Consider the following 72,089-nt stretch of genomic DNA (forward strand, 5'->3'; position numbering starts at 1 on the left):
TGAATAGAAGATGGCAAAAATTAAAGTTTAGTAATTCTAGAGGACAAATCACATAATGTAAAACAATCTATTTTTATGAAACAACATGTGACAACATTCCTTACAATAAATGCATTAAATAATATTAATTATTATTTACTTATTAATTTGTTTTGATAAGTTATAGTCCATATAAGATGTGAAATGACCTGACTTTTATGCATGCGTACTTCTTGCTAGCACGATGCCAGCTGCCATCAGCCTCTATATAAGTAAGAGCAGTTTGTTTGTTGACAGGGCTGAAGAGAAGAAAATACACCTCCCTCATACCAGGTCTTGCCTATCAAATGAGCAAGATATAGTACCATTAAAAAAATTTGCTACAAGTTCTATGTTCTATGTTTGCTTGGAAAAAGAAAAAAAAGAAAAACTTATTTTAGTATCAAAGTCATAGTATTTATTGACCCCTTTATATATGAAATCTAGGGTATGCCCTTTCTAGAAGCTCTATCTATGCATACATGTACTCTTTTTTTTGTCATTAGTTTCATCATTTATTCAATTAACATAAATAAATCACATATGTTTATGACAGAGTCAAGTTTGCCAATGTTATCAAGATCCACTTAGCAATGTGGCTACAAACCCAAAGTTTTAATGTGTTTGGATGAACTATTGAATCTCAATAAATAAATTGTGAAGATGAGAAAATCGCAACCACCATCCTCATTATTTATATTGGAGTCGATTCCAAGCTGCAATAATGTTGCTTTCGCATTCAACTACGGAAATGTAAATACCTTAATGCTTTCGCACCTAACTCCATCATTGAATGCACCTAACGGACAAGTAAGACCTTGAACACATGTTTTGGATTGCACATGACATAGCATGTTGAGCTTCCTTCTACAAATGGCAGGGGTTGAACAAAGCTCATCAATGTACTTTGCCTAGAGTCCCCAAGAATCCAAAACACTTCACGGTATGTACTTTCTTAAACTCCCACAAGATCTAAATTGTTCATTCAATAGACCCCAATGATGGAAAGGAAAATGAAAGAAGGCAATTGCCCTGGTGCCTTTCCCTTCTTTGAACCTGCGCTCTTGTCAAATGTTTTAACCATCCATTTACAGCCATCCCGCCTCATAAGTAGGAGGAAAATGATAAAAGTAGCACTTAGTTAAGCCATAATAAGGCAGCACATGTAGGCCCATCACCTTTCAAGATGCGCTTCCTCAGGAAAAGGGGTTTGAAGCTTGCTCTTTCAGTCTCGTCAGCAAAAACCAAAGAGATTAGTTTTTGTTGAGTCGACATTTTAGCTCCCATTTTGTTAAGCAGGAGATGAGAATGGGTTTTGCAAAGTGCATTCAGACACAACATCAACCATTGTTTGGATCAAAATAGTTTTTTCAGCCTCAAACAACCCTTTAGAGGGTGCATCCCAAAATAACCTAAACCATGTGGCATTTAAAAATATTTATCAAGTAAAAAACTTCCAATAAGTGCTTTCAAAATGCCACATGACATCAATTCCTAAGCTGAGTAACATGCTAACAGATGTAGTGTCAAAGCTTAATACTCTCAATTCTTGCACACTATGTTGGGTAGGCTTTGTTTTCTAGACAAACGAAAAGAAGAAAGAAGATTTGATCTAGTAAGTAAAAGGCATGCCTAAAGAACATGACATCCAATGTTGACTATCATTGTAGAGTAAATCCAAAATAACAGACAAATAAACAATGATTCCTTGAACCCTCCAATAGAACCAATACACATTTAAAGTAAAAATTAAGGCAAGAAAAATTACTTATTCACTGACTACACCCAGTACTGGTATTAGGCTCACATCGATGAGGCAGAAGTTGTCTTGTTCTGGGAAAATACATTAAGTAAAAAAGGATGGTTATGGCAATATAAAACAATATAATTGCCAATCTAGAAACAAGATGCATGAAACACAAATGATACTTTATAATCTTTAGGCTCAACCAATGTTAAAACCCTCAAACTTCAAAAACTAGCTTTTTGTAAGTTATTAATAATTTGAGAAGAGACGGCAAGAAATGGAAACATACCCAAATACCATATTTGATTATCTTTTCATGTGCATCCATAAGCAATAAGACCCATTTGCAAAACTCAGCAGTATAGTCCAAGAAACGTTTCTATAGTTTTCAAAAAAAAACCTCGAACACCAATTTTAAAAGCTTTTTTTCATGTATAACAAATAAAACTCATTTCCATAAATCATCAACAGATTATAGGAAATGATTCTAAAACTCTCCTGAGAAACCTCAACTATCACCTTCCATCACTTGTAAAAGAAAAGAAGCCAATGGTTGCAGGTTTTTTCCATGCATCCATAAACATAACCACAATTTACATGAATAAGCATTATAGTTAAAGAACAACTTATGCCGCCCTCTAAAAACACCATTAAATGCCACTTTCCATTGTTAAAGGAAACAAAAGAAACTATTGATTTCAGGTTTTTTCATACATTTCTAAACCAAACATAGTTCCAGAAATCTATTATGCATTTGATACGTATAAAGTTCTCTACGAAAAATTTAAGTAGAATGAGATATTTAAGAACAAAATTACTAAATTGATTGTCATTACATGAGAAGGCTCTATATAATGCTTGATCGATAATGGTAGAAATGGCGCCCACCTTTCGATAATACAAGCTATTGATCCGATGCGACTTTCATCATTGGGACATGCACAATGTCTCTATAGTCCAGTCCTCTGATGGAAATGAGCAATCACAACCATTGGATGAAATTTAATAGGGTTCCACTTAAACGATTAGGAGGGTTTGAGCAAGAGATTCGAGATACCTCCCATCCATCATAGGACACATCATATGAGTGGTTTGGATCACCAAAAAATCAACCACACTTACAACACGTCTAAAACCTAAAATGCTCAATTAAATCTTACCCTGTCAGGGCCTCACTATACTTGGTGCTTTTACAACCTCATCGAATCTAGTTTTATTGGAACAGAGGAGCTGACCTCCAGGGTAAATAGCAAGAGCACTATGGATTAGGGGATCAACAAGAGAAAAAAAGAGGAGTGAATGGAATTAGTCACTCAATTAAGAACACACACACACACAGAACCTGGATTAGGGTGAGGGTTCGATTCTAATCGAATGAGAACGAGCTCTAATCGTGTCATTCTCACCAAAATTGACAGTCTTTCTGATGGCAATTTGTATCGTGTGCACTGTTGAGGTGTCTAATGAAGAATTAGTTAATTATTTGTTAGAGTAAGAGTTAGTCAAATAAATTTGTTAGGATCAGATATTCTAGGAGAGTTTGTTTAGTCCCTTTAGACTAGGTCTGACAGTTGTTAGGAGATTTTTATAAATTTGTAAATTTGGTGATCTGGGAATACACAGAGAAAAATCTTATCTCCCTACACTATCTTAGGAGGCTGACCCCCTTGAAGTGGTCATCTTACAACATTCTCTTTAAAGCAAATTTCCTGCATGTTACGAATTTGGTATCAGAGCCCTTCGATCCTACGATGGCTGCTCCTACCAGTTTATCCCAGTTATCCTAGATCACTGATGTTGTGAATCAACTCAGGGATACTTAAGAATCTCACCAATGGATCCTTGATGAATTGGTTCAACAATTGAGTGTCCTGGCTACAAGCTACGAGAGTTTCACCCATATTCAACAATGTGAAAGAGGAGACGAATCTGAGGGCCATTCAGTCAATTGACAACCCGATAACCATCACAGCGATACTACGTGAATTCAAACTAGAGCAATTCGGCTGGACTTCCCCAGGTTTGATGGGAATGATCCTTCCGGTTGGCTTTACAGCGCACAACAATTCTTCACTACCATCAGACGCCTCCGCACCACTGACTATTAATTGCATCCTTCCACATGGAGGGAAAGGCTCTTCCGTGGTACAATTGGATGGAGAATTCCTAGACCTTGACTAGATGGGATACCTTTGTAAAGGCCCTTGAAACTTGATTCGGTTTGACCGAGTATGATTATCTTGTGAAAGCTCTCACTAAACTCCGCCAATTAGCCACCATGGAAGAATATCAGACACGATTTGAGAATCTTGCTAATCGAATCGAAGGATTTACAGAAGTATTTATGGTAAGTTGTTTCTTAAGCGGCCTCAAGGATGACATTAGGCTAGGTGTAAAAATGTTCAAACTAGCTTGCTTGTCCACTGCCTTCGGGTTGGCTCGAATTCATGAAGAAAAGATCAATTATTGACGATGGCCACATCGGAATGATGAAAGCCGCATCATCCCTTCCACCAATCTTGGATCAACGGTTGCAAGGAAGTCGACCATGCCAGTGCAGAAGCTCACTCCAATAAGGATGAAGGAACGCAATGACCGAGGGTTGTGCTGCAACTGTGATGATAAATGGTCACCTGAACATTGATGTAAGGTGCAAAAACTCTATCTCTTAAGGGGATCGAATGCGATAACTAGGTAGCTGAGGAGGCTAAGAAGGATATTGTTGAAGAACCCTATATTGAGGTTGAGCCTAATGTGATACCTGAGATATCCCTACATGCAATTGCCGGTGCGTTGACCCCCAAACTATGCGGCTGAAAGGTAAATTAAAAAAAATAAATATTTTGGTGTTGATAGACTCTAGAAGCATCCACAATTTCCTAGACCCTATAATAGCCAAGAATGATGGATTGCCCATCATTTCTAGTGGGCGATTTGAGGTGATGGTTGCAAATGAAGAAAAGTTAACCAGTTAAGGAAGGTGCAATGGGGTCACACTGTCATTTCAAATTTAACCCCTTACTACCGACTTTTACTTGTTAACATTGGGTGGGTGTAATGCGGTCCTTGGAGCTCACTGGTTAAGAACTTTAGGACCCATTTTGTGGGATTTCTCTAACCTCTCCATGTAGTTCAATGTTGATGGAAAACTTTACAAAATACATGGTGAATCAACCTTAGACCTAGCTATCCTTAATGAGGACAAGCTCAAAAAGACCATCAAATCAGACGAAAGAGGTGTTCTTCTACAAATTTCTAGCATAATGGAGGTCCTATCGCAACCCAAGGTCGATCCATAGATGCAGACAATACTAAACTAGTTCAGAGACGTGTTCAGTGAACCACAAGGGCTACTACCATCACAGTCACATGACCATCTCATTCCTCTCATAAAAGGAGCTCGACTCGTTGGCACGAGACCATATTGTTACCCTCATTATTAGAAGGCAAAAATAGAAAGAATCGTGCGGGAAATGCTTCAAACTAGAATTATCTGCACTAGCCAGAGCCATTCTCGTCGCCAATGTTGTTTTTTATGGGAGTTGGCATATGTGTGTGGACTATCGAGCACTTAACAACGAATAGAGGAATCAACCTCCAAGGTAAATAGCAAGAGCACTGTGGATTAGGAGATTAATAAGAAAGAAAAAGAGGAGTAAATGAGAATTAGTCACTCGATTGAGAACACACACACACACTTAGGGGCCGTTTGGATGCCTGCAACTTCTGTAAAATGTAACAAAGTTACAGGTAAGTAAGTTACAGATGGTGTTTGGGGGAGAAAAGTTATAAGGAACTTTCTCTCAATCTGTAACTTTCTTATAGGAAAAGGATCCAAAAATCTCATATGGAGAAATGTTATTTTTCAAGTGTAACGTCTCAAAAAAATCCGTACAAAGACCCGAGTACCACCTCAGGCAGAAATACCTAAGGACCGTATCCTGTCGTAATTTAGGCAAAAATTAGTTAAGTACTGAACTAAATAATCGGTGGACTTAGCTTGAACCACCATTTCCACAAATGAGAAGACCTAAAACCATTAATACCACTGATCCAACGCTACATAAAGACCTAAGGAAAATCCTAAGAGCCAGTTGCTCTCGGGAGTACATTGAAACCCCGTATCGGACCTGGATCGCACGTCGAAAGTCCGATGACCGCGAAACTGTAGGGTTATGTCCGTCTTGCTGGGCTTGACAACCACCACGGGAATCGAGCCCAAATAGTGTCCAAAAACTTACAACTTGAGTCCTGAGTAAAGTGTGTGAGAAATACAAATATCTTTAGAAAATGTATTGAAACTTAAGTGAATTGGGCCATTTGCTCATGCACGAAATTAAGAATTTCGGACTGTTAGTTTCTGACCAAACTTCACCCATGGGAAAAGAAAATTTCACTACTCATATCCGTATACTTGTGACCCCGATCGAGTAAGTATGACCGTTGATCTAACGTGGGTCCTCCACGGTCGATCGGCCTATCCAATCGCACTGAAATCACATCTGGCATAGATCCGTGGCCAGAGAGCTTACCCTACGATGTAAGTGAGTAGTGGACCTCCAGATGAGCCCCGTTTGCCCGAAACAGGCACCCTTGGGATACAAACTAAGTATACCATGGCCCTGGGGCCATTTGCATCACTTCTGGGCCTATATAAAAGCTCTTATTTCACCCCATTTCTATTCCATACGAATTTCTCCAAACCCTAGGAGAGAGAAGAGAGAAAAGAAGAGAAAAGAGTAAAGAGAGAAGAGAAACTTTGGGAGATTGCTGCAGTGGTTCTCTCTCACTACTTCACGTATTGATTCACATCCCCACTTCGCTACACAATCGTTTTCGGCTACGATTTAGGTAAGAAAATCTAACCCTAATCTTAATTTAGAGATCCAGATTGAGTAATTGATAAACTAGCTAACATATTTCATAATTAAGGTACCCGTCGTTCCATTTTTGGGAATGTGGAGTTTAAACCGAGTCCAAATCGAGTATTCCAACGAAAGGTGCGGACTATAAACGTTTAAGTTATGGTTTTCAATGCTTTCAATGTCAGCTAATGATTTATGTCTGACTTGATTGCTACCATATTGTCTTAGATACGACGTTTACGATATAATATACATGTATGAACTATGTTGAATAAAAGATGCATCCCATGTGTTTGTTGAAATGTTTGAATGAACATGTATACATGATTTGTATTTTCTATGCCTACTAATCTAGGATTCATTGTTGCCATATGCATGCTGACCTCTTTATATAAGGATTTGCTAAAATACATGTTGTCTCTAACCTAGTCTATATATTTGGTGGAGCATAGCCTAAGTATTTGATAAATTGTTTGAATGAGAAAATGTTGATGATTTGTATTTATTAAGAGTATTAAGATAGGATTCTCAATTACCCTAATCATATGTATAGTTTCTTTCATGTAATCATATTTGTCGCTACGAAATTTATGGATAAAATGTAAGTGTTATGTAATATGATCAATGTGTTTGATGAAATGCTCAAATGAGGAATTGATTTGGATTGTTTGTTAAATGTTGATATGATTATCACATGTATCTACCTATTGCATCTGAGTAAGTTTGGGGTTACAACGTAGCCCATGCAATCGGTAACCATCCATGTACAGGTGGCCGAATTAATCTCGCCACATTGGGTAATTCGACGAATCCGAGTCGCATGACGATTGTCGATAGTGGTTAGGCCACAAGGGGTGATTATGGGCTCCATGTCGATTAAGTCAATGTGTGCTCGTACCAATCGAACTTGTCAAACAAACAGATTGACCTATTGTGTGTTTACCATGTATGGACATCACTGCTTGAATCTAAGGTACCACTTACCAATATAAAAGCCCGTTTCAACCATCGTATTACGATCCGCTAAGACTCATGAGCTGGACATGGTGGTATGGGACACCGTGGTCGAGCTGTCGGCCTACGCTGGGGTGACGAGCCTCCCGTAGTGACCAGTGAGCAACCAAGACTCATGAGCCAAGCATGGTAGTATGGGACACCGTGTTCGAGCTGTCGGCCTACGCTGAGGTGACGAGCCTTCCCATAGTAATCGCGAGTATAAACTTTTGAATTTACCTATCGACTGCTTTTCATTAAGGGTGATGCCCTACAACTTACCTATCGTGTGTGATTAACTAGGATTGACGACCTTAGATGGATCCTTCGTTTGGGTTAATGATATAAAGGGAGGTACCTTAGCTTCCCAAACATGCTGTATGAATAAGCTTAACTAAGTACTTGGCTAACACGACTATACATCGCATTGCATATGCTTTGGCGAGGAAAGTGCACTTTAAGGAGGTTGTCATGCGCGAACCTGGTTGTCAGAGTCGCTTGTGAGGGAGCTTTGTGCGAGGGCATGTATCATTATTGCATTCCATTCCTTCATTAACAAGAGTAGTTAGGAAGTGATTGTTGTATTGTTTTATCATTACTGCTTGATTGACTTAATAACATGTTAACCTTTGCCTTATAGTACCACTGAGTTGATCACTCACTCCCACCCTGAGACGGTATTTTAAAATACTAACCAGACTATGGTTTAGATGTAGGTGATGATGTAGTCTACGCAACAGAGCCAGACTTCATGAACAAGGAGGAAGAATTCTCCTACGTGCAGCTCTCAGGCGGGTCTAGGTAGACCTCGTGCTGATTCGACGGGATTACAGGGACATGTGGATTAGTTGGACACTTTATATTTTGACATTTTGTATATTTTGAGATAATACATATAAATATTCAACCTAGTAACATAATCATACTCTAAAGGTTGTGAAACACGTACATATTTAAATATATATGCTTCAAACTTTCACTTGCTTAATTTAATTGTATCTAGAGTATGATATGCTGTTTTGGTATAATTCCACTCATGTTTAACTCATTAACATGGATGAAATCAGAACATCATTATCCATATTGCATAAGTGATGTGCTGGATCTCGGGAGTAGAGCTTTTCTCGACCCTCGAAATCCGGGGCGTTACATCAAGTTACCTATAACTTTCTTATAAACAACGGTTTGAAATTTCGAATTTAAAATTTCTTAGGAAAAACGTAGGTGCACTGTGGCCATTTAAGGCTCTTGAAGGTTGACGTAGTTGTAGTTTTACTTATATTGAAGTCAGTAGGTGGCCATCCCCCTCGTTCTCTCTCTCTCATCCTGCTCCAAAAGAGATATTCCCTAAAACCCTCTTGATTTTTTTCATCTTCATTGATTCTTTTCTTAATCTTGTGTCGGGGCTTGAGACGGATGTTGTTTGGCTATGACAGTGCTATAGCCAAGTGGCTATTGGTTAGTGCTCTGTGGGGCCCACCATCTTGTATGTGTTTTATTCATGCTGGTCATCCATTTTTCCATATCATTTTAGGGCTTAATCCTAAAATATGAGGCAAATCTAAACTCCAGGTGTACCACACCATACAAAAACTATAGTAATTGAATGTTCACCATTAAAAACCCCCTAATGTTTGTTTCACATCCAACCTGTTGATTAGGTCATAAGGACTAGGATGAATGGGAAAACAAATCAATTTGATCTAAAACTTTCATGGCCCCCAAGAAGTTTTTAATGGTGGGTGTTTAATTAACACTATTTCATGTGATGTGGTCCACTTGAGATTTGAATTTAACTTATTTTTGGGCCCATGCCATAAAATGATCTTAAAAAATGGATGGACGACGTGGATGAAACACATACATTATGGTGGGGCCCATGGAGCATTGACACTAGGCACTTAGCTACCGGCAACATCAGAAGCCAAACCATGACTGTCACTTGATGGTTCTCTGCCGGCCCCATCATAATTTGTGTTTTATCTACGCTGTCCATCTACTTCAAATTATTATTTTAGGGTATCATCCCAAAATGAGGAAGATCCAACTCTCAAGTTGTAACGTCTCGGAAAAATCCGTACAAAGACCCGAGTACCACCTTAGGCAGAAATTACCCAGGACCAAAACCTTTAGAAATTAGGTTAATGTTAACAAGTGCTAAACTAGAGTGCTTGTGAAATTAGCACTAATCACTTTAAATATAATCTGCAAGACCCGAAATATGCAGAATCATTGACGCTACATTACCCTGAAATCCAGAATCCGTCCTTAAACCCGGTTGCTCTCGGGAGCACACCGAAACTCCGTATCGGACCAGGACCGCATGTCGAAAGTCTGATTACCCCGAAACTATACAGATATGACCGCATTACTGGACTTGACAACCCCCTTGGAAATAAAGTCCTAACTGTGTCTAGAAATGCACAATTTGAGCCCGGAGCAAAGTGTGTGAGAAACGTGAAAATATTTAGAAATAAAATCCGAATTTAAGTAATCTGAGTCATGTTGCTTGCAGGCCAAATATAAGGATTCAGACCGTCAGAATCTGACCCAAATACACCCTCAGATAAAGAGAAATGTCCCACATATGTCGGTGTACTTGTGGCCCTGATCGAGTGCCGGTGACCGTTAAACTGAAACCGGTCCGCCACGGCTGATCTGTAAATCCGATCGGAACGAAAACTCAGCCTGACCTAGATCCATGGTCAGGGAGCTTAAGTCCGACCGCATGTGGAAAAGGGGCCACCAGAAGTGCTCCGTTGGACCGAAACAGTCCATATTTGGATATAATCTAAGTATACCTTAGCCCTGGGGCCATTTCCATCAGTCCTGGGCCTATATAAGGACCTTAAACCCTCTCTCTCTCACCCCATACGAATTTGAGAAACCCTAAGAGAGAGAGAAGAGAAAAGAGAAAGGAAAAGAGAGAAAGTGAGAGTGAGAGTTGGAAATTCTTCCTGGGATTCGATCTCGCTACTTCACGCACTCAACCGCCGTTCCTGTATCGCTATACAGGCGATTCCAACTCCGTACTTAGGTAAGAAAACCTAACCCTAACTTGTCTTAGGGTTTCCAACTATTGTAATAGATGAAATAGCTGACCTATTCCCTAGTATAGGTTATTGTGGTGTCCTAGACAAAGACTTAGCTTTAAAACTGAGTTCGTTACGAGTCTACCGGTGAAAGGTGCTGACTATAAATGTTTAGGTTATGGTTTTCAAGGCTTTCAATGTCAGTTAATGATTTATGCCTGACTTGAATTGCTATCACATGCTTAGACACGTTGTTTCCCGCACTTTACACATATATATGAACTATGGTGAGTTTAGTGTATTTCATGTGTTTATTGAAATGTTTGAATGAGTTTGGAATTAGGATTTGTGCTTGACATGGTTATCCGTCGAAGATATAGGATTGATGTAATTATGATAACTCCTTGGCGAAAGGATTTACCTTACTACATGTTACGCCAACATACGTCATGTATGTTGTAATGTGTAGCCTAAGTGTTTGTAGAAATGGCTGAATGAATATGTGACTATGATTTGTGCCCGCTATGTCTAGGGAATGCTATTACATGATGGTTGTGTATGTGACAACTCTTCGCTAGAAGGATCTGTCCAAATATATGTTATAATCAACTCATGTTATGTATGTGATATGTGTAGTATAAGTGTTTGATAAAATGTCTGTATGAGTTAGTATTTGGTGAAATGTAATTTATATGGGTGTTGAGATAAGATTCTCAACTACCTTAGTTATGTGTATATATCCCTCCATGCACCTACACTACGTTGTCTGTTTTACTTACGAAATGCATATGTGTGAATTCATGTTATGTGTATTTCATAAATTGCTCAAATGGTTGTAGGATTTGAATTACTTGTTCGTTACTGCTTTGATTACCTCATATGAATACTTGTTGGAATTGGATATGTTTGAGACTATGAAATAGTCCAGGCAATCGGTAACAGGTTCTGATTTGATGACTAAGGTTGTCTCGCCACATAGGATGTGATCAATGAATCCGAGCTGTACTTGGGATGTTGGCAGTGGTTAGGCCACACGGAGTGCTTACGCCCTTCATGTCAATCAACTCAACGTACGCTTGTACTAGTCGAGCTCGTCAAGTAACCCGATTGACCCGATGTATGTTCACCAAGTATGGACGCTATTGCTTGAATCTAAGATACCAAACTCACCAGTGAAAACCCTTTTAACATTGGTACCTCGATCCGTTAAGACTCATGAGCCGGGCATGGTGGTATGGGACACCGTGGTCGAGCTGTCGGCCTACACTGGGGTGACGAGCCTCCCCGTAGTGTCTAGTGAGCAATACAGTCTCATGAGCCAAATACGGTGGTATGAGACACTGTATTCGAGCTGTCGGCCTACATTGATAAGGTGACGAGCCCTTTGTAGTGACCTCGAGCTTACACTAAGACTGCGTAGAGGCAATAAGCCCTTACGTAGCAACAAGAGTACACTAGGCCTACATTGATAAGGTGACGAGCCCTTTGCAGCGACCTAGAACCGCAATATCGTATGAGAATTGATAGGACTGACGACCCTAGAATGGATCATTGTTTGAAAATTGATATAAGGGAGGTACCTTAGCTTCCCAATCCTGCTGTATGAAAAGGACCAATAAGAACTTGGTAATCATATTCATGTACCACATTGCATGTGCCGTTTGACGATGTGTAGAGAGCACGAGGAAGTGACTGACATGCGCGACCATTGTATGAAGATCGCTGAGGAAGTGCAGGCAAGGGCATACATTATTTATTCATACCATTCCTGCATTAATCAGAGTACCTAGGGATATTCGATTGTATTGCTTTATCATTACTGCTTGACTAATTGATAACATGTTAACCTTTACTTTATTGTTCCACTAAGTTGATCATTCACTCCCACGTTATGGGAGGGTGTCTTGAACACCAACCAGACCCTGTTGTAGGTTCAGATGATGGCGTAGTCTGCGAGGTGGAGCCGGACTTTGAGGATGATGAGGAAGCATTTTCATATATGCAGTATTCAGGCGGGTTCTCGTAGACCGTTCTGAATCGACGGGGCTTTAGGGTTATACTTGTAGTGGACTGTTACATTTTTGATATTTTATATTCTGAAACAATACATGTAATTATTGACCTGGCAATGCATACATACTTTGGGGACCTAAACTAGTCTATCAAGTTATACATATTTGTTTTAGTCTTCCACTTGCGTATTACAACTGTCCCTGGATTTTGTATTGCTGATTTTGCTTAATCTTACTCATGTTTTATGCACTAATACAGACAACATTTAATCATCATTAAATATGTTGCATAAGTGATGCGTTGGAATTCGGGAGTTGGACTTTTATTCGACCCCCGATTTTCAGAGCGTCACACAAGTAGACTACACCACAAGAAACAGTGGTGATATAATTCTTACCAATAAAAAAACTTTTTGGGGGCCACTATCATGTTTATTTCCCATCCAACCTGTTAATTTGGTCACATAGACCTAGATGAAGGGAAAACATAATTTCCAGTTGATGAATATATTGCCCACTTTTATGTAGGTATTTTGCATACGTGGGCTCATTTTTATGGGCCAACTGATGATTAGTTTAGCATAAAAATTGCCCAAGCTATTCGTTTAGATGGGCTCAATAAGAAGCATATTTTTATTTAAATTTTTTATGTGTTAATTTGATTTTTAAACGATTCCTTACTTGAAGTTCTGGTTAATGTGAATATGCAGTTTCGTACTTATAACTATGATTATCTTTAACTTACACCTTAAAAAACTTACATGCATCCAAACACAACCTTAAGGAGGAGAAGACGAAAGAGAGAGATAAGATCAATCGATTTTTCTAGGGAAGAGAGAAGAGTTTTGGGAAAGAAGGGTTTGGGAAGTGTAGGGTGGTGGGAGAGGATGGATTTGGTTGAAGGGTTTGGGTGAGGAGGGATTTAGAAGAAGGGGTTTGGAGAAGATGGTTTGGGAGAAGAGGTGGGAGAAGGGGATTGATAGCGTCGAAAATGATTTCGGGAGAATAGGATTGGAATTAGGGATTTTTTTTTTTTCTTTTTCTTTTTAATGTTATAATCATTGGCAAGATTTCCGGTATCCACGCAAAAACGCCACATATTCATGTATACAAATGTAGTTTAAGTTAGCTACTGGTAAAAATATGTGCCGGTCATTCTCATGTTTCTTGTAGTAATATTAGAAATCCATGGGTGGGTTAGAACACTTTAGCCAAACTTTTCAAAGCCTTACATCTGTACTGCAAATTGTGGCCCACATAAGCAGTGGATCAACCTAATTCTTGACTAAAAGGCATGAATATAATAGTTTCAAGTAACATTCCGATGGATGGATGGAATCTTTGACCTATTGCCATGCTGGCACATTTGGCCCCAGTACATGGAGTGGATTAGGTGCGGCGCTTACTGTATGTCTACCTTGATGTATGTATGGTATATCCATGCCGTACGCCGGTTTTTCCAATGGGCATGAGACAAAAAAAAAAACGAAGCAATTACAAATCTCAGGTGGACCACACTAAAGGAAAAAGCGGTGAATCACCGTTAGAAACCTTTTTTGTGGACCAATCAACTAGTTAAATGGAAAATAAATATTATCGTGAGCTTAGGAAGCTTTTAATAGTGGGCCTTCAGCTACCATTAATTCATGTAGCATGGTTTACTGAGATTTATATTTGTTTCATTTTGGCATGGGTGCATGCATCAATGTGGGCCACGCACACCGCGGTAAGGGCCGTACCTAATTTTCTTCCCTTTGGAAAGCCCACACCCCCACGCGGGAACGGACACGCGTGTAGAATAAAGCTGACGTACTCGGAAGCCGATTAGGTGCGGTTCGGCCTCACCGAAGACTGTGCGGTACTTGCCATGAGGTCCATCTATGTATTTTATATCCATACCGTTTATATATTTTTATAGATCGTTTTAGTACATGATTCAAAAAATTAAGAAGAACCAAATCTTAGGTGGACTATACCAAGGTAAACAGTGCTGATTGACCATTAAAAGCTTATTGTGGGCTTTTGGGATCAAGCTGATATTTAATTTTTCCGTTAATCTAGGTTTTTTATTTTCAATCTTATCAACACGTTTGATGGTAAATAAAAACTAAGGAACTAGTACGGTGGGCTGTGGGAAGTATTTTAATGGTGGAGCGCTCATTCACCACTGTTTTCCTGTAGTGTGGTCCACCTGAGATTTTTATCTGCTTCAATTTTCTGTTCGTCCCCTAAATGTAAAATAATCTTGCAAAATGGATGGACGGCGTGGATATAGAATAAATACAACAAGGTGGGTCCCACGGTAAGGGCCGCACCATCCTACGCAAGGCCGAGGGCGCACCTAATCCGCTCCCTCTATAAAAAGAGGCGGTCAGACCGAAAGGGCGAGGAAGAAAAGGGGAAAAAATCTCGTAATATTTTCTCCTCGCTTACAATTCGATTGGAATCTTATTCAGGTAAATTCTCTTCACATCCGTCTTCTTAGCGTTTAGGGTTTTCACGATCTGTTTTTAGTTTCTGTTTATTATTATTATTATTATTTAATTCAAGCACCTTTCGGTTTCTTTTCGAAGATTAGATGGATTTTCTTTTATTTTTCACGGATTTGGAAACAGGGGGCGATGTGGTCTTGGGGACCATCTCAATTCGTAGGTTCTCTAGATCTCCAACCTACGTGGGGCCAGCCACTGGTAATCGCAACCATCGGTTGGTTGCCTCACCGTGGATGGCCTGCTTCCCCTTGAGGACTGTTAAAAGATGGATCAAATAGGAAGCCAGGCGATCCATCATCCGTACGGTCTATGGATTTGTTGTCCCCGTTGTTCTAGCCATTGTGATTGGAACTGTCGGTTGGTTGGGCCGTGTTGCGGATTAGTCCTTGCCGAAAAATCCCATTGATTAGATAATTCGGTGGCTGACTCTGACCATCAAACAGACAATTATAGGGGGTCCAGTCAATGCAATCTTTGTGTTGTGGGCCGATGCCAGAATTTCCACCGCATTCACTGTATCTGATTGCTGATATATATATATATATATAGTTTGCAACGGTCCCATTGAATAGAATAGATCTAAAATCAGTCTAATCATTGCTGAGTTGTATCAAATTTATCTCCTACAAAGTGGATTTTCTTTGTTTACATATGAGTCTCTTTGTTTTCTGCTTTAAGAGGTTTTCCATTTATTATCTGATTTGAAATATATCATATACTCTTACAGTTTATGGTGGATCATGCCAACAAACACATCTATCATATGCATTGCATATTTGGTGCCACTATGGATGTGGCACTGCCCAGATGGTGGCTGTCAAATGGACCGTTAGTGTTAATTTGGGTGGCATATATTTACCTAATCTAGACGTCCAAATTGTTGGCCCTAGAATGGATGTGGCACGGGGCATAAATTAAATTGGATGACCCTAGCCGTCAAATTGGTGGCCATTAGATGGGCATTTGAGAAGGAAAAGTGGCCATTGGCCATTTTCAAAGAAAAATGATTGTTTGCTGTGTGTTTTTGGGCCATGCTCCATATGGGGTCCATTATTTAGACCATTTGGATGGACGTATGTGTGTGGCATGCGTACAATATGATCCATGCTACGTAGGCAGGGTATGGTGTTATTTATTTATTATTCAGTATTTGGTTTTCACTATAGATTTGTTGTCACCTATGTGTATGAGACCAAAATGCCTTGGGGGCATGGGAGGTACCATGCCTCCATGTAATTGCAGCACTTGATACATACATGGACCGGCTTGGAACTGCCATAATCTAAAAATTTGCACTATTTGGTCTTCTATCTTCAAGAGATTCCATGTCCCTTGGGTCATGCTTGGCTTGGTTCAAGGTCTCCTGTTTGCTTGGAATGACTCTGTCCTCAAAAAGAACTCCTAAGTAGTGTGGAAGATGGCTCTGATGGCCACTCTATGGGCCTTATGGGAAGAGAGAAACAATCGCAGTTTTCGGGATCTCTCGAGCTTTCATTCTTCAATTTCTATTAAGATAATCTAGCATCTCAAGGAATGGTTGTTTAGTTTGAATCTCTTAGGCAACTCCATCGTTTCTTCGATCTTGGATTAGTCAGCTTCCTCGAAGCTTCATGTCGAGTTGTATAGTTGTCTTTTAGGTTTCTTGGTTGTTTCTGTGGTTCCTTTTTCTTTGTTTTGTTGGCTTAGGCGTTTTACCTTTTATATATTTCTTTTCAATCTTCCAAAAAAAAAAAAAACCCCTCGGTAAACAATAGCTGTTAAGATGACAACTATTATATTGATAATAGTCAATAAATTTCATCTAATGTAATGGATAGTAGTCGTGTAAATAACGACCACTAAAATAATAATGGTTGTCATGTCAGGCTTGTAAATATGTTAGATAAGGATGATTTTGACTTTGATCAATCAAAGAAAACTCCCACTTGATCAGAATTGGATTTACTGGATTCTAAACCAGAAAGGGGTGCCTGATGTTTTTCCCCAGATTCAACCTAGAAAATGGATCCTACCTCGGTTCGTCAATAATTAGCACCCACTAGGAAAAGGGAAATTTCCCCTTCTCTTTGGGATAGAGAGAAGAGGGTAGGTTATCTTCTTAGTTAAGTTAGGGAAGGAGGTACTGTTACAACAATTGGGATGTATAGAAAATATAAGCTATCGAGTCTTATGTTTCATGATGTGAATTGTGTCCTGATGTGCTAGGGGGCAAGTGCTGCCCATGCTTTGTGAATCGTGATCCAGATGGTTGATATGATTAGCGGTGTTTGCCAATCAAGCTCCTAGGTTTAAAGATTATAACCCTTCAATGTCTCAATGGCCTATGAATTGACGATTATAAAGGACAAAAACTGGGTGGCCAATATCTTTCAACTATAGTGCACCTTGCATTCAAAGTGTGGCTAAACAGGTTAATGGTTTGTATCAACAAAATGGTCACTATTAAAAAAAATCAATGTCTTAGCAAATATGGTTGTTATTTTTATGGAGTCTGCTCTTGCATGCAACCACGTGGGATATATGGCAAGATAACAATAGCACGCACACGCACACACACACACAGGTTAAGAGTTCAATTTGGCTAGATCCTAAAGATTTTACAGGCATCTCTTTCATGAATCTCTCGAGAAACAGGGTGGAAATGATCTGTGATGGGTGGAAACCGCCACAAAAAGGCTGTTGTCTAGCAGCAGCAAACTGCCAATTGGTGGAAAGTAAATATCAACAGTTGCTGTTTAGTTATTCTACAAAGCTTAGGAAATCTATTGTGGGTTTAGGTTGGGTAGGGTGCCATCAAGGTGGTCTTCTTTGGTTCTATGTGGTTAACTTAAGTAGGGTGGGATTTCTAAGAAAGTAGTGGGGCTAAACTCAAGGCTTATGATGATCTTTACAATAGATTGGGGATAAGAGAAGGTGAAAAATATGTCTTCAAACTTTCAACAATGAGAGAGAGCGAAAGGTTAGGGACCTAGATCATGTTAGATGCATTAAGAGCAATAACCATAGGGTACTTACGAAGGACAATGAAATCAATAAAAGGTGGAGAAGCTATTTTTAGAGCTTGTTAATGACAATCACTATGAGAGCATAGGGATAGAAGGAACTATAAATTCAAATGATGTTGGAGACCATAGATACTTCTGTAGGATTAGGAGAAAGCTAAAAATTGAAGAGAACCTCAGATCGGATGGTATACCAATAGAGGTTTAGAAGTGTATGTGAGATGCTGGATTATTTTGGTTGACAAACTTATTCAACAAGATTATAAGATCGAAGAAATGCCAGATGAATGAAGAAAAAGTAACATGATACCTATTTGTACGGATAAATGAGACATATATAGCTGCACTAACTATCATGGGATTAAACTTATGACCCATACTATGAAACTTTGGGAGAGAGTGATTGAGCAAAGACTAAGGCATGAGGAGAATATATAAAAAAACCAATTTGGTTTCATGCTTGGGAGCCTTTGGTGCTATTTTCCTACTTTGACTATCGATGGAGAAATATAGGGAGATGATAATCTCTATATTATTAGGGCTGTCAATGGGCCGGGCTTGGGCCTGCAAAATCAGAATTTTGAATAGGCCCGACCCGAAACAGTTCAAATTCCAGGCCGAGACCAGCCCTAGGCCCAGCTGGAAATAGTTCAAATTCCAAGCCGAGACCAACCCTAGGCCCGACCCATTGACAACCATATATATAATCTTTGTTGACTTAGAGAAAGCATAAGATGATCCCTAGAGAGTTAATTTGGTTGGTGTTGGGAAAGAAAGGAGTTTTAAGAGGACATATTAACATGATTAATGATATATATGATGGAGCAGTAAAAAATGTTAGGACCACTAGTGGAGAACAAGAGGTTGAATCATTGCTGTCATGCCCAACACGACTAATATATTGTAGATGTCTTTGCCAAAGAAATGGAGCAAATACCGACTGGAATTATACGACTACTCATTAGTAATGTTTTAAATAGTGATAGCGATAGTGTGTTGCGTAGCATTCAACCTTTTGTAGTGTGTGGCGTAAGCTACACGACACTTCTATTTTTTAATTTAAAAATAGAAAAATATGATAAATAGTAAGAAAAAAAATAAAAAAACAATAATATAAAAATGCCTAAAAGATGATTCATTTTTTTGTTCAAACAAGTTATTAATCATCACTGATCAAAAGCCAATTCACATACATAAACCAAATCAAATTATTATCACATCAACAACTTTTTAAGCAAACTATAATTAATAATGTCTAATCATAAGTACGAAAAGAAATTTAAATCCCACAGGTTGAGAGTATTAAGTATAAAACACAAAATATAATTGCCTTAAAAAAATACAAAATATAATGACCATTAAAAAAAGGTGTAGCGTACGCCATGCGCACGCTACATACGCTACGTGATTTGTTAATGCTACGTAGCGTCGTAGCTACGCTACGCTATTCAAAGCACTACTCACTAGGTGGTATGATTGGCAGAGGAGGGAGGCTTCATTTTCATATCCTAATTTTTTGTCCGGAAGACGCGGCGAGAATGTAAGCTTGCGTCATGGATCAACATTGAGCCCATACCTTTTCACATTGGTCATGGACAAGTTAACGAGGCATATGCAGGAAGAGATCCCATCGTATATGTTGTTTGCAGATGACATAGTTTTGATTACAGGATGAGGGATGGCATAAACACAAAGCTAGATTTATGGAGGGTGCTTTAGAATCTAAAGGATTTAAAAGCAGTCAGATGAAAACAGAGTATATGGAGTGCAATTTTAGTAGCAGTAGGAGTGAAACCAAGGAATTAGTTAAGATTGTTGGCTAAGAAGTTTACCAAAATGACCACTTTCAATATCTTTGGTCAATAACTAACGAGAGTGGAGACTGAGAAAGTTGTCGCCCACAGAATTCAAGTTGGGTGGAAGAAATGGAGATATGGCTTTGGAGTTTTATGTGATCATCATGTTTGCACTTAATTTTAAAGGAATTTTTATAGGCCACCTATAAGATCATCAATGCTTATGGGGATAGAATGTTGGGCAGTTAAGGAACAACATGTTCATAGGACGAGTTTAACTGAGATGAGGATGTTGAGATGGATGTGTAAGAAGACAAGGAAGGATACAATTAAAAATGAATGCACTCGAGGGAACTTGGGAGTAGTACCAATAGGTAATAAGAGTAAGGGAAAGCAGACTTCGATGGTTTCGTTATGTGCAACGGAGAACGAGAACCGTGACATGGATGGAGGTAGCAAGAAAAGACCCGATGACCGTCAAATTGATGGTATTGCCCTTAATAGAGTGGAATGGCAGAACGAGATTCATGTAGGCACCCTAATTAATTGGGATAAGGCTTAGATGATGATGATGATGGTACTAATGGGGCCTCTGTTCAGATGATCGGAACTGCCTAATGGGGCCACCCTAATTAATTGGGGAGGGGTGCCCAAATGGACATGGATGGAGGTAGCAAGAAAAGACCCGATGGCTGTCTAATTGATGGTATTGCCCTGAATAGAGTGGAATGGTGGAACGAGATTCATGTAGCCACCCTAATTGATTGGGATAAGGCTTAGATGATGATGATGATGCTAGTACTAATGGGGTCTTTGTTCAGATGATTAGAACTGCCAAATGGTGGTGGTGACTAGATTTGTACACGAGTCGAGCTGAGCCGAGCTTTGCCCAGCTCGTGCTCGACTCAGACTACTCGAGTCCCAGCTCGTGCTCAACTCAGACTGCTCGAGTCCTAGCTCGTGCTCGGCCCAACAGCTCGTGCTCGGCTCGGCCAAGTTCGAGCAGAGTTGGAGCCGAGTTTTCGAACTGACAGAGGAGGAAGAGAGGGAGGAAGAGAGGCCGTCAGCCGTGCGGGTAAGGGAGGATGAGGTAGTGAGTAAAGAGAGAGAGGGAAGAGCTTCGCCAGCCGGACTGACGGAGAGGGAGGAAGACGGCCGTGCGTTGGTGCGGCCGTGCGGGTAAAGGAGGATGAGGGAGAGTCAGAGAGTAGAGAGAGGGGGGGAGGAGAGCTTTGCCGGCCGGACTGACAAAGAGGGAGGAAGAGGTGGGGTAGGGTTAGGGTCGTGCGGGCGGGATGTATTTTGAAAAGGGGGTAGTTTTTTTTTTTGAAGGGTATATATACCCTGTACCAAGTCGAGCCGACTCGAACCGAGTTCGAGCAATATTTGAGTCGAGCCGAGTCGAGCTAGGTCCAGCTCGGACTCGACTCGAAATGTTCTGAGCTTCCAAAAAATGGCTCGACTCGGTTCGAACAGAGTTTCGATATGAGTTGAGTCGAGCTTTTTCGAGCCGAGTCGAGCGAGTTCCCGAGCTTTTGTTGCTCGTGTACAGCTCTAGTGGTGACTCCTAGATTATTTCAGATTCCAAGATCCTTGTTATCCAATATGTGTCCTTTTTCTGGATGGTTGCTTTTATTTTTCTTCATGAGCTGTATGTAGGCTACTGATCAATGGATGAGGATCTTCCAAGCTGGAAATTTTTTGTTCATCCCACATCCATGACAAGACTTGGCGGTAATGGTTTGTATCACCTAATGATGCAAGCTGATCAGGTCGTCAGAATGATAAGCTTGGGCTGCTGTTGATGGAAGCAGAAAAGCAACGACGGTGTTTGTCAAAGGATAAATGAACTCTGCTATTGGGTGAGCAACTCGGCAACGAATCGACAGCGATTGGTTCGGTGTGGTCACATTGCGACGTGAAGTCACAATTTCCCCCTGGTTTCTGTTTCCCATTGCTGAACTGCTTTCTGGGTACAATACTTATATGATTGCCATCATTGTCGAGTTGCTTGTCGGATCGATGAGCTTGTCTACCCTTTGACGACCACCATCGTTGTTTTTCTGCTTAGGTTGCTGGCAGCCTGAGTTTATTATTTCTATGATCTGATCCGCTTGCATCAGGTGGTATCAGAGGAGGAGATCACACTCGATGTGGTCCGTTTCCATGCTACCCTGCTGTTCGTTGTCATTCCTGCTGCTGAGTAAGTGACAATTCTGATCCGAACAATGTCAATTTGCCCCTGAGGTTCTTGTCAAAGCGTGTAGTTTGCTTATACTTCTGTGACCGTTGCTATCTTTTTTCGCTGTCCCTGCCACTCAGTCACTCATGGGTGACAAGACCAATCCGAACAATGTCCATTTGTTGCTGAGGGACTCGACAAATTGGTAGTTTTGCTTATCCTTTGGTGACTCTTGTCCTCATTTTCTGCTTCTGTTGAAAACCCATGCACATCACTACGTCGACTTGAGCGACCTGCATGACCTAACAATGGTCTCACGTAAACACAAACTGGTGCATTGGGATGCATGCCATGTTTGGATGTACCTGGAGTCTGGACCTTATTATTCCTTGTGGTCTGGTGGTTCTGGAAAATGCTTTTGTATCTGTGCCACACTCTTTTAAGGTTCTGTTTGGATTCTAAGCAGAGGAAGGGGTCAGCTGGAGGCCATGGTTCCTGAAAATGCTTGGTATCCATGTCGCACTCAAAAATCTATTATGCAATGCTTGGTGTAGGAATCCAAAATATTTGGTAGAGTCGTCAGGGAGGTTAGAACCAATGGGTTTTAACTTTTCTTCCGTTGTTTGTTAAGGATTCCCCACAAAATCCTGAATTTATCCAATGAATGGGAGTAAGTGCATAATACATAATTACAGTTAATATGAACTCATTATGTATTATAGATCAAAATCCCTAATGCATAATTACTGTGGGATCAACTCATTTTTAGGTGTCAACCAAACTGGGCCTTAGTTGTTCTTGGGATTTGGAGAATATATTGGCAGAAACCAGAAAAAAGCTAGTCATGTTTGTTTTGCCCTTTTCCTCTGAAAGTGAACTTCATACTTCCTATCATAGTTCTGAAACTTGGTGACTTGGCTGAATTTAACTCGAAGAGATTTCTAGCTGAGTCACCATGAAAATCATTGGCAAGCTGAACTCAGTTGAGAGTTGAGACTACATCTTTTAATATTCGTAGATAGTCAAGTGACTCTACCACCAAGCCATGCACTTCATCTTTGAAAGTTTTTGTCAACTTTTAATATTCGTACCAATTTAAATAGGTTTTATAATTTAGACACCCTTATTTATCCAGTAATTAAACATCAAGTCGAGTCTTCTTGTCAACCTGATCTGGCTGGACATTGAGTCGAGTTGAGTTTTTGGGTTTTTGAACTATGGTTCCTATTATTGGCAGGAAAAATTATCTGTTTTTTCATAATTACTGCAAAACAAAATTGTCAAATTCCCCTTTCAATGGAAATCTTATTTAATTTATTCCTTTATGGGATAACTGACAGAATGAGAGAGCGGTAACTCAGTGGATGCTGCATGACCTGCAAGATTTGTGGATTTTTCTTTTTCAAGGAAACTGTCCAAAGTGCCCCCTTAAGTTAGGACGTATAAATTTTCCAGAGAGCATAGGTTGTTTTGAATTAGTGCATATCTATATCTATTTCATTTTTCATTCTTCCTGGCAATCCTTCTCAAGTAATTAAAATTCTGATGCTTCCAACACTTTAAAGAAGGCCTGAGGTGATATTTGATTGTAACTGGATGTTGTGTTTCACTGGTATTTTTGGGAACTAATGGTGGCTTCATTTCTTGTAGCTTTCAGCAAGGAAAAGCTCTCTGTTTCATCTCTTCGATTACCACAACCAAGTTTCATGTCTGATCTTGACATCCAGACTCCTACTGCTTATGGTATATTTACCTCATGCTTAACTTTCTTTGACTGGGATACGTGTTTGCATGTTTGCCCATATAAGGTTTCTGGGTACAATACTTATATGATTGCCATCATTGTCGAGTTGCTTGTCGGATCGATGAGCTTGTCTACCCTTTGACGACCACCATCGTTGTTTTTCTGCTTAGGTTGCTGGCAGCCTGAGTTTATTATTTCTATGATCTGATCCGCTTGCATCAGGTGGTATCAGAGGAGGAGATCACACTCGATGTGGTCCGTTTCCATGCTACCCTGCTGTTCGTTGTCATTCCTGCTGCTGAGTAAGTGACAATTCTGATCCGAACAATGTCAATTTGCCCCTGAGGTTCTTGTCAAAGCGTGTAGTTTGCTTATACTTCTGTGACCGTTGCTATCTTTTTTCGCTGTCCCTGCCACTCAGTCACTCATGGGTGACAAGACCAATCCGAACAATGTCCATTTGTTGCTGAGGGACTCAACAAATTGGTAGTTTTGCTTATCCTTTGGTGACTCTTGTCCTCATTTTCTGCTTCTGTTGAAAACCCATGCACATCACTACGTCGACTTGAGCGACCTGCATGACCTAACAATGGTCTCACGTAGGGGCGTAACGGTGATACGGGGGCGTAACGGCCCGTAACGGTGCAAAATTTTTTTTTTGTCAAAAAAATATGAAAAAATATGGATTAAATCCGGAATATTCTAAGCATTCCAAATATGCATTCATTTATAAATTGGAACATGTTTATGGTGGTGTAACGGTCCACTCTTTGGTGAGAAGTTGTATCGGACTATCTGATGAATTTATGAACCAGATAACCTGAATTTGACTACAAAATTCATATATTTAATTTTCTAACTATCTACTATCAATGATAGATATATTAGAATGAATGTAATATGAAAATATCTTACATTTAAGTGTTTGCAATTATTTTTGAGGGCCAAAATTCATGCGTAAATAGAAAAAAATATATAAAAAAAATATAAAATGGCACCCCAAATATGTAAAATGCACATTAACATGTTCTACTATGATTAACACATCAAATGACATCATTAAAACAGCAAAAGAATCATTAAAAAATGATTTTTCGAATTTTCAAAAAAGGGCCAAAATAAATGCGTAAATAAAAAAAAATATAAACAAAATATAAAATGGCACCCCAAATATGTAAATTGCACATTAACATGTTCTACTATGATTAACACATCAAATGACATCATTAAAACAGCAAAAGAATCATTAAAAAATGATTTTTCGAATTTTCAAAAAAAGGGCCGAAATAAATGCGTAAATAGAAAAAAATATAAAAAAATATAAAATGGCACCCCAAATCTGTAAAATGCACATTAACATGTTCTACTATGATTAACACATCATATGATGTCATTAAAACAGCAAAAGAATCATTAAATAATGATTTTTCGAATTTTCAAAAAAAGGGCCAAAATAAATGCGTAAATAGAAAAAAATATAAAATATATATAAAATGGCACCCCAAATCTGTAAAATGCACATTAACATGTTCTACTATGATTAACACATCATATGATGTCATTAAAACAGGAAAAGAATCATTAAAAAATGATTTTTCGAATTTTCAAAAATAGGGCCAAAATAAATGCGTAAATAGAAAAAATATTAAAAAAATATAAAATGGCACCCCAAGTCTGTAAAATGCACATTAACATGTTCTACTATGATTAACGCATCAAATGACATGATTAAAACAGCAAAACAACTATTAAAAATTGATTTTTCGAATTTTAAAAAAAAAGGCCAAAATTAATGCGTAAATAGAAAAAAATATTAAAAAAATATAAAATGGCACCCCAAATCTGTAAAATGCACATTAACATGTTCTACTATGATTAACACATCAAATGACATGATTAAAACAGCAAAACAACCATTTAAAATTGATTTTTCGAATTTTAAAAAAAGGGGCCAAAATTCATGCGTAAATAGAAAAAAATATTAAAAAATTATTAAATGGCACCCCAAATCTGTAAAATGCACATTAACATGTTCTGCTATGATTAACACATCATATGACATGATTAAAACAACAAAACATATTAAAAAAAGTATAAATACCTATTTTTGACGAATTTCTGAAAAATGGCCCACCGAGCTTTGATTCAAAAAAATCTGTAATATAATGTATTTTTATCTCAAATACCTAGCCAAGGTTGGTCGCAATTAGTAGTAGAAGGAGTGAGAAACAGTTTGAAAGCAAGAGGTTTCAAAAAAACAGCAAAAACAGAGCTAAAAATGAAAAAAAAAAAAAAAAAAGTTACCGTTACAGGCCCGTTATGGGCCCGTAACGGCCCGTAACGACCATTACACCCCGTAACGGGCCCGTATCGGCCGATACGGGTACAAAATCGGGTATCGGCCGATACGACCCCGAAACGCGTAACGGTTCCCACCGTTTTGGTGACTCTTGTCCTCATTTTCTGCTTCTGTTGAAAACCCATGCACATCACTACGTCGACTTGAGCGACCTGCATGACCTAACAATGGTCTCACGTAAACACAAACTGGTGCATTGGGATGCATGCCATGTTTGGATGTACCTGGAGTCTGGACCTTATTATTCCTTGTGGTCTGGTGGTTCTGGAAAATGCTTTTGTATCTGTGCCACACTCTTTTAAGGTTCTGTTTGGATTCTAAGCAGAGGAAGGGGTCAGCTGGAGGCCATGGTTCCTGAAAATGCTTGGTATCCATGTGGCACTCAAAAATCTATTATGCAATGCTTGGTGTAGGAATCCAAAATATTTGGTAGAGTCGTCAGGGAGGTTAGAGCCAATGGGTTTTAACTTTTCTTCCGTTGTTTGTTAAGGATTCCCCACAAAATCCTGAATTTATCCAATGAATGGGAGTAAGTGCATAATACATAATTACAGTTAATATGAACTCATTATGTATTATAGATCAAAATCCCTAATACATAATTACTGTGGGATCAACTCATTTTTAGGTGTCAACCAAACTGGGCCTTAGTCGTTCTTGGGATTTGGAGAATATATTGGCAGAAACCAGAAAAAAGCTAGTCTTGTTTGTTTTGCCCTTTTCCTCTGAAAGTAAACTTCATACTTCCTATCATAGTTCTGAAACTTGGTGACTTGGCTGAATTTAACTCGAAGAGATTTCTAGCTGAGTCACCATGAAAATCATTGGCAAGCTGAACTCAGTTGAGAGTTGAGACTACATCTTTTAATATTCGTAGATAGTCAAGTGACTCTACCACCAAGCCATGCACTTCATCTTTGAAAGTTTTTGTCAACTTTTAATATTCGTACCAATTTAAATAGGTTTTATAATTTAGACACCCTTATTTATCCAGTAATTAAACATCAAGTCGAGTCTTCTTGTCAACCTGATCTGGCTGGACATTGAGTCGAGTTGAGTTTTTGGGTTTTTGAACTATGGTTCCTATTATTGGCAGGAAAAATTATCTGTTTTTTCATAATTACTGCAAAACAAAATTGTCAAATTCCCCTTTCAATGGAAATCTTATTTAATTTATTCCTTTATGGGATAACTGACAGAATGAGAGAGCGGTAACTCAGTGGATGCTGCATGACCTGCAAGATTTGTGGATTTTTCTTTTTCAAGGAAACTGTCCCAAGTGCCCCCTTAAGTTAGGATGTATAAATTTTCCAGAGAGCATAGGTTGTTTTGAATTAGTGCATATCTATATCTATTTCATTTTTCATTCTTCCTGGCAATCCTTCTCAAGTAATTAAAATTCTGATGCTTCCAACACTTTAAAGAAGGCCTGAGGTGATATTTGATTGTAACTGGATGTTGTGTTTCACTGGTATTTTTGGGAACTAATGGTGGCTTCATTTCTTGTAGCTTTCAGCAAGGAAAAGCTCTCTGTTTCATCTCTTCGATTACTACAACCAAGTTTCATGTCTGATCTTGACATCCAGACTCCTACTGCTTATGGTATGTTTACCTCATGCTTAACTTTCTTTGCCTGGGATACGTGTTTGCATGTTTGCCCATATAAGGTTTCTGGAAATGTTGGTTTCGTTTTGCTGAAAACTAGCTTAGTTTACAGTTGGAGAGATCAACTTTCAAATAAAGATAAAAAGCGTAGAAGATTTTGATCTGAAATATTCTAAATCAAAGCATAGTTCTGGAACACCATTGGTCAATTTGAAACTTGGCAGAGTTGACTTGTTGAGATTTCAAGCCAGTCTAATGGAAACTTGTTGATTGTCATGACTCAGTTGGGTCTTGACCATGGTCATTGAGTCGGCTTGGAATCTCAGCATGACTTGACTTGAGTCACTGGTCCAGTCAGCTGGCTAAACTTAAAAATGCAAGAGGCAAGAATTGAAGGGCCAACAACATCTAACAAAGCCAGAGCACGCTTCCATGGAACTACACTCTCAATTGTGTGTTGTTCCGGGGATTCTAATTAATGCAAGTTCTTTTCAACAATTTTAAATGTATTAAATAATTTAAATTTAGTTATTAAAATATGGAGTCGAGTCAATTAAGGACTCGGTCAAATCTGAGTTGACCCTCCCTGGCTAGACATTGAGTTGAGTCGAGTTTTTGTGTTTTTGAACTATGATTCAAAGCTGATTAAACTTATGGTTTATACCTGCTTGGGTCTGTGAAAGAGTTTGCTAAATTGATTTTTTCTCTTTGAAATACAAAATTACCAGAAAAAAGGAAAAAAAGAAGGAAAAGAAGAAAAGAAATCAAAAACAAAATCAGAAAGAATCTTTGACATATCTTTGGCAAATGTGCACGAGAAAGAAGAAACAAAATGCTAATTTCGATCTTATCTCCTGATTGGTAGAAAGGGCAGCATTATATGGATTTTTTTTGGTCATCTAGAGAGAGAGAGAGTCTCACACACTAGTTTTATGTCCAACTAGTTGGCATGTGGGGCCCACCATGGTATTTGTATGACATGTTGTCTGTCCAGCAAGGATGTGCGTGCCATGTGAATGTGGAGTTTTTTGGGCATTTGTTCATTGTTTTCTATGGTGTGCCACACCTAATGGTTGGATCGACCTGATTTTTGGGGCATCCCATTTCATGGTGGGACAACCTTATTGGACGGGTGAGATGTCATACAAACACCATGGTTGGCCTCACATGCTGATTAGTTGGAAGTACAACTAGTTGTGTGTGTGTGTGTGTGTGTGTTTAACAGAAGCATGGATTTTGGTGGATGGGGTAGATCCATTCGCTGAGGCAAATGCTGAGGACTCTAGCGCTGGTTCGAAGGAGTACGTGCATGTGCGCACACAACAAAGGAATGGTAGGAAGAGCTTGACCACTGTTCAAGGGTTGAAGAAAGAGTTTAGCTACAATAAGATCTTGAAGGATCTCAAGAAGGAATTCTGCTGCAATGGTACGGTCGTCCAGGACCCAGAGCTTGGCCAGGTGCATAAAACTCTCTCTCTCTCTCTCTCTCTCCCTCCCCCCCCCCCATTGTGTAATGGTACGTTCATGTATGGTAGTGTATTTATATTCATATTTAATGATGCCGTGGTGTGCAGGTCATTCAACTTCAAGGTGATCAGCGCAAAAATGTCTCCACTTTCCTTGTTCAGGTAATTCCTCACCATTGCTGTGCTTTCCTCGTTTCTTTTTCTTTTTTCATTTTTCTACAGACAGTGCTGACTCTCTCTCTGTCTGCATGTTAAGGCTGGGATTGTGAAGAAGGAACACATCAAAATTCATGGTTTTTAAGTCTTGAGCTTTCGAATGTCAAGGAGAAAAAAAAAAAAAACATACCTTGGATGCACTCTTATATGTAAGGTTAGTTGGGCACCGTACATTTGGTAAGTCCATGTTTGTGATGATTTTAGAAGTATAATTTCTGGTGGAGGATATATTGAGAGCCATGCCATGTTTGGGGGCCTTAAATTTTAGTAAGCATCTTTGCTACTGTCAAGAGTCATATTCTCTTGTTTTACTGTTGAAAACCATTTTCTCTTGTAGTCTCTCTCTCTCTCTCTCTCTCTCTCTCTCAAATTGATATGCTTGTTGTAGATGTTGGACGTTCTGATATCGCTTGATTTCTTCAATCCAATGGTTCACATTGTCTGGAGTAGGGGTGGCCTGACCCAGCCCTGGTGGGCAATCCCTCTAGGTCTTGTCTAATCATCAACTTGGTCACTGTTATACAAAAGAATGCAACGATTTGAAGAGAGGCATGTATGTACGTCTCTAGTTTAAAAAGTATTTTTGGATACAGGGTCATGTTTCTATGATCAAAACCATTTATATAAATGAGATTGATCATGGATGAAGGCAATATTGCAAAACATTTCGTAGATTTGGACAAGCCTTTTATTATGCTACCACTCTTTACCATATCGGCCCAGCTCATCATGGCACTTGGACTAGGGCTGAGCCAGGGAGGGACAACCTCAGGCAGGCCATTGCCACCCGTTGTACGGAGACAGTGAAATCTAGCATGATTTTGGATGGAGCAGGGTGATGAGACCATGGGCTCGGCTCTACATTGCAATAAACTGTTACCAAAATCCCATCTGTCCAAATCGTAGATCCACTTTAGCAAAACGGGGGGTAGCTGCAAAATCAGATCGGTTTGAAAATGCTAGCGTTTGGTCAGGGGATGCTTTTCCTCGCAGTAATGGGAAAACATTGACATTTGATTTCTCTATTTGTGGGCATCGAGCAGATTAGCATGCTTCGATTACAATATGCACGGTTTGTGGATGATTTGGATTGAGGTCAACACCTTTAATTATTATTATTTTTGTTTTTTCAATGTGCGAGTTGCATGCATTAGCATGGATTGCTGTAAATGGCCCGGCCTGAGGCAATCAAAGTTGAAATTTTGGATAGGGCCAGGCCTGGATAATTCAAAATCAGGGCTGAAGCTGGCCCGTCCCTGGCGAGTCTGAAGGTTTATGAGACTCTTTATATTTCAAGGAAAATTATTAAGTGATCATGGTATTAAAATAGTGCCAAGGTTGGTTTTTATTTTTATTTTTATTTTGGGCATCCCTTGTCTACAATGAGGCCTATCGTATACACGGTTTGGATCACTAAAATGCAGCCCAGATTCAATGACCACGATTGCCACTTATCTATGTAAAATCTTAGGATGTATTTTAGCGAACCTCTGTACCAGCAAACTCTCCAAATAAACAACGCTTCTCTGCATACCCACTCTCACCCATAGGACTGTCCCCGGTGCCCATGAGATTCCGTGCCTATTCTCACCCATTGGATCATGCTTATGAGATGCCACTCTCGTATTTGTATAAATCAGAGTAGCATGCATCCAAACGGCTGGTATCGAAACCCATAGGTGGTGAAATCCCACTACGGCTTGTGTGGGTTTGTGGTGGGTGCGTGTGTAAAAAAAAAAAAAAAAAGGCTTGTATCGAAGATGAGTAAAATAATCAAGCTGGAATCTATCATGGTTAACATCCAAAAATATACAATTCGAAAAGAATACTCTTAAGTGAGCTTGAGAGCTTGTACAATTTATAAATAACGAATATGTAAAGATGTAAAAACTGTATATATATATATATATATATATATATTAGAGTCATGTGTACCTATGCATGTGTACACCTTTGCACACGTGTCATGAGCATCTAATTCAAACCGTCCATGTGATGCAGAATCCTACGAAACCCCAAGGATTTTTATTTTATTTTATTTTATTTTATTTTTACCATGATCTAAAATTCTGGTGGGCCATATCAAAGAGTAATTCAAATCAAGGGAGCAAACTATTTTCAATTTTCATAGCCCAATAAAGTTTTGGATCGAAGTAAAATTTGAGCCTAGGGGGTTTCATGAGGTGTTGTTTCCCATGGATTGTAACGACAGTGAAAATTTAAATAAATAAAAGATTTTTTTTTAAAAAATATTATCTTTATCTTATCTCTATCCTATTTTTGTCTTTTCTTTATTCTACTCTATCCTATCACTATCTTATCTTTATCTTATCTTTATCTTATATTTATCATATATTTATCTTATCTTTATCTTATATATACCCATAAACATTCCCGTATCCCTCAAAAAGGCACCCTGCGACAACTGAGAAAGGAAGATAGTATTTTGGATAGCTTAGATTAAGTATGTTTATGGTTTTTTTTTTTTTAGTATTTTACACATTTAATTTGACTCGATCTATGCAATGAACAGTGTGGATCGGCCACACGTTCATTGCATTTGATTATGGGTTGATACAATGTATATGCGATAGAGGTTTAACATTCTATGCAAAATTTCTAATTGTGATTGGTGTGCACCTAGTCGAATCAGATTAGAACTATATGGATCATACGATCTTTAAAGCCAAAATATACAAGGGCCCTAATTTTTAGATCAATCCGATCATCGGATGGGTCACATTAGTCAGATCTAGAAATGGTTAATAAAGAAAGCTTAGATTTCTGCGCAAGTGTTGTTATCACTTGGTGTAGAAGATCAAGATGGGCCATCGGTGTATGTGTAGTTAGATCCACACCATTCATCTAATGTGTAGAAGCAAAACATGACAGGACCTCAAGAATCTGAATGATCTAATCATCTAATAGGCCACCTCAATCAAGCAATTTCTATTCAATTTTATAATCTTAAAAAGGAAATAAAAGATAAAAATCTAAATAGAATTTTAATTATTTGATCATTTAGGATTTGATCACCTAGGATGTTAATCAATGGTGGGCCCCACCATGTAATAAAATTAGATGAATAATAATATCGTTGATATAATTGATAGGACCTTAGAATTCAAACTATTCTAATTACCTTGCGGAGTCTATACTACTAGACTTAGGTGAGTAACCTAACGTGCCTCATGATTCATTAGAATTAAAATAAATTATTTGTGATGGTTTAATTGATTGATGTACTGATTTGATATTTTGTTTTAATATTATATGATGTGGTAAATTATATACTAATTTGTGCCAAATTATATGGATGATAATAATTGTAAGTTGAATTTACTTATTAAGACAAGTATCTCTGAAAGTTATAAAAATGATACATTCATATGTCATCCCTCTTTCATTAGATTTATATAATGCATGGTCAATCTCAAGGGCCATCCTTGGAAGAAATGTCAATCCTGGTAGAGCATTACTAGATGCGGGCTATGCCCAAGCCAACCGAAAGATGGAAGCCTACCTAACGGGTGGATGCGGGTTGACGACCTTCAACTCAAGCAGATGGACGATCATCCCATCTGATGCATTCATACACTATTTGTACCCATATTATTGTAAATATATTTTTAATACTTTGTATTATTTTAATTGCTATGATTATGAACCATGCTGGATTATGTCACTAAACCTAGCCAGCTTACCATGTTATTGATGGAAAAACCGTACAGAGGAGCCATTAGCAGATGATATGGCACAGGAACCAGAAGGATCTACCGTACCTGAACACGACGCATGTAAAACGTAGCCATACTTGTCTGAAGACGAAGTGGTGACATTAGACAATTTTTGGTTATGTGATTTACTTGCTAGAATAGTTTGATTAGCGTATAATGCATATTGGTATTGATTATGAGATTTTAAGAAATTGTTTAGATTTATTTCATTGAAACAATGTTTATATGGAATAAACATATTTATAGTATGATGTTATAATAAATGAATGATTTTTAAGGTTTATTTTATCTTAATGGTCGTCAAGATTTATATATGCCTGGTTGATTGGTGGTAAGTGTTATGTATGTGTGATTGGAATTGTGGTGGAACTTATACTAAATGTAATTATCACCTCTGATTAAACTGATCAATGAATTAAGTTACTACACTTTGTGTATGAGTTATGAGTTGAAATTTGTGTCTGAGGGTGCACACTCTATACCCGAATTTCGGGGCGTTACAGTTTGGTATCAGAGCGTTAAATTAATACCATAAGTGACATATAGGTTGTGAACCCATACATGCATAATGCGTAGGTCCCTGGAACTAGAAACCTACACTTATGACTTCCATTTATAATACTTTTATATAATAAGAAACTTAAAAATATAACTTATAAGGCATTATTATTATTTAGAGTAAAAACTAAACTTATTCATATAATTACATTCCTTGGAGACCTGAATCTGGACCTTTGAACAAATTTTAAAGTAATTTAAGTTGTGATGTACTGCTGGACAACAATGGACAACAGAAATCACTTACCTTAAAAAATTGTAATTAAAGAAAAAAGCCTAATCGTAACTATCGAAGAGTAGATTAAATAAAAAATAATTAGATAATTCGAATCTGACAGATACTGTGCTGATTTTGGGAATTAGTGCAGGCTGGTTAGAAATCGTCCAGATTTGAACAGGTCTGATTGTAGGAATTTTTGAAAATTCTATGGCTACCTGATTGAGCTGAAATTTTATGAAAGTATTGTATACTCATGTAGAAACCTCCAGAAAAATTTTGAGCTACATTTAGAAGTTCTAAGCGTGTAAATTAATGATTGGAACAGTAGCCATTGATAGTGAGCTGGTCTCTCCATAATGTAGTACTACTAACTTGATGACTTGTAGAATTTTCTTTGTTATTAGTGCTAAGGTACTTTGATAATATTGAATATGAGTTAGAGAACCTATAAATTCCACTGAGTTATTAATAATCCATCTTATAGGAGTTATGACCCCTAAGAAGACGCGTAGTATTCGTGATTTAATGCCATCCGCAAGTGCACCTCTCCCATATACTCCTTTACTAAATCCTCCTATTCCCGAAGAATCTGGAACAGCTCCTGATGAGCAAGACAAGAATGAAGTCAATGAAGCAGGGTAAGCTCCTCCACCACCTCCTCCTCCAGTTAACACGGCAGATGTTGGACCTAACACGCAACTCCCATTATCCCCAACCACTATTCGAGCTAACCTCGCAGGTAGAGGTGTACATGAGTCGAGTTGAGCTGAGCTTTGCCCAGCTCGTGCTCGACTCGGACAGCTTGAGTCTCAACTCGTGCTTGGCTCGGCCTTCGAGCTTGGAATAACAGCTCGTGCTTAGCTCGGCACGTAGCTCGGTCCAGTTCGAGCCGAGTTCGAGTTGACTTTTCGAGTTGATTGGTCGCTGGTCGGATGGGTTCGTTTGACCAAACTAGATGTTGGTCCGACTGTACTGGAGCCACCCGACCAGTGGTCGTTGGTCGAATGGGTTCCACTACTCAGAGGGACGCTACTTGCCGGAAAAAATGGAGAGAGGGGAGGAGGGGACTCACTTTGGGAGAGGATGTCCTACGGACAGACGTTGGAAGGAGGAATTTCATTGAGCGGTGGAGAACAGCGAGAGTCTTAGGCGAACGGACGACTGATTTGGGCGAACGGGAGGGAGAAATGGATCAAGGTTGGGCAATTTGGGCGCTGGAAGCTCGCTGGGTTAGGGTTGCTCTGGGTTGGGCAAAATTGGTTAGGGTCGGACGAATGAGGGTTTTTTTTTTAAACCCTTATATATGCACTTAAAACTCGATCTGAGTCAAGTACAAGCCAAGTCGAGTCGAGTTGAGCTCAATATCGAGTCGAGCCGAGTCGAGCTAGGCCTAGCTCGGACTCAACTCGAAATGTTCCGAAGTCCCAAAAAATGGCTTGACTCGGTTCGAACAGAGTTTCGATCCGAGTAGAGTTAAGCTTTTTTGAGTTGAGTCGAGCGAGTTACCAAGTTAACTCTGCTCATGTACAAGTCTACTCACAGGACCAAATGTTCAACTGCGGGATGGTGCCTTTGGGTTGGTAGCGTAGATGGCGGGAATGCTAAAACAACAACAGGAATAGTTCACCGTTTAGCGGGACATGTTAGCCACCTTGAACCAGACATTCCAAAATCATCGAAACATATCTCCACTAAGGTAGATTTACTTGAGAAGTTTACGAAGTTGTGACCACCAGTATTCAAGGGTGCATTTGACTCATCAATAGCAGAAGATTGGTTGAAGCAGATTGAGTAAGTACTAGAAGCAATGAATTGCCCTGATGATCAGAAGGTTAGACTGACGTCCTTTATTCTTCAGGGCGAAGCCGATGTATGGTGGAGAGCTGTAAAGAGAATGGTTCCAGCTGATCACGTGTGGACCTGGAATGAATTTTAGGAAAAGTTTCGTGAAAAACATTTTCCTAAAGCGCATCGCATCCAAAAGATGGTGGAATTTTCAAAGCTAGAACAAGGTTCCATGACAGTAGCTTAGTATGAAGCAAAATTTGTTGAATTAGCAAGTCATATGCTAAAGGTATTGGAAGATGAGGATTAAAGATCACAAAATTTGAAGAAGGGTCAAAACATAATATTAGAACAAAATTTTGTTGCGTAGATGTGAAGAAATACTTAGAAATAGTCGATAAAGCCTTACAAGTAGAACAAGATACAGAGCGGTTTCTCAAATCTTGTGTACAGTTAAAAGAAACAGGATAGAGAAACAGGTCGATACCTTCCCAATACCAACGACTAGAGAAGAAACCCAGAATGAAAATTCAGTCATCAACACTGAGAACCCAAGAACGATATTTTCCAAGAAATTGTGCGTATTGTGGTAAGTATGGTCGCATGGCTCAGGTGTGCAGAACTAAGATGAGAGATATGGGTATAATGCCTCTTCAACAAATACCACCGCGACTATAACTTCGAGTATTATCTCAACAAACGGGTCAGACATCACAAGCGTCACGTACCCTACCGCCCCAACTGCAGCAGAATCAACAAAATCGACCATCTCCATCAGTTCATCAAGGCCAAGGGAGTCATCCCAGCAGGTAACATCCACCACGTGCACATGTTTATTCCATCTCATCTAAGGAGAATCTAGAAGAAAATAATAACATTGTTGAAGGTATGATTGAAATGCATGGTACTCCGATTTTTGTGTTATTTGATTATGGGGCTATTTTATCTTTTATTGCATCATCGTTAGTATCTCGGTTAGGACTGAAGTCAGAAATCCTCGATAAGAAAATTTTGGTAGAATCCCCCATAGGCAAGTCAATTATTTTGGACAAAATATGTAAATCAATTCCCCTCAAGATAGGTGATATTCCTATATTAGCTAATTTAGTAGAAATGAGTATGGCGGGTTATGATGTTATTCTCGTAATGGATTGGTTTACTCGAAATCATGCGACGTTGGATTGTTATGCGAAGACAATTACTTTCGTGGTGCCAGGAAGAGAACCACTTATGATTCAAGGAAAAATAAAGAATGAGAAGATCGAGCATGTTATGACATTGATTGGTGGTGAGAAATAAGAAACGACCGTGGATTTGATTCCGGTTGTGCAAGAATATCCTGAAGTTTTTCAAGATATACCAGGATTACCACCTCGATGAGAAGTGGATTTTGGTATCAATATCCTACCAGGATTGACACCAATATCTGTCTCCATATCAAATGGCGCCTGTAGAGCTGAAGGAGCATCTGGAAGAATTGAGGTCCCAAGGATTTATTTGACCAAGTACCTCTCCTTAGGGTGCGCCAGTACTTTTTGTAAAGAAGAAGGATGACACTTAACGTTTGTGTGTTGATTGTCGCTGATTAAATCAGATGACGATTAAAAAAGTGCCCATTACCCCATATAGATGATTTATTTGATCAGTTGAAAGGAGCTCTATATTTTTCTAAGATCGATTTAAGATCAGGTTACCACCAGCTGCGTATTAAAGAAGAGGATATCTACAAAACTACTTTTAGAACACGTTATGGTCATTATGAATTCTTGGTCATACCGTTCGGGTTGACCAATGCACATGCAGTGTTTATGGACCTAATGAATAGAGTGTTCCAGCCATATCTGGATAACTTTATCATCGTATTCATTGATGACATTCTGATTTACTCGAAGACCAGTGAAGAGCATGAGTTGCATCTAAGGACGGCGTTGAAGACTCTAAAGGATAACCAATTGTATGCTAAGTTTTATAAGTGTGAGTTTTGGAAGGAGAGTGTTAAATTTCTTGGGCATATTGTTTCAGAAAAAGGCATTGCGGTTGGTCCTATGAAGATTGAAGCCGTGGTGAAGCGGGAACAACTCACAAGTGTGTTAAAAGTTAGAAGCTTTCTCGAGCTCGCTGGATATTTTAAAAGGTTTATTAAGGATTTTTGAAGATTGTTGGACCACTAACGTGTTTAACTCGAAAAGGAGTGCCCTTCAAGTGGATTGAAAAGTGCGAAAAAGCTTTTCCTGAACTGAAGCAACTCCTAACCTCAACTCCCGTTCTAACCCTCCCGAAGGATGAGTTGATATTCGAAGTTTACACTGATGCATTGACTAAAGGTCTAGGTTGTGTATTAATGCAAGGGGGCAGGGTGATCGATCGTATATGCATCAAGGTAGCTTAAGCTCTATGAGCGTAATTATCCAACCCATGATCTAGAGTTGGGTGCTATTGTATTTGTGTTGAAGATTTGACTGCATTACTTCTATGGTGAACAGTTCGAGCTTTATACAGATTACAAGAGTTTGAGGTACTTATTCTCTCAGAAGGACTTGAACATGAGGCAGAGAAGATGGATGGAATTTCTTAGGGATTATGATTTCTTGTTGTCCTATCATCCGGGAAAAGCTAATCTGGTTACTGATGCTTTGAGTAGAAAAAAATATAAACAAAAGAGTGTAGCGAGCATAATGGTGCACAGATGAGAAATGTTGAATTTTATTAGATAGTTTGATATTCGATTAAATTTTCAAGAGAAGAAGATTTGCCTTATGGAGTGAATAATTGAAGCTCAAATGAATGATGAGTGGTTTTTAAAAATGATAGCCAAGTATCAGAATTATAAGACTTCAAATTGGAGTATAGGGGACGATAAAGGAATTCAATATCGAGGTCGACTCTGTGTGCCTAATATTCCAGATCTAAAAGATGAGATTTTAAATGATGCACCCCGAACTAAGTTTACAATTCACCCAGAAAGCACAAAGATGTACCACAATGTAAAACAATCATTTTGGTGGCCGAATATGAAGAGAGAAATCGCTGATTATGTGTCGAGATATTTTATCTATCAGCAGGTGAAGGCGGATCATTAGAACCCATCAGGATTATTGCAGCCTCTGAAAGTACCTGAGTGGAAGTGAGATTGTATCTCTATGGACTTTATAGTTGGTCTTCGTAAGACGTAGAAGAAGCACGATTCGATTTGGGTAATTGTCAATCGACTGACCAAGTTAGTGCACTTTATTCATATCCGTATCAATTATTCAATGGAGGAACTTGCTAAGCTATACATCAAGGAAATAGTGAGATTGCATGGTGTCCCTAGTTCTATTGTATTGGATTGAGACTCATGTTTTACTTCGCAATTCTGGATAAGTCTACAGGAAGCTAGACTATGGACTACAACACAACATATCATCCATAATCTAATGGGCAAACGGAACATGTGAATGAAATATTAGAAGACCTGTTACGTGCATGCGCTCTGGATTTCAAGAAAAGCTGAGACAACAATGTACATTATGCTGAATTCGCCTACAACAATAGTTACCAAGCAAGCATCGGTATGGCTCCATACGAAGTCTTGTATGGACGTCCTTGCCGAGTACCTAACTGTTGGGTCGAGGTAGGTGAGAAATGTTTAATTGGGCTAGATGTTGTCCAAGAAGCTGCTGAGAAAGTTGAAATTATTCAAAAGCAACCATAAGCCGCTCAGAGTCATTAAAAGAACTACGCTGACAATCGAACATGAGATCTAGAGTTCACAGTAGGAGACCACGTGTTTTTGAAGGTTTCTCCCATGAAGGGATTGATGTGGTTTAGTACCAAGGGAAAACTCGCACCACATTTTATCGGACCATTTGAAATATTAGAGCAGATTGGAGCAGTGGCATATTGGCTTGCATTACCTCCTCAGTTGGCCAGTGTCCATAATGTTTTTCATGTATCAATGCTATGGAAGTATAAGAGGGATGATTTTCATGAGATTGACTAGCAAGATCTCGATTTGGAGGAAGATACATCTTACATGGAGAAATCGGTTCGAATACTGGATCGAAAGGAGCACGTGTTGCGCCGTAAGACAGTACATTTAGTAAAGGTTTTATGGAGTCATGATGAAGTAGACGAAGCATCTTGGGAGCAGGAGAGAGAAATTCGTGAGAAATATCCTCATCTCTTTGAGGAGTAGTTTCATGTAAATTTCGATGATGAAAAATTTCTTTTAGGGGGGTAGAATGTAGCGCCTGTGAAAAATTTAATTATAGTAATAATGATAATAAATAAATAAAATATTTTTTTTAATATTATCTTTATCTTATCTCTATCCTATCTTTATCTTATATTTATCATATCTCTATCCTATCTCTATCTTATCTCTATCTTATTGTTATCTTATCTTTATCATATCTTTATCTTATCTTTATCTTATATATACCTATAAACCTTCCTGTATTCCTAAAAAAGGGCACCCTGTGACAACTGAGACATGAAAATAGTAATTTGGATAGCTTAGATCAGGTATGTCTATTGTCTTTCTTTTAGTATTTTATGCATTTAATTTGACTCGATCTATGTAATGAACAATGTGGATCGGCTACACGTTCATTGCATTTGATTATGGGTAGATACGATGTAAATGTGATAAAGGTCTAACATTCTATGTGAAATTTCTAATTGTGATTGGTGTGCACTTAGTCGAATCAGATTAGATATATACGGATCATATGATCCCTAAGATAAAAATATACAAGGGCCCTAATTTTGAGATCAGTTCAACCATCAGATGAGCCACATTAGTCAGATCTAGAAATGGTTAATAAGGAAAGCTTAGATTTTTGTGCAAGTGTTGGTATCACTTGGTGTAGAAGATGAAGATGGGCCATCAATGTATGTGTGGTTAGATCCACATCATTCATCTAATGTGTAGAGGTAAAACATGACAAGATCTCAAGAATTTGAATGTCTAATCATCCAATAGGCCACCTCAATCAAGTAATTTCCATTCAATTTTATAATCTTAAAAAGAAAATAAAAAATAAAAATTTAAATAGAATTTTAATTATTTGATCATTTATGATTTGGCCATCTAGGATGTTAATCAATGGTGGGCCCCACCATGTAATTAAGTAGATGAATAATAATATTGTTGATATAATTGATAGGACCTCAGAATTCAAATCATCTTAATTACCTTACAGAGTCTATACTACTAGACTCAGGTGAGTAACCCAACGTGCCTCATGATTTATTGAAATTAAAACAAATTATTTGTGATGGTTTAATTGATTGATGTGTTGATTTGAGTATTTTGTTTTAATATTGTATTATGTGGTAAATTATATACTAATTTGTGCCAAATTGCATGGATGATAATAATTGTAAGTTGAATTTACTTATCAAGACAAGTGTCTATGGTAGTTATGAAAATGATACATTCATATGTCATCCATCTTTCATTACATTTACATAATATATGGTCGATCTTAAGGGCCCTTCCTGGAAGAAATGTCGATCTTAGTAGAGCGTTACTGAATGCGGGCTATGCCTAAGCCTACCGAAAAGTGGAAGCCTACCCAATGGGTAGATGCGGGTTGACGACCTCCAACCCAAACAGATAGACGATCATCCCATCTGATGCATTTATACACCATTTGCACCCATATCATTATATATATATTTTTAGTACCTTGTATTATTTTAATTGCTATGATTATGAACCATACTAGGTTATTTCACTAAGACTGGCTAGCTTATCATTTTATTGATGGAAAAATTATACAGAGGAGCCATTAACAGATGATGTGGTGCAGGAACTAGAAGGATCCACCGTACCTGAACACAACCCATGTGAAAGTGGCCATACTTGTCTGAAGACGAAGTGGCGGCATTAGACAATTTCTGATTATGTGATTTACTTGCTAGAATAGGTTGATTAGCGTATAATGCATATTGGTATTGATTATGAGATTTTAAGAAATTGTTTAGATTTATTTCATTGAAACAATGTTAGTATGGAATAAACATATTTATAGTATGATGTTATAATAAATGAATGATTCTTAAGGTTTATTTTATCTTAATAGTTGTCAAGATTTATATATGCCTGGTTGATTGGTGGTAAGTGTTATGTATATGTGATTGGAATTGTAGTGGAACTTATACTGAATGTTATTATGACTTTTGATTAAACTGATTAAGGAATCAAGTTAGTACACTTTGTGTACGAGTTACGAACTGAAACTCGGGTCTGAGGGTACTGTAAGTGCTATAGTTTTATGATCCTTTCGTTGTCAAATTTTGTGGTGCCAAAATATCAATCTATGTCTTGTGTAATTTATGTCTTGTATAGCTCATTGGTATATATGATCAAGACATTGCATCACCTCTCTAAACACGTTGCTTCAAGTCAAGAACAAAGATTTACTTCAAACCATTTCAAGAAATGCAAGTACAAGCTACAACGAAAGAAATGATCTTGTTCAAAGACTCAAGTTAGTATACAACTTGAAATGAAGTGTAATTCAAGCCCTAGAAGATCTCAAGTTCAATGCTACATCAAGTATAGAGATCTCAAGCTTCATAATCTTCAAAGGTCAACCATCATTTGAAGAAATGAAGAACTCAATATCCATACTTTACATTTAAGGTATGAATGACTTTAGATTGACCTTAGAGTAGGTCATTTTGTATACATAATTCAAATTGAATCTTTTTATATAAATTTGGACTGTTCTAAGACTAGTCCTAGACCTTGTTCAACTAGTCCTAGAACTGGATCGACCAGTCCAAGAAATTTCAGGACCAGTCCTAAGTTGTTATAATTTTTCAAAATTTTTTGGTTGAGCTACGACCAGTCCTGGAGTCTTCTCGACCGATCGTGTGAACAGTGCTCGACTTGTTCACGACCTGTCGTGCACCTTCGACTCAAACTCCAGCAACTAAACTTGGTGCCTCACGACTAGTCGTGGGTTGGTCACGACCAGTCGTGGAGGGCTCACGACTGGTCGTGGATGACCTTTGACCAGTCGTAGAACGGTTTTATCCGATCGCGCTTAAAATTTCAAAAATCCGTTTCTTCTACGATCAGTCGTACTGTCCTCAGGACCAGTCGTAGACGAATTTCTGCAACTATAATTAGACGACGAATTTCAGAGTTTGATAATCCAATTCAAGTAAAATCAAGGCATCACTCTGAGATAAGTTTGTGTTCATTTTAAGCTAATTTGTGCATATTTAATATTCTCTTTTGTTAGCTTTATTGATTTGATTTTGTTTCTATATTCCAATCTGAATTGAAAAGAGGAATTGTGATATTCCTTCTTCTTGGAATCAAAATCAAATATAGCTAGCCCAACTGGTTTAATTTAAAATCAATCTAGAACCTAGAACCATTTCTTAAGTGAGTATTGGACATTGAACTTCTATTCGAACTTCTATTCCGACTTGGTTCTTCCGGGCTACAACAAAAGGAGAAATCCAGGTATTTTACTTTATTGTAAATTTCATTCTTTTGATTTTATTTGAGATTAATTTAGAAAAATCTCAATCTGTTGGTTATCTGAGGAGAGCCAGAAAACTCAGAAGTGGGGTTTTTTTGAATTGTGTAAGCCCATTTGAAAGACACAATTGTGCAGGTTTTAGGTGAACCTGAGAAACCTATTTTCATAGTGAACGCTAATATCCATTGAGTGAGGATATTAGGAGTGGAGTAGCAAGCTGTGTGGCTGTTGTTTAACAGTTGGTGAACACACAGGCGAACCACTATAGCTCTTTGTGTTTTGTGGATGTGTGATTTATTTTATTTTCTATCTTTTATCATTCAAAGTTTGTGGGATGTATGTGTGGATGTGAATGTTGTAATATTTACATTTCAAGCATTGTGGGGAATGTTGTAATAGTTTAATATTTCTATTCCTTACTATTTATTTATTCTTCTTCCGTTTGAGTTTTTGATGCAAAGAACTTTCTAGAAATAAGGTTGTCCTGCCATAAACCCTTGGTTTTTATGGTGTAAGGTTGTCCTTAGAACAACATTTGTATTAATCTCTCAATACTTGATTATTGAGGCTGCTTTTCATTTCTGTATTGTAAGTTGATTTTTTTATTTGGCTATCATATTCTTTTATTCCGCTGTTAAAGCTTAAATTTGGCATAGTCCTATTCACCCCCCTCTAGGACATATAGCTTGGCCTTTTCAAGTGGTATCAGAGCCTAATAGCTCGTTTTAATTCTTGTTATTTGGATTTATTTCATGAGCTAATCGATCTAAGCTATTTATAAGATGTCAAATTTTGATAGTCGTTCAGTCACTATGCCTCTACCATTTGATGACACCAATTATGCCTATTGGAAAGCCAGGATGAGGATTTTCCTTAAATCCATGGATGAAAGCGTGTGGCAAGCCACAGTGACTGAATGGACCCCTCCTACTACTGAAGTATCTGGTATCGATGGATTAAAATCAATGAAAGTCTCACCTGCTTAGACCACGCTTTAGAAAAGTGAGAGTAGTGCCAATGCAAAAGTACTAAATGCAATCACTTATCACCAGATGAATTTAAAAGAATTATATCTCGCGATACTGCAAAGCAAGCTTGGGATATATTAAAAATGACACATGAGAGTACATCAATTGTCAAGAAATCTAAAGTCCAAATCCTCACAACCAAATTTGAGGAAATACATATGGAAGAAAATGAAATGTTTATAGACTTCTATACTAGATTAAATGACATTGTAAACTCTATGTGGGGTCTTGGTGACAAAATCTCTAAAAGTAAAGTTTGTGCAAAGATATTGCGCTCACTCCCTGAACGGTTCAATTCTAAGGTAACTGCGATCCAGGAACTTCGTGATACGGATACTATGAGGGTAGAAGAATTAGTTGGGTCTTTACAAACCTATGAGTTAAATTTTTAAGCTCCTAAAGGTAAATCTATTGCCCTTAAGTCTTCTAAAAATGTTTCTCAAGAAAACAATAACAATTCTGATTTAGAAAATTCTGAAGACGATATGACTCTTTTAACAAAAAAGTTTTACAAGATTTTCAAAAGTAAAAAGAGGGTTGATTTTCAAAAATCAAATGATAAGAAGAGATCTAAATTTAAATCTAAAACTTGGAAATCTTTGAAAGATAGTCAATGTTACAACTGCCAAGAATATGGGCATTTAATAAACAAGTGTCCTAAAAAGGACAAACCCAAAAAGAAGAGTATGTTGGCTACTTGGGATGAATCTTTTGGCTTTGAAGCCTCTTCTGAATCAGAAGACTCTGAAACCGAGTCGGGCAATGAAGTTAAAGCCCTTATGACTCTAGCCAAGTTCACTTTTTCATATCACGATAATTTAACTAGGGAAGAAAATTTGAATAGTTAAATTAGGAAATCAGCCATGCTTACAATGCCCTATACAAGGAACGTTGTAAAATTGCCGTAAAACTAAAACTTCAAAAAGAAAAGTATTTAAAACTTAAAGAAAATTTTGATTCTCTTGTCTTAGAAAAATCCCATATTTTAGATTGTTTTGAAAAATGCAAATGCGATTTAGAATTCAAAACATCCCAGATTAAAAATCTTAAATATGAAAATAATAAACTTAAACTTGAAGTCTTTTCTCTTTTGAGTTTAAAGGATACATGGAGATATGCCCAAGGTGATCCAAAGTTAGAAAAACTTTTATTCGGATCAAGAAAATGTGGCGACCGATCCGGTTTGGTCTATGATAGAAATACTCCTCCTAAGTTTGTAAAAGGAGAATCCTCAAACTCAAAAGAGAATAGTTCAAATCAAAAGTTTTTTAAAAATGCTAATACTTTTCAATCTTTGAAACCTAAAAGTAATTATATCAACTATAAAATCAGAACCAAAATCCTTTAGTTGAGAAAATAGTTGATCTACTTAAGGAGCTCTTAAAATCTAACTCAGTAGGTCACTCTTACAACAACTACAAACAAAAGAAGACCCACTATACTCCTAAACCCAAAACAGTTAGGAAATGGGTTCCTAAGGTTACCTGTTTGGTTGCTCATACTGCTTTCAAAGCTACAAGCCATTCAAAGTGGAACCTAGACTGTGGATGCTTAAGGCATATGACTAGTGATAAAGGTCTATTCACCGATCTCAAAGACATGGCTGATGGGTCAGTCACATTCGGTGATGACAACAATTGCAAGATTATTGGCCAAGGTACGGTTCAACTCTATAACCTCCCTTTGTTTAAAAATGTCTTATACGTTGAAGGGTTAAAATACAATCTGTTAAGCATATCTCAAATATGTGATAACAATCATAATGTAAAATTTTCTAACCAAGGTTGTGAAATTCTAAATAATAAGGGTTCAGTAATATTAACTTGTCACAGAACTTCTGAAAACTGCTATATTGTTAGTGAATCTAGCTCATCTAGTTAATCGTGTTACATGGTCCATACCGATGAGACTGATTTTGTAACAACCTGTACTTTTTAGTACTCGAGTGTTACCGTGAGGACCTAATTTAGGATCACAAACCCGATTTAGTGATTTTGTAAGGCAACTGTAAACTCATTGGACCTTAGGAGCATCAGTCTAAGTGTATCTAGAATTAGCCTGGGAATGTTGGAGGACAAACATGATCTGACCGACCACCAGATGAGGCCCACCTGAGTTATAGACCTGCCTCAAGGACAGATGGGTGGCCTATCTTAAGTTGATACATAATAACTCACTTTGAAGGTCTATATATATATATATATATTACAATACAAAATGATTTTTAGAATCATTTGTAATAAAACATATATTACTTAAATTATACAAATTATGTATACTACTTATTTTACATTATTTAGACTATATATGAAATAAATTGTATGTCAACACATTGTCATATAATTGACGTAGATTGACTAATAATTACATTTTAAAACTTAAACTATGTATTATTGCATTATGCCATATATATAAAATATACATCATTTAGAATAATTAATGTTGTATATATATAAAAGGAAAATAAATATATATACACATATATATAATACTTCAAATTAAATACATTATTTCTTGAAAAATAACTATTAATATAAATTATAAATGTTACAAGTTGTTTATATGTTGATAAAACATACTATGGCATATGCTAACATAATCATTATTAATTAATACCTATTATTCCATACTAATATTGAAACTGGTGAACGGATCAGATTTCACTTTAGACCACCATGGGCCGTGAAGACCACCAATCGGACACTAAATTGACGTGTATGGCCCATCTAAGTCATGGATCTACCCCATTCTTTGGGTTGGGCCCTATCTTGGGTTGGAAAAACAGGTGAACGGAGTGGATCCACTGGATCCATCATGGTGGGCCCCACATGAGGAGCGTGTGTAGACGGTTGGGGTGCACCAGAGGCGCACCATGCCACAGGCACGGTCAGACCCGTGCTTGTCCAAAAGAGGAAAGGAATTCCCTCGTCCTTTCTTTTCAAACTTCCTTCCGCCAAAACAGAGGCCGGACAAGGTCCCTCCTCAACGATCGATGTCCCACCATCTGGGCCCCAAATTGACGATCCAAACTGCCCATTTGACTCCGGCATTGGGCTCAACCAAAACCCAACTTCTATGACAGGTTTTCCTGTACATACGGACAGACAATGCTCGATGCCAGGAGAGCCTACAAACACATCTGTTTTCAAATATGGAAACTGTTGCCAACAGGATGATCTGTGTGACCCTCTCTCCCTCGATCCAAGCCGTCCACCCTAAGCTCTCTCACCCGTCCGTTCTAGCTAAGCGGTTTAGGGATTCCTGTTGCAGACAAAAACAAGTGGCCGGTTTGGTTTCAACCGCTGTACTTAGCAGTTTCGAATAGATTCAATCCCAGCCTTTTAATCTTCATCGGACGGTTTAAAGATGTTAGGGCAACACTACAAGAAAGGCTGGATCGAGCGAAAGCAAATCCTACCACCATTCCTGCAGCAACCCGAGAAAAACGGCCGTTCTCTCCTTCGCTTGAACCCACCACCAAAACCGGCTGGGAGCTTCGATCTGAGCATTCCCCGAGCTCCCTTAACCTCATCCACACCCTCCATGATGACCAGATCAAAGGAAAACCTGGCAATATGAAATCTGCCATGGCCGTCCTTCTTCTTCCTCGCTCGAAGGACGGGTCTGTGCGATCATTAGTGGGCCTCCTTGCAGCCGTTTCTCCCTCCGTTTCTTCCAGATCCAGGAGCAGGTGACAGCCAAACACCACCTTCAAACGGTGGAGCCTACCATGATGTATACGTCCACCCACACCGTCAAGACCCCTGGATGGTGGGGCCCATTGTGAGGTATTCGTTCTATCCTCACTGTCCGTCCATTTTTCTAGACTGATGGGCCACCACGTGGCCCCATCCTGATGATATGTGTCATATATGTGAGCCGTCCATTCGTGGAACCCATCAGAGGGATCAACTGGTGTGTATGCAGCTGCTGCAGCAGCATCAGCAAGTTCGTGGGACAGACTGTGATATATGTGTTTTACTCCCACCATCCGTCTGGACGGTGGGGCCTTCACATGATGCGTCCGTTGCATCCAGACCGTCTAGGGCAGCCCTGGATGGCTATATAGTTGGGATATTGGCGTCTACTAGCTTTGTGGGTCCCATGATGTATGTGCAACGTCCTGACTGCCCGTCTCTGCATCCCACAACAGCAAGGCTGCTGTACACATTAACAGAACCGTGGGGCACATGGTGATGTATGGGTCTTATCGACGCCATCCATCTATGTGAACCACACCAGGATTTTCCACCTGGGCTCAAAACACCTTCAGATGGGCCTCGAGTGGAGTGAAAACACCACAGGTGGGCTGCACTTGAGATATATCTCATGTGGGCCGCACTCGGGCAGTGAGCGGGCTACCGTGCTAGGCCAAAAGCTAGTCCTGTCCAGCCAAAAATTTGGGCCATTTATGGCAACAACATTGGGCCACAACTGGGCCCAGTTTGGACTACAACTAGGCTGCCAGATCCGGCCAAGGTCAGGTCCAACTCAGGTCTTGATTTTTGGGCCAGGTCTAGCCCAAAGTCACATGTAGGTGGGCCCTTATCAGCTTACTTGCCAACTTACATACTGTTAGTCTTGAGAACACTAACTGATACAACTCTTGGGTTGGAAACAATTCTAGGTAATCAATCGTACGTATTGGGCCGTTAGTTAACAACAGAAATCTGAATCGAGGAAGACATTCATCTAAGGTGAGGACTCACCCTTTGAGCTTCCCACTTGATTTAATCAATCTAGATATAGATGATGGCATGATTCCTTTAACTAAGTTTCTTACTTTACTATAGAATATGCTAACTTGTGGTATAGTTAACTCATGTATTGGATGATAAACATTTCTTTTAAATTACAATATGCATGAATGGTTTGATGATAACATGTTATCCTTTATTGCATATGTATTAATTCATTAATATGCTACCACTTGTGCTTGAATGATGAACTGAATGGAACTTACCTTGGACTTATGATCTTGCGGTCCACATTTGCCCTTTGTGGCTTGTATGTGTCATTGGTGCCCTTTGTGGCTTATTGGTTACATTTACACATCCGTTGTTTCCTAGCCATTTTGCGAAGTTCAGTCGTACCATGATTTTCGAGTGGAGTTGAAGTTCGCTTCTCGATTTTCTAGCCATCTTGTGGAGTTCACGTACGACATGATTTTCGGGTGGTCTAGGGTTTGTATGTTGTTTGTCTCTTCATTTGCGGTATCAGTCGTACCATGATTTTCGAGTGGAGTTGAATTTCGCTTCTTGATTTTCTAGCCATCTTGCGGAGTTCATATACGACCTAATTCCCGGATGAAGTGGGGGTTTAAAGGGTGCTTTTCTATTCGCCTTGCGAATTCCACTTGTACCATGATTTCTGGGTAGAGCCGAAGTTCGCTTCTCGATTTTCTAGCCATCTTGCGGAGTTCACGTACAATGTGATTTCGGGCGCAATAGAAAATCGTAAGTTTGATTGTTTGGTTATTTGGACATGTTTCCTTATATTGCGACTGTCATTATATATTGCTTATAATGAAACTCTGTTGATTGGTTTGATTTCCTTAAGTATCAGTATGACTATGAAATGCCCTGTGTAGTGTATCTAACTTCATGACTTGTGATCTATATTGGATTGTGAATGATGAGTGCGTAATCTTAGAGGGTGCTCCTACTGCGATAGCCATTGACGTTATCAAACATAACAGTTGATGCAGGTATAGGGCGAGCCGATGCTGTTCACTAGGTTGTTGGAGTAGATCGAGTAATTAAGGAGCTAGGCGGGGCCCTTGCGGCCCGCATTGATCTCCACTACTAGTTAATACACTCATATTTTTGCTTACGTGAACTTTGTTATTTGAGATTGTATAAGTCCTATATAGGCACCACATTTGGAAATTAGTGATGATCAGAATGTTTTTTATTTAATGCATGGTTTATTCTAGCTTCGTTGCTGTTAACTCTGATTAATGACAAATGGTTCAAATTTACACTGGATTTTATAAGCTAACACTCGGGTTTTTGGGAAACGGGTTATATACTTGGGTCTTGAAAACACGGGGCGTTACAGATTTGTGGCATAAACGTCTTGGACATGTATACTATCGTAATTTGTATAGACTGAGCAAAAGAGAACTAATAAGAGGTCTACCTAAATTACAAAAAATAGACAAATATGTGGCGAATGCCAGATTGGCAAGCAATCAAGGAGCTCTCACAAGAAGGTGAACTCCAATGCCACATCAAGACCACTCGAGCTTCTTCATATGGATCTTATAGGACCTACTAGGATGGAGAGTTGAGGTGGCAAAAAATACATTTTGGTAATTGTGGATGATTTTACCAGATTCACTTGGGTAGCTTTCTTAAGGGATAAATCAGAAACCCTTGATGAAGTAAAAAGAGTTCTTAAACAGATTCAAATGGAAAAAGGTTCTCAAGTCTGTAAGATTCGTAGTGATCATGGATTTGAATTTGAGAATAGCAGTTTTGAGAAATTCTGTAGCGATCAGGGAATATCGCATGAATTTTCTGTGCTCAAAACACCACAACAAAATGAAATTGTAGAAAGGAAAAATAGAGTGCTTCAAGAAATGCTATTGTAATGTTGAATAGTATGAAGCTATCTAAAAATCTTTGGGTTGAAGCCGTAAATACTGCTTGTTATATAATTAACCAGGTTTATACAAGTAAATTTAATAATAAAATGGCTTATGAAATGTGGTTCGATAAGAAGCCTACTATCAAATACTTTCGAGTTTTTGGCAATAAGTGTTATATTCTACGTGACCGTGAAAATCTGAAAAAGTTTAACACTAAAAGTGATGAAGGGATCTTTTTAGGATATTCTTTAAATAGTTGCGCATATCGAGTACTGAACAAAAGGACCGGTGTTATTCAAGAATCTATTAATGTGGTTATAGACGATCACTTGAATACACCTGCCCCAAGTTCAGATAATGATGAAGTTCTTTGAATTCACAAACTAGATACTTCATCAAGTCAAAAAAATTTAGAATTGAGAACTATTAAAGATCATCCAACCACTCAGATTCCTGGAAACCCTCTCACTGGTATTCGCACTCGTAAACAACTTGAAGACATATGTAATTACGTATGTTTTACATCTTAGATTGAACCAGCAAATGTAAAAGAAGCTCTTACTGACGAAAACTGGATTGTTGCGATGCAAGAAGAGCTTAACCAATTTATGAGAAATGATGTTTGACATCTTGTTCCTAGACCTAAAGATAAACATATTCTCGAAACTAAGTGGATTTTCAAAAATAAGTCTGATGAACTTGGTAATATAATTTGAAACAAGGCTAGATTGGTTGTACAAAGGTACACTCAAATTGAGGGTATTGATTATGATGAAACCTTTGCCCTAGTAGCTTGTTGTGAGTCAACCAGACTATTTATATCCATTGCTTGCTTTAGAAAATTCAAAATTTATCAAATGGATGTGAAGAGTGCCTTCTTAAATGGTGATCTGCATGAAGAAGTGTATGTTGAACAACCAATGGGTTTTGAAGACCCTAAGAATACTGATCATGTCTATTGCCTTAAAAAGGCTCTCTACGGCTTAAAACAAGCTCTCAAAGCATGGTATAAGAAATTGACTAAGTTTTTACTAAGTCATGGTTTTTAAATGGGAAGTGTAGATAAGACTCTTTTTGTTAAGAAACTTAATGATCACATCTTAATAGTGCAGATCTACGTTGATAATATTATTTATAGATCTACTTGTTCTAACATGACTGTTGAGCTTGCAACTTTAATGAAATCTAAGTTTAAAATGAGCATGGTTGGGGAATTGAATTATTTCCTAGGGTTGCAAGTGAAACAACAATCTGATGACATTTTTATTTCTCAAACCAAATATGCTTTGAACTTAATCAAAAAGTTTGGATTTGAGAACATCAAGAATTTTGATACTCCTATGAGTACAACTCTAAGACTCTCAAAGGACTCTACAAGTAATAATGTGGATCCTAAATTATATCGTAGTATGATTGGCAGTTTACTTTATTTAACTGCTAGTAGACCTGATATTGCTTTAAGTGTTGGTATTTGCGCTAGATATCAGTCTGATCCTAAAGAGTCACATTTAACAGCTGTTAAGAGGATTATGCGATATGTCGCAAGTACTGCTAAATTGAGTTTCTGGTATCCATATGATACTAGTGTTCAATTGGCTGGGTACTCAGATGCTGATTGGGCTGGTAATATTGATGACAGGAAATCAACCAGTGGTGGTTGTTTCTATATTGGAAATTGTTTGGTTTCTTAGTTTAGCAAGAAGCAAAGTTCTATATCGCTCTCAACTACTGAGGCTGAATACATCGCAGTAGGAAATGCATGTACTCAGCTTGTTTGGATGAAACGTATGTTACGCGATTATGGAATTGCACAGGAATTAATGATATTATATTGTGATAATTTCAGTGCTATAAATATTTTAAAAAATCCAATCCAGCATTCACGTACCAAGCACATTGACATTAGGTATCATTACATTCGTGAATTAGTGGAAGAAAAGCTAATATCTTTGGAATACATTCCTACCGAGACTCAACTTGCTGACATTTTCATTAAACTACTTAACAAAAGCAGGTTTAATAAATTAAAATTTGATCTTGGTATGTGCATTTTAAATTGATTATTCATACATATTTGTATCATAATGTATATATATTTGATAAATTATTGGTTTAAATTTCAAATTTGTATGAAAAATGCATGTTTATGTTGGTACACGACTAGTCGAGGATGTGCTCGACTAGTCATGGTACGACTGGTCGAGGAAGGCCCAAGACCGGTGGTGTAGCGCGTTGGTCTCTTTAATTTATAGAAAACCATCATCTTCTTCATTTCTTCTTTTCTCTCCAACAAGTCGTGGCACGACTAGTCGAACCCTACTATTTGATTCGTCAAGGTTAGTGCATTTTTTCAGTCTTACTTGAAGATTCATGGTCTATTTTCTTCAATTTCTTCATTGGAGTGCTTGATTTCAAGCTTTGTTGAGTTATTTGGGTTTTCTTCTCAAATTTCTGTTTTTGAGAAAACCCATTTTTCATCTTTTGCAACTCCTTAGTACATTGATTTTCTTATTGCCAATAGATGCTAGAGGGAAAAAGAAAACTTTTCGTGGTCCATCTTCTTCTAGATCTACTCTAATAGCACGGCGCCACCTTCGGTCACCCGAAGATGATCCCTCATATGTGAAGGATTTGCTTTTGCGCAATGTTATTGTTGAGCGATCTATCGATCTTGAACACATTGCTCCTTTTGGTATTCTCCCACTTCTTCAAGCTGTAGGATGGGCTAACATCTTACATTGGGGTGGGCCTGCATACCAGTCTATTGCTCAATCCATGTTTGCATGTATCTCTGATTTTTCGACTGAGAATTTAACGTTTAAAACTGATGCTAGAGAAGGTCAATTTGAAATTGATCGCCATCTAATTTCAGGGCTAATGGATATACCTGTTAATGATGAGGGTATTCCTATTCATACTCTAGCTGAGAAATCCTCAGAAAAACGCATGCTCACTAAAGATCTATGTAATATGAATGTGCAATGGACTCATAAAGGGAATGCCCTCCCCTCAAAATACTTGTTACCCAGACACAGGGTTCTCCACAGAATCTTTATTTCAAATCTGTGTCCAGGTTCTGGTAATAAAACAGAGCTGACATCCTTTATGGTTCGGGTTTTGCACTCTGTAATATCTGGTACTAAAGTTTATCTTCCTTCTTTGATATGTCATTCCATCATTCAGTTTCGTCTCCATCCAGGTCATAGTGATATTCCGTTTGCCTATCTTATGACTGTTTTAGCTACTCACATGCTAGTTGTTATGCCTGTTGGAGAGGCTCCTATCCATCATCATATTTTTAATAATTCGAATATTAATAAGATGAAATTGGAATTGGGTCCTGGCCAAGTGGATGTGGGTGGTGGTGGAGCAGAAGCAGGGAATGAAGAAGAAGCTGGTGATCTTCCTCCTGATGATATAAATATGGATGATATTTTTGATAAAATTGAATCTGATTCTGCTAATGATCCTGACTATGAGCCATCTGATTTTGATGCTCGTCTTCGTGCTCTAGAGAAGAAGGTAAAGAATATGAATGTGGCCTATGATTTATAGTTTAAATATATGCGCAAGTATCTTAGGCGCTTAAACAAGGGCCTTCATCAACTTGATCCTACCATTCCTACGCCTTCTTCAGGATCTAATTAAGTGCTTTACTCTTTGGTTTGTAATAACTTTAAGTCTACCTGTGTTGGTTTGTGAACTTTATTTGGTTTACTGACTTTTGTTTAAACTAGTTAATGGTATGTGGACTTTAATTTTCTTATATCTTGTCTAGTTAATCCTTTATTACTCCTGTTTCTTATCCTTTTCTATTTATCTTCTTCTTCCTTTGTCATATTGTGTCAAAAAGGGGGAGAAATATTTGGATTGATTGCTTATGGCATGGATATATTTGGATTGATTGCTTATGGCATGGAAATGGATTGTGGGTAGCATATAATTTTTTTTGGATATATGTGTGCTACTCAGGGGGAAGTATGTGAGGAGATGTTTTGCCTATGTTGTGCCTAGTTCATAATGTTATGGGCTAGTTGACGATAACTGGTGCATGATTCTTTAACCAGGTTGTTACTGGTTTTCTCTTATAACTAGTGCATACATGATTCTTTGAATGTGTATTGGTGATATTATTGATGAGTATGTTTTATCACAAAAATGACAAAGGGGGAGATTGTAAGTGCTATGGTTTTATGCTCCTTTGGTTGTCAAATTTTGTGGTGCCAAAACATCAATCTATATCTTGTGTAATCTATGTCTTGTGTAGCTCATTGGTATATATGATCAAGACATTGTATCACCTCTCTAAACACATTGCTTCAAGTCAAGAATGAAGATTTACTTCAAACCATTTCAAGAAATGCAAGTACAAGCTACAACGAAAGAAGTGATATTGTTCAAAGACTTAAGTTAGTATACAACTCGAAATGATGTGTAATTCAAGCTCTAGAAGATCTCAAGTTCAATGCTACATCAAGTATAGAGATCTCAAGCTTCATAATCTTTAAAGGTCGACCATTATCTGAAGATATGAAGAACTCAATGTCTATACTTCACATTTAAGGTATGAATGACCTTAGATTGACCTTAGGGTAGGTCATTTTGTATACATAATGCAAATTGAATCTTTTTATATAAATTTGGACTGTTTTAAGACTAGTCTTGGACCTTATTCGACTAGTCCTAGAACTGGCTCGACCAGTCTAAGAAATTCTAGGACTAGTCCTAAGTTGTTGCAATTTTTAAAATTTTTTTAGTTGAGCTATGACCAGTCCTGGAGTCTTCTCGACCGGTCGTGTGAATAGTGCTCGATTTGTTCACGACCTGTCGTGCACCTTCGACTCAAACTCCAGCAACTAAACTTGGTACCTCATGGCTAGTCGTGGGTTGGTCACGACCAGTCGTGGAGGGCTCACGACCGGTCGTAGACGACTTTTGACCAGTCGTAGAACGGTTTTATCCGATCGCGCTTAAAATTTCAAAAATCCGTTTCTTCTACGACCAGTCGTACTGTCCTTAGGACCAATCATAGATGAGTTTCTGCAACTATAAATAGACGACGAATTTCAAAGTTTGATAATCCAATTCAAGTAAAATCAAGGCATCATTCTGAGATAAGTTTGTGTTCATTTTAAGCTAATTTGTGCATATTTAATATTCTCTTTTGTTAGCTTTATTGATTTAATTTTGTTTCTATATTCCAATCTGAATTGAAAAGAGGAATTGTGATATTCCTTCTTCTTGAAATCAAAATCAAATATAGCTAGCCTAACTGGTTTAATTTAAAATCCATCTAGAACCTAGAACCATTTCTTAAGTGAGTATTGGACATTGAACTTCTATTCGAACTTCTACTTCGACTTGGTTCTTCCGGGCTACAACAAAAGGAGAATCTATGTATTTTACTTTATTGTAAATTTCATTCTTTTGGTTTTATTTGAGATTAGGCCAGAAAAATCTCAATCTGTTGGTTATCTGAGGAGAGTCAGAAAACTCAGAAGTGGGGTTTTTTGAATTGTGTAAGCCCATTTGAAAGACACAACTATGAAGGTTTTAGGTGAACCTGAGAAACCTATTTTCATAGTGAATGCTAATATCCACTGAGTGAGGATATTAGGAGTGGAGTAGCAAGCTGTGTGGCTGTTGTTTAATAGTTGGTGAACACACAGGCGAACCACTATAACTCTTTGTGTTTTGTGGATGTGTGATTTATTTTATTTTCTATCTTTTATCATTCAAAATTTGTGGGATGTATGTGTGGATGTGAATGTTGTAATATTTACATTTCAAGCATTGTGGGGAATGTTGTAATAGTTTAATATTTCTATTCCTTGCTATTTATTTATTCCTCTTCAGTTTGAGTTTTTGATACAAAGAACTTTTTAGAAATAAGGTTGTCCTGCCATAAACCCTTGGTTTTTATGGTGTAAGGTTGTCCTTAGAACAACATTTGTATCAATCTCTCAATACTTGATTATTGAGGCTGCTTTTCATTTCTGCATTGTTAATTGATTTCCTTTATTTGGCTATCATATTCTTTTATTCGCTGTTAAAGCTTAAATTTGGCATAGTCCTATTCACCCCCCTCTAGGGTATATAGCTTAGCCTTTTCAGGTACACACTTTATACTTGGATTTTGGGGCGTGACATGGACCGTTCAGATTTTGGAGTCACATCACATATGATGAGTTCTTAAAAAAGTTCGCATGGGTTCCATGCAAACTGGTGCGCAGCTAAGCATTCGGATATATCTATATATATATATATATATATATATAAAGATTACATGGTTGACATATTTATCAAGTATAGTTTCAAGGAAAAGGCATACAACACAATTACAATTCATAATGCAATATTGTTTAAATGCATGGAGGCTCGAATGCACATTAGCCTAGGAATGCACATCCAGCTGGCTTTTGGAGGTAGTCACTAGCAAAAATACGTTTAGTTATAGTATTAACAATGACTATTTACCTACAGTTGATAGTAGCTTAGAACTAGTGAAAGTAAACAGAGTACCTGTTACCACAATATCTAGTTCACAAATAGGGTTGGGCATTCAGTCGAGTTAGATCGAGTTAGGGCTGACCCGACCTGTCCCGATTTTGAAATAGACATGACCCGAACTCAACTCGACTCAGTACCGAGTCTAGCATGTCTGACTCGATCCGAGTTGTGTCAAGTCAACACCGAGTGGGGTTGCGTTGACATTTTTTTTTCCTTTTGACCTTTAAAAAAAAAAAAATTTGTATCTCAATTTAGTATTATACTTGAATTGAATTATTTAGAATAAACATTATCAAAAATAATTTCTAACTGAAAAAAATAAATAAAGTAAATAAACATTGTCAAAACTTAAAAGTATGCTAAGATGCAGTTGCACATACAAACCATTCATTCATTCAAATTTCAATATCCTATGTATGATGAATGCCTTTGTGGCATGTAACTCGAGTAACCTTGTCCATAATAGTAACCCCCACCTCCACCTTCATTGCCAGAATCATCCTTTGGTTCTCTTTTTATGGCTTGGACTATAAGAGAACTCTGTGCTGAGTCAGAGCTAGAGGTGTTTAAAAGATGATTGTTTCTCTTTTGAATTAGATGGTGGAGATGCCTTTCCATCGTCATCATTCATAGATTTAATAAGTTTTCTCAACCTATTTTTTTATTCAATTTGTACTAGATTCCCAACCACTTGTAGAATGCAATGAGACTTTTAAGAAGCTTTGATGATTTATTGCCTGACTTAGGTCCCGTACTTATGCCTGCTTCAGCATCATGTTATTTTAGAGGGAGTTGATGTTTACTGGTCCTAGATGCCAATTCCAAACTTTGTTTTACAGCTTCTTTATAATCTTATTCTTCTTATTCCCTTAATAGTAATTCTTCTTCTCTAGTAAGTGTGGGGGCTCTTCTTATGCTTGACTCTTCTTCATTTATAATAGGCCCACTTATATATCTTATGTGGCTAGTTGTATTGGCTACAGGGGAAGGGGTGGAAGCCTTTGTATTTGAGTCGAGAATGTTTCAAAATACATCCCAGACTTTTGGAGGAGTTTTGCTACATAGGGCGGCATCTCCTCCCTGACAAGCCAAATGTAATTTTAACTGATTTATTTTGTTTACAAGTTATTTTTCACACAAGTTGCATTGGAACTTTATCTTTTAGTCTTGCAAATAGACTTGGGCTCCATAATCCCAATTATTTGTCGATGGATCATCTTCCGATGACATATCTATAAGTGTTAATTTTGAATGAAAGAATATTTGGTTAGGCTTAGGCAACATAAATAATTAAGGAATAAAGATAAACAAATGCAACCAACCAACCAACCATATGAGATTTAAGCAACATTAAGTCATTTAAAAGTATAAACGAAAAGATGAGAAATATTAAAAAAAAGCATTTAAATACATAAGTTGATAAGTATAGAAAATATCCTTCCATCCATCAAATGTTATAATTCAAGTCCACAAATAATAACTGTCAAATTGTTGTAAGAAAATGCAAGGGAAATAGAAGGTACCGTTTCATCCTACTTCATGCAATTGTTGCAGGTACTGTCTCATCTTGCTTTATGTAATTGTTGCAGGTACTGTCTCATGTTGCTTCTCACTCTCCTCTTCATCAAACTCCTCATCAACAGGGTTTCCTTTTCCTCAGATCAAACACAACCAATCCTGTGTACAAATGAGCCCTTCAACTGATTCCGGTGTATGTGAGCTTCGATACTTGTTTACAACGCTACTCCCCGTGCTAAAAGCAGATTTTGGCGTTGAAGTTGAAATTGGAATTGACAATATGTCTCTATGATCAATAAGAGCATATGGTATTGTGATTCACGAGCTTTTGACTTCCACCAGTCTAAAACATTAATTTTTTTGCCTTCCGTACCTTACAAGTGACTCCCTGAGATAATGGTTAAGTTTTCTTTGGGTTGTTTGCATTTAGGTTTCAACTTGTGCATTGAAAGACATGAAATCATTGATCGTGTTTCGTTGTGTAACAACATTAGAACTAAAACACACTTAATGAGTCTTGACCTGCGATATTGTCTTTTATGGTCCCCAAAGTTTTTACATAGAAATTATACAAATCCTTAAGTGCATCATGAATCTTATCGACCTCAATGATACTCTTCTCATCACATAACTTTTTTTTTTTTAAATATGACTATGAATATCTTGTTAGAGGATCAAGAATAACTGCAACATCCATTACCAAACTGCACTCAAACCAATACTTATCAAACTTTAATTGCACACCCATAGTCATTATTTGTAGAAAGTCTGGTCCACTACAACTTCTATGGAAGACATCCTTTACTTTCTAAAGTTCTAGTAGAAATATATTTGTTGTTGAATAGTCAGAAGGCAACCACTGAAACACACTATCATGCTCCACAAATGAGAAAATGCATCTATGAAAACTATCACTGAATCCAACATCTCGTAAGTTGAATTCTAACGTGTTATGACATTCAGCTTCATCGTTGTCTGAGATGATAAATTTAACTATTTCATGATCTCATTTCATGCATTTAATCGTGAAGGTGACCTCCGTATCTACTTCACACTCTCTCTTATGTTCTCGATCGTTGGCTCAATTATTTGAAGCCCATCTTATACAATCAAGTTTAGGATGTGGATACAATACCTAACATGAAATATTTTTTCACTGAAATACAAGTCATCAATGGCCCTAAACTGGTTTCACAAAATCGTTATCATGCTATCGTTTGCAGAGGTATTGTCTAAAGTTATCGATGATATTTTCTTCTCAATGCCCCACTTCACAAGGTATATGTAGATGGAATCTGAAATTATCAAACCAGTGTGAGGAATAGTAAGATAGCAGAAGTTTATAACTCTTTTACAGAGCCTCCATTCGGCATCGACGTAGTGGGACATATACCCCTTTTGTTGATTGAATGTCGTCCACAAATTTGATGTAAGGTTGATTCGTAAAATTGATTCCAATTGACTTTCAACTTAACCTTCTCACTTGCATTCATCTTCATTCACACTCTTTTTATTATTATACGGGAGACCTTCTCATATATGAGGTTAAGGCCTTTGGCTAATTCGACCAAAGATAGACTCTCTACCATTTGAAATGATTTATTATTTGCAATAATAAATCTGGTCGTCAACTCATTCACATGGTTCATGTATAATTATAGGTGGATAAAGTAAATTGTGACAGATCCACCAAAGGTTGGGTAAATGAAAGTATCTGTTGGCCTGAGGTTTGGCTTCTCACTTTTTTATTACACTTTAATAGGTGTTTCTTTAGAGTTGTAGTTAACCTGTTTACTTGTTTAGCATATTGAGCCTTACAGTACTTGCATTGTATCTTTACCATTCTTTAGGGTTACTTCTTCGAAATCTTCCCACATTACTGATCTTTTTTTCCCTTTTGCTGAACTCTGTGAGGTAATAATCTCAATGGACACCTCTTCATCTTGTAGACCTGATCCATCTAAGATCATCGCCAAAGTAATTGACAAACTGCCGGGGGTGTTTAGAATTTCCTCAGTAGTCATTTACTAACTGAAAGACACAAAATCAGACTAGTACTATAATACCTTAAAAGTATATCTTAAACCCTAAATTAATCACCCATCCAAGGTTGGATATATTGTAATAATTTTATTTTTCCATTTTAAACGCTCGTGCTGAAATTCCAACAACATCTCCCCATATCTCTCCAGATAAGTTGATCTTCTATTTCATTCTCATGCCAAATATCTAAGCAATATGGAGATATTTGACATGAGAAATAAAAAGAAAGAAATATATCAAAGAAAAATGGAGAGATGGAGCGCATAACAGGTATGAGGACTTAAATAAGTTATATGAAAATATATATCTATCTAACCTGTCTAAAATGGGACAATTTGAGTGATTTTTATGCCACAAAAACCCACTATATCTATTCCTGACCATATAAAAATCCTCAAATGGGCAACTAATTGTCTAATGCATAAAAATAAACTACATTAGGCTAACTGTCTAATGCACAATAATAAGCTAAGTAATAAGCAATGTAATCCAAAATTTGTAAAAATAAACCACTAATTGTCTAATTAAAAAAAAATCACATTAGGCCAACTGTCTAATGCACAATAATAAGCTAAGTAATAAGGGGTTAGGGGAATAATGATTTAGGTTTATGTTTAGGTTTATCTATATAGGGTTTAGGTTTAGGGATTAGGGATTAGGTTTAAGGATTATGTTTATGGTTTAGGGATTAGGCTTAGTCATTTATGTTTACAGTTTAAGTTTAAGGTTTAAGGTTTCGAAATAGCTCAGCCCGAGCTAGCCCGACAGCACCCGAGTAAGCTCAGACTCACCATAGCTAGCTCGATCGCACTTGAGCCAAGCTGTCACGCCCCAAATCCGGGGATGGACAGCTTCCGTAATGCCCCGAATCCGGCACTCGACTTCCATACACCAAGTCCCGAGTTCGCGCACCACAAGGAAGATTTTTGATTGATTTTTTTTTGTTGTGTATACATATAATAATACCTGAGCATGAAGATCCATGATCGAAATACCAAGCAACACTCTTCATTATAAATCCTAATGGTTACAAGTACAATGCTCTTCAAAAGGTACATAACGTCAACATTGCCAAATTGAAAAATAGATGCAATGCATCGAGAAAGCTAAGTCTTCCAAGCTACTCTAGCCTTGAAAAAATGGGAAATAGGAAGCTTAGACAAAAAGCCTAGTGAGTACACACGTGTGTGCTGTGTGTCCTACATGCAAGCAAGATAAATATGCTACAAGGAAATCATATATGTGAAAGGCGTGTAGCACGTAAGGTATGATGTCAATGCCAATGAAATGCATATGCATCATAGTAATACTCCGAGTCAAAGCTACCAGCATCACCAAGTCATGTTTTCATTTCTTTTTTATCACAGCCATAACCGTATTACACGCATTTGTAATCACATCATCATCATCATATTGTCATGCCATATCATAACTATATATCTCAGGAAGCACTGTGGTTGATACCATGCACCAGACACTAGTAATTGACCTCGCATACCTGCCTTGTGGTGGACTTCCACCAACTGCATATCATGGAAAACATCATGGTCGACACCTATGCACCAGACACCAGTAATCGACCTCACATACCTGCCCTGCGGTGGACTTCTACCCGGCATGTCAGTAGCAGGCTTCATTCGCGCTTCTCCTCGCCGGTGAGTCAGACTGGTCCCTATTTGTACCTTAGCCCTTAAGTAGGTTTGACCCACCTCTTCTCAACCCGACCTTGTCAGTGGGAGTCAAATCCATGACCCATGTATCCACTCGGCCTGATGGTGAGGCAACCCTAGCTAGCATAGGGGTTTAGGGACTTTCAACCCAAGGGGCACATCATCCCCTTCTATTTCCACACTTCCGGTGTCCCGTTCATTTTCAGGGATAACCCAAGTCATCATCATAGATGTACATTTCATCGTTAAGCTCCAATTCATGTTATACGGCACGACTGTGGTATTTCGATCATCATATATGTCATGATTATATATGAATTCAAGTAACCATGATAAGGCATACGATCAAGTGCATGTGGTATGCATATAATGTCATGAGTTTAAGGTCTGCTTAACCTTTAAGGCAAAAATTACTTATAATCATCATATGCCACTATCAGCTATATCAATCCATAGTCATGTGACTAAACTAAAGAGGACATATCTTACACATGAACAAATGTATTGAAGTACACTTGCACATACCATCATTCCATGGTGCATGAGTATGATTAATAACATGGTCAAGCAAATAAATTTAGTATGCTTGGAAATGGAACAACATTAATCAAGATATTAAATCACATACTTCCATTAACCTTAATCACTAGCATCACTACTATCATCCATAGCTATCATAGTCACGAGTATTAATTGTATTCAGAATTACACCATATCCTTCGTAAGATAGATATTCCATTAGCGGCTTTGGCCAAACATTAATTTATTCTATTAGGACCACATGGTTATGCCCTAACTGGGCCTTATGATTAATGTGTGGTGGTGACGCAAAGTACATGCACCAAGTGGTCATGAAATGAAACGTATATAGTAAATGAGTCACAAGATGGATGGTGCTGGTGAAACTCATATAATGTAGAGGGTTCACCTTCAAGTGAGCTATTAGTAGGTTGGATTTGAAAATAATTATCATAGTAGTTCTTCAGTGGTTTAGAAGGCACAGGTAAACCTCATAAGATATAGTGAACTCTAAGTTGAACGGCTAGGTATATAATATACACATAAGAGTTAGTCACGGTTGGATAATGCGGGTTTGTCTCATACAATGTAGTGGGTCCTACTTCCAAGTGGTACTACAAGCAGATGGGTCCACACACAAGTATTACGGTGGCTCCCAATAAGTAGATAGTATAGGTAACTCACATACATTAAGGTAGTACAAGGAAGAACAGTTCAGATGCACAAGGCACACGTCAGCTCCATGATTGAACTGTTCGGTTGGCAAAACAATTGAACAGTGCGGATAAAATACGTACATTGAGTGGCTTCACAAGTGTTCGAAAGTTATACGTTCATATCATCTGACTTATTTAAGAATTGGATCTAGGTCATTTTGGAATCATGTTCTAGAGTTAGTTAACCTAATTGGTAAAATATGCAATACTTACATCAAGGTAGGGTTCATAATTAATCTAATACATGTCTTAAGTTCACATACCTAAGAGGTTACACCATTAGCATAGTCCATGAGTTCGAACAATCACACGATCCTCATATGCCCACATGGTCTTATGGCCACTCCATTATTAGAAGTCCATATGGTTGAGTGGCCACACAAATGTCACTTTACTAGTCATAATAAGGGACTTAAGGTTAGATGGTTATGTGTGTCCACATTTAAAAATATTCAAACATAATCGAGCAATCATAATCCTACACACGAATACAATGCTACACCAATTATGATAAGTCTTATACTACAACCACTTTACACGTCACATAGTTAATAACTCATATTCGGTGTCGCATGGTTAAGGGCCAAGAGCCACATTGTATCATACCATTTGCGGTTTAGGAATCACATCGCATAGAATCGAGGACCTTGATAGCATTAGCTTGGGTAACATAACCCTACATCACATTCGATTTAGTGTACAACTTGGTCATATGTGATTCAAGTGACGGTATCTATATTGATAAGCACAAACCTACGTTGTTGAATGACCATCAATGCTACTTGATTTCATACGGTTAGTTGGCCTTGTACGTATTTCACATTCATACAGTTAAATGACTACATGTACTACATATACTCCACCATTGCTTATGATTAAGTGACTATACATATGTCAAATACCCACATGATTAATGGGCCAAACAGGTATATCACACCCTCACACCACTAGAGTTTACATATATGTTATAATTAAACATGTTTAAGGGTTTAAACACAAATCACATGATCCTATTGCTTAGGGCCGCACTCTAACCAAAGTGCCAAGTGATCAAGGGCTGTCCAAAATCAGCCCATTTAAGGGATTAATCATCATTACTTCAAAAATAACAATACTAGTTTGATAAATTTAACACATGGAGATTACAAACTCCTGTCAAAGAGGCCCAATGGTTGGCCCAAACAAGGCTACCACTGATGGACCCACATGACATTCACTCAAAATGGGCCTTAACATTCTTGGGTCCACACATCAATGGAATTTACAATGGGTTTTATGTGGTGGAGCTTATGGGGATTTCCCATGAGGTTGAGTTGTGTGTGACCCACTTAAAACTTAGGTCTGCTTTGATTTTAGTCTAAATCCTAAAATGATATGAGGAAGTGGATGGTCCGCATGGATTAAATAGATATACCATGGGGGTCTTAGGTTGGATTCAATAATTAGGTACTTATCCTCACGACCTTGTATTGTATGGTCCAATTCAAATTGGATTGACTGATCTTTGAGACAATGCCCTAAAGGGGACTCGATACATGGGCTGGATGGGTTGAATATCTAATACATCATCAGGATGGCCCATAACAAATTTTCAGTGATGAGAGTTCAATTCGCATTATTTCAGAATGTACGACTATCTAATCATTGGATGGGCCTGAGTCTTGGTAACAATCGTCAAAAGGGTTGATAAAATAGATAAACGATGAGGCTCTTAAATATATATCATACCATAACCATGGTGGATTAAGTGACATAACACCTACATCTAAGTAGGCCATACCACACACAAGCTGAGAGGTTTACCCTCCATTAAATATTCATAATCATATGTTGGGCCCACAGAGATGTGGTTCATAAATCCAGCCCATCCATTTTGTGTGTCCCACTTGGTTGAGGGGTCAGACCAAGTTTCAGATACATCCAAATTTCAGGTGGACCTAACAAGTGATTTTACATGTTTTAGCTTCAAGTTGTACGAACGGTTCAAGGAGATCAAAGTTACATGGGTCCTAAAGTGATGTATTTATTATACCTACCCCGTTCATCTATTTTTTGATATCATTTTAGAAAATTATCAAAAAATGAATCATAACTAAAGATTATCTGGACCTCACCTCAATTAGCAGTGAGGATAATGATTTCACCGTTAAACCATTCACAGGGCCCACCATAATGTTTATTTTCCATTCAATCTGTTCATAAGGTCACAAAGACCTGAATTGAGGGGAAATACAAATTCATATTGGTCCAAAACTTCTAACCCAAAAAGGGTTCCAATGGTAGATGTTTAATCCTTGCTGCTTTTGTAGTTTGGCCCACTTGATAGTTAGATCTATCTTATTTTTCTTCTCAAACCTTAAGACAAGCTCACTAAATGGATGGATGGTTTAGATATAACATATACCATATGATCAGACCCATGAAAATTGCTGATTTATTCAGCTTCATAAATTTATTTTTATTTTTATTTTTTGATGGTGTGGGCCACCTGAGTTCCGTGTACGGCTGAATTTTTGGGGTGACCCATTTTTAAATGGGACCCATTAAATGCACGGTATATGCTCGACATGCATCAAGGTGAGGCTTATGGTGGGGCCCATTTCCTTGCCCGTTACAAGCTCCAGTGTCCTCTGGATGCTGTACGTCAGCAATGGGTTGACGCCCTTTGCTATACATTTTTTTTTTGTTTTTTTTTTATTTTTATTTTTCTGTGGTTTTTCATAGGTGGCGCCGACATCACGACGATCCAATCCACTTACTAGGTTCCCTGATTCGTGATGGGCCTAGTGAGTCCAATATTCGATATATATATATATATATATATATATATATATATATATATATATATATATATATATATATATATACTATATATATAATGCATATATGTATGCGTGGGTGTGTGAAACTATGTGGGTGTGGCCTACCAGAGATTTGGATTGGTTTCATTTTTCGGCTCAATGCCTAAAATGAGCTGGGGAATCGGATGGACGACATGGATTAAAGATATACATCATGGGTGGGGCCCGTTGTGGACCCACAGCCCAACCCCTTTCATTCAAAAGCAGCCGGACGCTCCTGCAAGCAGCGTCCAGCGTCCATTCCCTTTTCTTCCCTTTTTTGTTGTTTTTATTTATTTATTTATTTATTTAATGTAAATGTGGTGTGTGTAACATGTGTGTATGTGGCTAGCCCAATGGGCCACACTTTGGACAGTTTGGATGGCCTACAAAATTCTAGTGGTACCCACTATCAATGGGTCCCACATAAAGCCTATAACAATTGAAGTGTTGCATATTTTCTCTCATACATCCACACCATTATTCACATCATTATCATAATAACATCACCACTATTAACCATCTTTTTACATGTATTCTCCTATACATCCACACCATTAATTACATCATTATGATTAACATCATCTCCACCATACAAAAACACAACAAAAACAAAATAAGAATGAGTAGGGTAGGTGTACTCACCTTGATGAATTACAAGGATTGTTTAGATGGATGGAAGGGATGGAATTGATGGTTGAGATGGATGGAAGGGATGAGATTGATGGAGTTGATGGCCCACCAAGATCACTCCTCTCTCTCTCTCTATGGAAAATGGTGAAATGCTAAGGGATAGAGGGGTATTTATAAAGAAATGGATAAATTTTTGGTTAAGCTAGGCTAATGTGATTAATATTAGCTTAGGCTAGGATTATGGATTCATGCTTTGTAATTAACGCTGGATTAAAGGAGCATGGGATGGCATGGTGTGATGATGTCATGCATAGTGTATGGTATGGAGAAAGGTTAACTTTTCATGCACATGAGAGAGGAGAGGTATGGGTGTGTGACATCACACACATGGGTAGAGATTCTCTCACTCATGTGTGGCACGTGCATGTGTGCATGGCATGTGTTGTGCACATGAGTGGAATGAAATACATGGTGCCATGCGCACATGATACACTTATTATTCTTCACGGCGTATCTCACTAACGGAGTATCATACTGACGCACGGGTGGTACCTCCACAATCGCGGCGACGGGGCAGTTGATATGAGATAGGTTTCGAGGTCTCAGGATTCCGGTCAGTCAGGTATGTACTATGAATGGCCAATCCAGGTCTAGCTAAGGGCATCAATCATCATGTATATATGCATAGGAAATGGTACGAAATAGACGGGGTGTTATACAGGCCGGATGCACCACACCTAGCCTGTCTGCACCCAAGCCAGTTCGAATGTAGCAAAGTCAGCCCAACGCACTTAATCCATTCTAATTTGGACATTTAACCCTACCCGATCCCAATTTCGTAAAACTCCAATATTAGAAATGAATAGATGAAAATTACGAAAATAGAACTATAAAAATTTAGAAATTAACTTGATTAGACAGTTAGCTTGGTGGTTGCCGATGAGCTGCACCCCGAGTCGAGACGAGCGACCGAGTTGTGGTGGCTATTGAGTTGGGACAAATAGATAGTCGGGTCATGCAGGAGATGAGACCTGGAGTGGAGAGAGAGAGAGAGAGAGAGAGAGAGAGAGAGAGAGAGAGAGAGAGAGAGAGAGAGAGAGGAGGAGAGAGTGGCCCGGTGGTGGTGGGTGGCTGCCGCTTTGGAGAGAGGAGGATGGAGGGAGAGGTTGGTGACTTGAGTCAGGTGCAGGTGATGGGCGTGCGGTGGGTAGGTAGGTTAGATTAGTTTTTTTTTATTATATTTTTTTAATTTTTTTAAAAATTTAATATAGTACCCGAACCCGAGTTGAGTCAGGTTTCAGATTGAGTCGAGTCAGAACTGAGTCGAATTTTAGGTCGAGTCGAGTTGAGTCGAGTTAATGGGTGACCCGAACTCGACTCGGTTTGAGTTCAGATTGGACGAATCTACTCGGTTTGGATCGACTCACCCACTTGGTTCGGGTCGAGTCAGGTTTGAACGAGTTGGACGATTTGAGTCTGTCGAGTCGGCTCGTCCTATGCCCAGTTTTACTACAAATAATAATGGCTAGCCGCCAACGAAAGTAAATAGATTACCACAACGACTAACACACAAAAGGGGTTATTTGAACGATTGATTAGGAACCAGCGAAAATACTTCTAGGTACATGCTACCACAGTATCTAGCCACATGATAACGCCTGCATGTTATGGATGCATGATTAATCCGATCTATATTACTCTGATTTATAAAGTTCATTCAAACAAAATCTCTATGGCTAGTGGCCAACCATGATCCAACGAGTAGAACTTACCATCTCCAAATCATATGTAATCCCAACAAAAGGATTCCTCCAAAACAAAGCTAACTAGGCATCAAATTTATTCAAGGATACAACAAAGGGGATTCCATCAAACAAGCCAACTAGGACACAACAATTTACATGGATGGTAAGTCTTCAACCAATTTCATTTAATCCATTTAACGGATGGGCAGTAGTTCAAGGAATACAAGTATATGTTACAACCACACAAATCACATATAACTTCACTAATGCATATTATAATTCATGCTCTGGTAAATACCACGAGGGAATGGTTATATTTAATGATCACACATCTAAAGAGTGCACATGTGTGAATCAACTTATGGAAAAGGGCTAAGCATGTTATGTGTTCCTATACAACTTTCAAAATTAAGATTTTTTCTAAATGATCCTAATATTAACACATGTAAAATAGATTACAAGAGCTCTTGCATGGTTCATAGGTTAATCCACATGATTATCAAATATTGAGACTATCTCTAAACTAAAATGTTGTAAGAAAGCTTGAAGGGTAGATCTTCATCTTAGAGTCAGGATTCCTCAACCCAGGTGTTTCCTAAGTGTAGAAATTTTGGGAGAAAAGATCCAAATCCTAAGTTAATCAAAAATCAATTGTTAATAACATGAATTTTATCTTAATTAAATATTCAATAAGGGTTTAGAGGTTTACCTACCTTGATTAGAACGTTTCCCACTCAATCAGGCGAATGGGGGCTCGAACTCGACACAAAATCGAAGCTCACACGGAGCCACTCTTCAAATACGAATCCCACAAGAGAAAAGACCACCATAAATTGGCTATCGGATCCTCAGAACCTAACATGCACAAATCTTTAAGTTAGAACTCTCGAGATTCAGAAGAATTTAGATGATTTCTAACATAACTAGCTTCAAATGGCTAGAAAATTGGGGAAAGACACATGAGCATGACTAGAAGGCTTCTTACCTAGCAAATGAGGGCAAATCTGACCCAAATCGAAGGTTTCCTCCCTAGGGAAAGACTCTAGATAGCTCACAGTACCCAAATGTGGAGATGAGTAACCCGAATCGACGGATCTATTTCCCCCCCTATCACTTTCTCTCTTGATCATCCTTTTTCTCTTTCAAACCCTTATTTTTTTGGATGGTTGCACAAATGAGGAAAAAGAGTATTTATACCCCTAAGGGTTTTCCCCAAAATAGGAGCTCACGTGTGAGATTTTCATAACTTAATGCGGCTTATAGTCAGACCGACAACCACTGTTGGTTAGATCGACAGGGATCGACAAAACATGGTTTCTTCTTGTTTTCTGTCGGTTCAGGTTGGTCGAATCGACATAGCAAAAATTGCTGTCTTAGTGCAGCTGCTGATCTTGGTCTTAAGGGTTGGCTTGTGTTTTCAATGAGTTGTTTTAGTATGAAAGGTCTACTCTAGCGATTATGGAAGGATTTTGACAACCGTGGACATAAGAGACTGGATGGACAGATGATCAGATGATTCGGGTCCCTCATGTTGTTGAGAATGAACATAAGAGACTGGACAGACAGATGATCAGATGATCCGGGTCCCTCATGTTGTCGATTTCATTCTTGTGCTTTGTTTTCTTGGATTAAAGTTCTACTTACAAGTTCTCAAGTTCTCGAGTTTCGAACATGTGTGCATTAGTGTGGATGCATACTTTACTCGAAAAACTTTAGGGTAGTGCACGTGGTCATCCAATACCCGAGTATTGGAGGGATAGGGTGTTACAATGGGCTACAAAATTATATCTAAATTCACTTGGCATGGCCCATGTGCCTTGGAATGTCCTGATTTTTGGAGAACCCATTCATTCTTATGCGTGGAGTGGATGATATACACACAAAATGGTAGACCCCACTTGCAATTTTGGACAATTTCAAGGGTGGGACTTACCATTAGAGTTATCAACCATGCCGATCTTAATGCTGCTCAATACTAGATCAAAATCCTTTAGGCTAGCACAAGCCTCGCCCATGTCTAAAAAGAAATTCAAAGTACTGCCATGCCTACCCCGTATTGGCTGTCTTATATGCCCATGATAACTTGTACATGCCAAATGTATAAAAGTATATTGGAGACATTAAAATTCAAATGAGGATGTCAAATTATTTTAGTCCTAAGTAAAAAGAAAAAGAAAAATTACAATTCCAATTCAAATCATGCATCTTGTATCTCGTATGTACATCTTATATCACCCATATAAATTAGTACATAAATGACCTAAAAAAAAACCCACAAGGCTAAAATATCATTTCGGTTGAGCACTTCGAGTGGGCTCCATGTATCTAATCTCATCTTAATTGAATGGTTAACATGAGTGTTCTCTCTCTCTCTCACACACACGTACACACACACACACACATATATGGAAATGGTACTATGAGATTGACCTCACGATAGCTTCCCATATGATATTGAGCTGTGTGGGCCCCACCGTGATGTGTCGGACATCCAAACCACATGGTGGGTCCTCTCTACTTTATGGGATATCCCAAAAATCAGCCGTATGCATAACTTAGGTGGGTCACCATTTAAAATAGTGTAAAAATATACTAAAACTTCTAAGAGCATTTGGTTTCACTATAAGAAAAATGGCTTTAGCCTTGGTTAAAAACTGAGGCTAAAGCCTTTAGCCTTAGTTTTGCCTCAGTTATCTAAACCGAGGTTGAAACCCCCGTGGCTAAAGGCTTTAGCCTCAGTTTTAGCAACCGAGGCTAAAATGACTTTTATATCCTCAGTTCTTCAAGTGAAGCTAAAAGAACCTTTTTAGCTTCAGTTTTCTCGAAATGAGGCTAAATTAAAATTTTAGCCTCCATTGTTTCCAACTGAGACTAAATCCAAATTTAGCCTCAGTTGCCTCCAACCGAAGCTAAAACTATTTTTAACCTCAGTTCTCAACAACCGAGGCTAAAGCCTTTA

The 72,089-nt window shown here is 38.1% G+C and overlaps 2 protein-coding genes across 2 annotated transcripts; both read left to right on the top strand.

Moving 5' to 3' along the window:
- Window positions 1–15,035: 15,035 nt before the first annotated feature.
- Window positions 15,036–29,862, top strand: LOC131221258 (protein translation factor SUI1 homolog). The gene is made up of 5 exons (XM_058216462.1): window positions 15,036–15,123; window positions 27,752–27,844; window positions 29,100–29,305; window positions 29,422–29,475; window positions 29,570–29,862. The coding sequence occupies exons 2-5, from the start codon at window positions 27,808–27,810 to the stop codon at window positions 29,612–29,614; spliced, it is 342 nt and encodes a 113-aa protein (XP_058072445.1). The 5' UTR covers window positions 15,036–15,123; window positions 27,752–27,807; the 3' UTR covers window positions 29,615–29,862.
- A 4,671-nt stretch (window positions 29,863–34,533) lies between these two features.
- Window positions 34,534–49,118, top strand: LOC131220023 (uncharacterized). The gene is made up of 4 exons (XM_058214999.1): window positions 34,534–34,682; window positions 37,727–37,914; window positions 47,615–48,035; window positions 48,972–49,118. Exons 1-4 carry the CDS (start codon window positions 34,534–34,536, stop codon window positions 48,973–48,975), a joined length of 762 nt encoding a protein of 253 aa, XP_058070982.1. The 3' UTR covers window positions 48,976–49,118.
- The last annotated feature ends 22,971 nt before the right edge of the window (window positions 49,119–72,089 follow it).

Source organism: Magnolia sinica, chromosome 12 (assembly GCF_029962835.1).
Source record: "Magnolia sinica isolate HGM2019 chromosome 12, MsV1, whole genome shotgun sequence".
Lineage (NCBI taxonomy): Eukaryota > Viridiplantae > Streptophyta > Magnoliopsida > Magnoliales > Magnoliaceae > Magnolia > Magnolia sinica.

Excerpts from the sequence above, each read along its gene's own strand:
- LOC131221258 (XM_058216462.1), top strand. The coding sequence starts at position 27,808 with ATGTCTGATCTTGACATCCAGACTCCTACTGCTTATG. Across the intron at positions 27,845-29,099 it reads CCAGACTCCTACTGCTTATG|ATCCATTCGCTGAGGCAAAT; the intron begins GTATGTTTACCT and ends TGGATGGGGTAG. Across the intron at positions 29,306-29,421 it reads AGGACCCAGAGCTTGGCCAG|GTCATTCAACTTCAAGGTGA; the intron begins GTGCATAAAACT and ends CGTGGTGTGCAG.
- LOC131220023 (XM_058214999.1), top strand. The coding sequence starts at position 34,534 with ATGACCCCTAAGAAGACGCGTAGTATTCGTGATTTAATGCCATCCGCA. Across the intron at positions 34,683-37,726 it reads AATGAAGTCAATGAAGCAGG|TGAAGAGCATGAGTTGCATC; the intron begins GTAAGCTCCTCC and ends CTCGAAGACCAG. Across the intron at positions 37,915-47,614 it reads GAAGCGGGAACAACTCACAA|ACAAAAACAAGTGGCCGGTT; the intron begins GTGTGTTAAAAG and ends TTCCTGTTGCAG.